Source organism: Nyctereutes procyonoides, unplaced genomic scaffold (genome assembly GCF_905146905.1).
Source record: "Nyctereutes procyonoides isolate TBG_1078 unplaced genomic scaffold, NYPRO_anot_genome, whole genome shotgun sequence".
Lineage (NCBI taxonomy): Eukaryota > Metazoa > Chordata > Mammalia > Carnivora > Canidae > Nyctereutes > Nyctereutes procyonoides.
The window spans coordinates 39,493,972-39,566,060 of NW_026575030.1; the positions used below are offsets into that span (position 1 = coordinate 39,493,972).

A 72,089-nucleotide genomic window follows, 5' to 3' on the forward strand; every position below is an offset into this window, starting at 1 on the left:
TTGACTTTCATTCTTTCTTTTCATAGAAATTTGAATTTTAAATCAAGTCACTCAAGAATGCAAAAAGATTAATCATTCTGATGGCAATGCCTTAGGTCTAGTGATATATTAATGAGTTCCTGCTGCTAAAATCACCATTGTTGCTTTGTTTCTTATCCTTTCTGTATCTGCCTGTTAGGCCCTTCCTTCTATTATTTCAGCCACCTTCATCCTTTCAAGAATTTATTCTTCTGTTAAATTAAATGGTGTCAGTTTATGTTGGTTATAACAATCCTATTTGATAAAGTAGGGCAGGATTAAGCATTCTTAATTTATTGGGCTCGATGCAATGTTGAATAACTCTATAATACACTTAATTCCATAAAAATTAATGTGGCTAGTCAAGTTACTTCTGATTCCTAACATATTGAAGATAGAGCTTTCATTTCTTTTACCTGGAAAAGGAGGAATGCTTCAGATCTGCCTTTCCCCATATCATAGTGATGGGATTTATTTCTCAAGTAGAAATTCCTTCTACACACTATACCCTGAAAGGTACATTAGGTCTGGGAATTATATGTTCCTTGAAAATTTAATATAAATTGTTTATGTACTAACTAGGGAAGGAGTTTTTGAGAAGCGTGTGTGTGTGTGTGTGTGTGTGTTTGTGTGTGTGTGTTGTATACAGGAGAGAGAGAGAATGAGAGATTTACATCCAGGAGAGTGATAAAATTAATAAGATGTTTTATCTTCTATAGTTTCAAGTTTTGTTTTAGATATATTTTCAGAAAATCATCCTAACACCTGGGAAAAATTGCCATCCAAAGTTAATTTTTTGGAAATTCTCTATACATAGGCTTTCTTGTACCACCTGGTACAAAAATGAACAGGCCAGTGGGGCATCTATGTGGTGCAATCAGTTAACCATCTGGTTTTGGCTCAGGTCATGATCTCATGCCGGCCCACATAGATAGAGCCCCATGTGGAGCTCTGCCTCCAACCTGCATCAGGTTCCACACTCAGTGCAGAGTCTTTCTCCCTTCTCCACTGTCCCTCCTCACTTGTGCTCTCTCTCTCAACCTCTCAAAGAAATGAATTTAAAAAAAAAATATTAAAAAACAAACAAACATGAACAGGCTAGAGAGATATTCTAGATATTATACATTTCAATTAAAATATGGTAATTTTCAGAAACTAAAATTCTTAAAAATATAGCATATAAACAACCTCAGTAGAAAAAACCCACTTGAAATTATTCCTAAGCCAATCTTTCTTGTATTTTAATGTCATTTCATGAATACCTATGTCTGCCTGTGAAAAAATATCAGCAGAAATTTTGGCTATTTTTTTAAAGAAAATGAAACTAATCCTATGAAATCGACATGGAATTTTCTGAGGTATCTAAATGAATGCTATATATTTAAATATTGTTAAGATAAATATTTAGGTTATATTTAACATTTTTTAAAAAGCACATTTAATGTTTACAGTATATTTATAATTTGTTCCTGCTCTCAAATTTACTGAGTGTTTACTACATTTAAGGCACATTACCAACCAATCCAGGAGTTTTGATAGTGTGAAGAAAAGGTGGTAAAAATAGTTCAACATCTATATTCATGCCCTTGTATTCTGATACAGAGTATAGTATCTCTTTTATAGATGAAAAAGCTAATGTTCAAAAGGTAAAGTAATTTTAAGTCTTAAAACTTGAAAGTAACAGGAAAGAGATTTGGATTTAGGTCTATGTGATTTCAAAGCCCGTGCTCTCTCCATTACAGTATATTGATTTAAAAAAACCAATAGTTAACATCGCATGCTCAAGGAACTTAGACTCTAGTTGAGAAGTAACCACAGAAAAAGTTAATGATAACTGTCCCCAAATAGCTGGGAGAAAGAGTGAGAGGGCAATGTTATTTCATAGGTGGAAACAATCAATTTTTGTGTTTATTACATAGAGAAGTGCTCTGAAAATTGAGGGGAGGATATAAGCCTAAAGTGAATGCAGCAACAATGTTAAAAAAAAGGGCAAGTCAAGTTTTTAAGGCTATAGAGAAAGAGTATTTGAAGATACTGGAAAAATAAATGTATGGTTTTTGTTTGTTTGTTTGGTAATACCAGGAGTAATTTGACCTTTTACAATTCTAAATCATCTAAAATTAGTCTATTAACCTAAAAGCTTTCTATGGAATGAAGAGGAACATAGATCATAGGGAAGATACTGTAGAAAACATAATATAAAACAAAATATTTTAAAAATGAAAATCTTTTATATTATTACTATGGGGTATTCAGGAAATTAATATGGCCTAAATAAACTAAAGCAGCAGAGATATATCTTTGGGTCTTGGAATCTCTAGAGAGGTTCTAGATTAATGGCCTAGATTATGGAATCATCTGCAAAGTTTTAGATTCTGGTGTCATCAGTGGATAAAATCCACTTATTTATCCTTATCCACTGATAAGAGTATTAGAGAATTATTTGGAGGCTTGTTACAGAGTCTGAAAGAAAAGCTTAACATCAAAGTTAAAGTGGTGGAAGAGAACCAAGGAAGAAATGTTTAACATATCTTAGGGAAATCAAGGTCCATGCTATGGAAGGAAAGACATTGAGATCTTCAAGGATAATATAAAAAAGCTATTAAAGTGTTGAAATGATGCCAGAGTCGGTAAAGACTCAAAGAACACTGAATGAAGCCTTTGGCTTTAGGGGGAAAGTTCAGCTAGAAAGAAAACTATTTACTGAGCATCAGTAAATATGTATCAAGTCACTCCCTCAGGTATGTTTTCTCATTTGATGCAAATGAAGTGCATCTTATAGATGTGGACACAGAAGCTAAAAGTAGTTAAGCAACTCTATAGGATGACAGTGTTGCTAAATTCCAGAGCTGAATTTTAAACTTCAGCCAGTCTTATTTCAAAGCACTTGTTCTTCCCATCACACTACTCCACCTTCTAAACTTTTGCAGTGAATGGTGGAACACAGTTTCAGTATGCTAGAGGTAGTGAAAGGCAGTTTTCACAGAAAGAGTATGACTGGGCATTAATAAAGTCAGTGATCTTAAAAATTTGAAGGTGAAGGGAAAGAAAAGGAGGATCTTGGGCCAATATTAGGACCCAATGTAATGAAATTTGTTGTTGTGCTTATTTTAGGATTATGGAAAGTTGAGCCATACAATCTTTTAATTTGGTTGGGCTCAAAAATGAAAACAACTTAAAACAAATTACACTAGGTCTTTGTTTTTGTTTTGCTTAAAATAATAATAGCATGTATTGAACATACACTCTGTACCAGGTATCGATCAAAACACTTTACATGTATTATTTGTTAGTCTTCCAAATAATTCTACAAAATGGGTTCTACTGTTTCCTCCAATTAACAGTTGAGAAATTCAGCACAGCAAGATGAATGATATCCTGAATATCAGAGGGCTAGAACAGCATTCAAACACAAGCAGCCTGACTCCAGTAGAATCAGCCACTGTACTATTGGACACTGTTACAGAGAACTGAAACTCAGACTATCTGATAGAGACATACTTCAGTAGAGATAATCTCTAAATTAAAATTGTCTCTAGAACAATCATCTTTGCCCTTAAAGAAAACGTCAGCCAATTTGCTTCAAGCTTCTAGGGCTCTGAACTGTAATAAGAAGGTAGTGGACAGTTCCGTGAGGTTTCTTGGTGGCCTCACATTTTTCCCACGCAGGTCCTTTTCAATTAAGTATTTTATTGTGTAACCCAACAAATTGGAAGTTTAGAATTTGGCATTCTACATACACTATAGTTCATCAAGACCTCCTATAAATCATATTCTGAGTGGTAATAAATGCCAAGGTTTCTACTGTGCTATCAGGAAGTAATAAATAATACAAAGCCGGATGAATTGTGATACTGTCAAGTACACCATATGAAATAAACATTTTCAAATTTGCTCTATACTCTTGTAATTATACCTCTGGGTAGATAAACTTGCTCTTCACTTTATTCAGCTTCCTTACATGTGTAGGACTTACAGCAGGTAGTTTACTCCCAGAAAACAAATGGCCTTTTAGAAGCATGGAAATACATTTACAACTACAGGTGGAAAAGCAAGGGAAGACAGTTAATTAACTGACAATCAGAAGTGTCACAGATTTCAAAGATGGAGAAGTTATCCTGAGAATTATCAGATAGAACAACAATCTGCACTACTCCTATTTTCCTTTCTTTTTTTGGCATAGTAACAGAATTTCGTTTTTTTTTTTTATAGAGTAGTGAAACATATAAATGCCTATCTAAGCACTAATCATAATTCCTTTTAAGACTTAAAATTTGCTCCCAAATAGGTTAAGAGTTTGAAATTGCTCTTTAAAAATTGTATCCTCAAGAAAGCAAGCTTTCATTGATCCTGTCCTTTAATGTGCCCTAAGGTCATGCCTACATTTACTCTTGTGCTCCATTTTTAGCACTTTGTTGATTTCCCTTGAATATCCTTGTTTTCAATGGCACATCTCTGAACATATCTATGTATTTATTTATTCTATGTGAGATGTTACCATGGACCTTATAACAAAAAATGCCATGTTTTAATATGAAAGATTTTGAACCTATATGTAGGTGCCTCTAGTGTGGAGATAAGAAATGTTTGGATTATGCAAAAGCAATCTAACCATATAGAACTGGAAAAAGAGCAAGACCAAAGTCATTAATGTAATCTAATCACTTAAAGGAAATCAATAATAAATCTATGTATGTAACTATGTGCAGCTGGAAGCAAATAGTGAGTAGAAAATATGCTGGATATGAGAATAAAAGCTGAAGGGAAAAATAATGGTTCTCATTTAAAAAATAGTATGTGTGCATATTCATAGGAGATAGAAGGCAAATAAAATCATGGTGAGAACTGTGTTAAGGGAAAGTAAGATGAAGTTACATGTGAATGAATATAAATAAATATAAATATAAATATAAATATAAATATAAATATAAATATATATATATATATATATATATATATATAGAGAGAGAGAGAGAGAGAGAGAGAGAGAGAGATCCTCAAAATCACAAATTGTCTTTACGTAGGATAAGTAGTCCCTGGCCTATGAAGGACATAACCCCCAATGAAAAATATCCTTTCTCTCAGCTTTTGTTCTAATAAAACAAAAAGATTATTGTCTGAAAGGTACAGGAGGCTTTATGTCATGCTCAGAGGTTGACTAGAGAAGGTCACTTCTGTAGAGCCTGTTATTTATCTTTCTAGCTGTATCCCCAGGCTTCACCAAGAAAGGTGGGCAGGGGAGCACAACAGAGTCCTCTTAGGCTGAGTCTCTGTATAAATTCAGGACCAGCAACCTGGCCATCCTGATTCTCTCCTAGCATTCCTTAAAAGTCACTAGATGGGAGAGTTCCCTTGATGAGCCTTTTCTCCAGCTACAGAAGCTGGTCCTACAACTGACCACACCTCCATTTTCTCTGATTTTGGTGGTTCTGGTCCCTGACTTCTGTCTGTACACTATCTTGGTTTTGTGCGATCCTTGTGACACAGCTATTTCCATTATTTAATTTTCCTCTTGACAGTCATTTCGCCACTTAGAGGGTGATACAGAAAATGGCGGTGACCACAAAGATCTCTGTTCTTTGTGTCTTACAGAGATTTTAGTAACTCTGCTTCTTCTTGTTCATTCAAATGATACCTGTTTCCTCCCAAACAGTAGTGGATGAGAGAAAGTGGGAAGGAGGCATATCTAATGAAACTGTGTGTGACGTGCTCCAGTGCAAGTCCTCCAATGCCAAATTTCTTTTAACAAACAGGGCTTGTTTTGGTCTTAAGTTTATAGCCACTACTGTCTTCTCTTAGGGTAAGCTTCTTTTACAATCTCTTCAATTTCTTATTTATTGATCCAGTAACTTTCTATTGAGTACTTACTATATCCCAAGCACTGTTCAGGTGAAACACCAGGAGCCATCTACCATGCTTATGTTTAGGGACTGAAAACATGGAGTCCACATCCACCAACGCAATTCAGAATTTTCATAGACATACCTTATATGGGGTGGACTAAAAAATGAAGTGAGTATATGCCAGAATAGAGATGTGATGGTCTGTTGCATATGGAGACAAAATATTAGAGCTTCTGTTTTATTGGGTTTTATTTTGTTTTGTTTTAAAGACTTACTAGAGAGAGAGAGAGAGAGAGAGAGAGAGAGAGAGAGAGAAAGCATGCAGGTGGAGGGTGAGGGGCAGATGGAGGGAGAGAGGATCTCAAACAGATTCCCCACTGAGCGTAGAGCCCAAGGTGGGGCTCAATCTCATGACCCTAAGATCATAACCTGAGTTGAAATCAAGAGTTGGATGCCTAACAACTGAGCCACCCAGGCGCCCCTGTATTGTTTTTATTTAAATAAGAAGAAAAGTTAAGTTTCACCTGTCCCTCACAAGGATTGATGCTACCTAGCTAGCATCTTTACTTGGTCACAGGTCACATATAGCTCCCAAGATTCATAGAGGAAGAGTACAATTCGTAACACAGAGAGGCACTGTGCTGCCTTTTTTGTTGTTGTTGCTGTTGTTGTTATCTTTCGATATCTTGGTAGGCAGAGGTCGAAAACTGACCCTTAGATTGTTGTCTTCTGGTATATATATGCCTCATATTGTTCCTTCCTAAGAATGTAGGGCAGACCTCTGTATAGGATGGATATCAGTCATGTGATTATTCTACTAATCATTTGATTTCAAGTTAACCAGAAAAGAGCTGGTTATCCAGCAGCCCTGGCCTACTCGGGTGAGTCCCTAAAAGGACTTGGGCCTTTCTTGAAAAAAGAGATTAAAAATGGGAGCCCTCATATGGAAATGCCAAAAGATAAATTACTATGGTTGGCTTCTAAGAGTTGAAAGTGGTTCTTGACTGGAAACAGAGGTCTTACAGTTTTCAATAAGATCTAAGAAGGTGCTGGTATTGAAAGTAAAAGGGGAGAAGAAGTTCAGTTTGAGCATGTGAGATTGAACATCTCTATTACGTACTGAACTAGAGATAATCAAGTAGGCGATTGTGTGTATATACAGATATAATTGTATTTGATACATATTATAATTTTCCATATACAACATATACTATATATTTATTTTTTTAATTTACATTATATACTTTAAGTGTATATTAATTATTTTGATCATTTATTTTATTTATTATGTAACATTCATATATAATATATATTATTTATGCATGTTTGTGTGTATATAAATATGTACACATATATTTTGATTTCAGGGGAGAGTTCTGAACTGAAGCTATACACAGAGCAGTCATGAACTTAGATGGTATTTAAAGCCATGATCCTGAAGAGGCTCACCAGAAGAGGAAGCGTAAACAGAAGAAAGAAGAGGTATGAGGTCATAGCACTAGTGCATTCCAGAATTTAGATGTTTGGGAAATAAAAAGTACCAGTGAAAGAAACTGAGATAGCACAGAACATGTGGCCTCCCCAACAAAATGAAAAGCGTATTTCAAGGAGGAAAGGTTAATCAACTATGTATAATGGTGTGGATAGGTCAAGTAAAATGGGTACTAAGAAATGACCATACGGTTTAATCATTTCAAGGTTATTGGTGATCTTGAGAAAAGCTGTGTCAGTGGTTTGGTGGGATCAAAAACCTGAATGGGCTTAAGAACATTCAAAGGAAGAAAGCTTAGAAACAGTGAATGCATACAGTTCTTTCAAGAAGCTTTTCTATTAAAGAAGGAAAAAGTAAATAGGGAGTACTCGGAAGAGTGGGATCAAGACTCAGACATGCATAAAGTGATATATGAGTTCATAGCATAATTAGTTTTGTAAAATAAGACTTTAAAAGAATATGTCATATCATGACATTTTGGAAGAAAATAAGGCTGTACTGATGAACACCGCGCCGTGGTTAAGTTGATAATCTCATGGCAAAATTTTTAAAAGAGTTATTGAAGAAGTGACGAATTACACATTTCCAAATATGCCGATCCTTTCTCTGGTGACAACAGCTGTCAATGATTTGCTCTATAGCAGCACTTTAAAAAAAATAAATAAACACAATCTGTCCCAGGATAAAGGTAGCACTTTAACAGTAGATAAAAAAGTAGCTACTCTTTGAATTTGCTCCCAATAAATAACTTCCTTCCAAGGGGAAGTACAGGCGTTCTCTAATTTCCATGACACACATGGACACCAGTTATTAACAGTTAATGGGACTTTACTAAGGATGTCTGGATTACAAAAGAGAAGTACAAAACAGTAAACAGTTATAACTGCTACATGTGCTACTTACATACACCTGCTACAGGTGACTTATCTTAGCCAAAGGCCTCATATTTTACATGCTGGCTCCTGGAAACCCTACAACTCAGCTCACCTCATGCTACACACACCCACTGAGAGTGTTGTAGGCCTTCCCACCTCCTAGAGTCCCCTGCGACAAACATCGCAGGCTTAAAGATAGAAAAACGTTTATCCCTCTTCTGAGTTTAAGGATCTTCTCTTTAAATCTACCTCTAAAGAAAAACCAGACCAAAGCCAAAACAAAAGAACAGTTGATTCAGTCCCAGATTCTTTCCCAGATTATTTCCTTCATCACACAGCTGAAGTCTGATTCCGTTACATAGACATGAACACCACAGAAGTTCAGCACTTACACATTTTTTTCAAAGTATCCAGTTCATTCAATTTCTAGGTCTATAAAATAATACTAACTTGTTGAATGACTATGGGTTGTCCTAAGAGAAAAAAGATATTTAAAACAAAATTTACTGGCAATAAATTTCAATTATCTGGCATATCTGCTGATATCAGGCACATCATCTTCTAAATCAATGTGGAACTAGAGTATTATTTATTATGTAACATTCATATATAATATATATTATTTATGCATGTTTGTGTGTATATAAATATGTATACATATATTTTGATTTCATATATTTGATTTCATATATACACATATATTTTGTTATAAAATTAAGTTCTCAAGTGTCTTTGTAATATAACATATCAATTAAGTGAAGAACTTTGAAGTCAGTCTTATTTCAGGGGTCAAATCTTGGTTCCTTCCTATGAAGCCTCTGTCCTTGTAATCATCAACTTCCTCACCTTTAACATCAGTCATAATAATACCTATTTAATGAGATTTTGGTAAAAAAAAAAATAGAAATATTATCCAAGCATTCAGAATAGGAGACACCACATACATAGTAAGTGATCAAAAATTAGTATCTATGTTATGGTTAATGTTGTCAATATTGTCGATTGCCTTCTGATTTGCTCATGCCTCTTACTGTTTTCTCCTAAAGAATTTCTGCTAATGGGAGATGAGAATGATTTTTTCCATATGGATCTGGAGGCTAACTCAACCTTGTCTCCTTAGTTCTATTAAATCACAGTCATAAAAAAAAAAAAAATCACAGTCATGCCGCTTGTGAAGTCTCATGTTACATCTTTTACAAATTATGTTAACTACATCTCCTACACCATTATATATCTTGTTATACTGATAAATGTTTTCCAACTCACTTATCAAATACATTATTTCATTTCCTCCAAATGGTTAAGTAAAAACAGTATACAGGCAGGACAAACCATGCTTATCATTCCCAGGGGTTTCCGCATGCCCTGTCTCAGAAGCAGGAACTTATAGAGTGCATTCATTTCCACACAGCATTAAGGCCCCACATCTGTCACATGACTACCTTGCTGGCCTCACATCCTGACACTTTTCATCTCCCATTTTACTTTTTAGTAGTGTCAAATTGCTAGCATATCCCCAACTCTTCTTTTTCTTGCTTCCATGCCTGTGCTTCTCCTGCTCCTGATGAAAGCATCTGTCTGAATTTGATCCTATTTTCTAAGATGAGGTGACTGTTCTTAATTCAGGAAGCCCTCTCCCCATTCCCATATGACTTTGTTAATATATTACTGTTGAACTGGCTATATAGAATTATCAAGATATACAAAGGTATATTAGTTTCCTAGGGCTGCCATAACAAATTGCCATTGACTTGATATTTAAAACAATAGAAATGTATTCTCTCACAGTACTAGAGGCCAGAAATCTGAAATCTAGGTGTCAGCAGGACCATGCTGCTGCGGGAGACTCTGGGGCAGAAATCTTTCTCACCTCTTCTAGACTCTAGGGGCTTCCAGTGTTCCTTGGCTATAGCTACATAACTCTAATCTCTGCCTCCGTCTTTATATTCTTTTTCCTTCCCATATACCTCTTCTCTGTATGCCTTATAAGAACACTTATTTTTGGACCTAGGGCTCACTTGTATAATCCAGAGTGATCTCATCTTGATATTCTTAACTACATCTGCAGAAAGCCTCTTTCCAAATAAGGTGACATTCACAGATTCTGAGGGTTAGGACATGGCCATCATTCAACCCACTGTAGGGGAGATAATGAATAGGCCTGTTCTAGTTAATCTGGTTCTTGAAGGATTATAGGATATTTTTAATACACTGCAGACAATGATCATGAAAAGACATAGATATAACTAAGAGTACTTTGGCTTGGCTGATGACCAATTATAATAAAAATAAATTTTAATGTAAAATATTAAAGCATTTAAATGTCAGAACAATGAAAATTCACACTGCAAAAGAAGGTTTAGAAATAAATATTTTATGTGAATTTTAAAGTGTCTGAAAAATGTTAACAAGGAATAATAAAATTTGACTTCAGAGGAAAGGATGGTTTTCAAACATGTATTATCCCTCCCAGAATTGACCCTTAGGATTCATACACTGTGCCATAATTTATCTTCTTTTCATTCCAAGATGGCATAAAGAAGTCATAAGTCTTAATTAGAGGTTGCTCCATTCAACCTACAGCCACTTTTAGGACCAATAAAAGAATTACCATTCTAAGAACCTGGTTAAGCAAGGGACTGACTCCTCTGTTCTAAGACTGTCTTAGAACAGTTCTCAGCATGCTCCTTTGATTAGATTTTCAAATGGAAAGTGCAGTGTACGGAGCAGAAGGGAATGCCTTAAATGAGTGGTTTTGTCGTTTTGTTTTGTTTTTCAGTTCAGAAAAAAAGAGAGCTCTTCAGAGATCCAGTAATTAGCCTTTGTCCCTGCAACTGCAAGAACTTGGGAGGCTTTTACTTTCAGCAGGAAAGCTACGTCTGTCTTGGCTTGACTTGCAGTGAGGCAATAGCTTCCTTTCATAAGTCTCAGAAAGTAAGAGATAAAAGTAGGATGGGAGGTGGGGAGATGATAAGGTAGGAGGAATGAACACAGCTTAAAAACCAAGGTGGACATTTGAATATAGAGAGCATATGTAAAGACCACGGGGCTGCAGCAGGAGGGAAACTACAAATGAAGAAACATAACTCAACATAGTTTATTTAAAAGTTGGAGCTTTAACTTACAGAGTCTATATGTATCAGATAAAATTAATCAGCTCTACATAAAATAGATATATAGAGAACCAATGAAGACAGATTGGTAGTAAGTGAGAGTAATAAAAAAAAATGATTCTGTTGGGAATAACTACTCTAATTCCCTCCCAGTCACTGTAGTAGTAAAGAAAAAAACTGACTTTCTTACCAGCATCTGAATCTACTAATTAGCAACATAATTTGAGCCTGATGTTCATTGTCCCAGTAATGGATTTCCTACATTAACTCAGTATAGGCAAGCAAGCATGAGGTATGGAAATAAGCAAATTCTCAGGTTTTAGGATATTTGACCTGAAAGTGTACGTTATTGATGAATTAGAAAGAAAATCAAGCATAGGAAAAGACCTGTAGTCAACAGACAGAATTATAGACAAAGGTAAAGGAGGTAATAAGAGAGTGAGTGATTCTGTGTATAGACTTGACTGGTTGACTAGCATGCAATTATGAGACCTATTTCCAGTTTGTCCTTTGTAAAAATAATTGGTATGTGCCACATAAGAATCTGTTTTAATAAATGGATCTCCTCAAGATGCAGAAGAATGATCGTGTGGAATGGCAGCATAATTTGGCATGGTGAGTGCTACATGTGGACACCATTAGCTGCAGGATTTCTTGTGACACATTATACACAGAATGACTGCTCAGTCTGGATAAGCAGTGCAAAAGGTAAATGGGGTGGCAGCTTGTAGGGTTGTGGGTACAAATGAGCTAATTAAAAAGTTTGCACTTCTGCATTACCAATGTCTCAGAGAGTGCTATGGAGATGGGAAGACGGAAAGAGGAATCCGTCTTAAAAGAGGAATCTGGATTCCTCTTAAAGGAATCGTACATCCAGACAATGGACAACTGACTGTGTGCAGCTCAATGGGCTAAAAGATAATTGGAGTTTTCTTAAGAAAAGAGCATGTATAAAGTTATCTCTCTATGTCAGACTTACAGCTGTTTTGCTAAAATGCATATTATGTAGGAAATGATATAATTTATTACGAAATCCTCAAATAGTGGTAAATCAATTAAAGCTAGGAGGACAATATCTACTGCATCGATTCTTAAACTTAGAGGTACATTGGATTCACCGGAAACATTAAAATAGCAGATGCCTATGTTAAGCCCCAGAGATTTTGATCTAATTGTTCTGGCATGGAATCTGTCCATGGGGGATTTTTAACATTTTTTTAAAGATTTTATTCATTTATTCATGAGACACACACACACACACATACACACAGAAAGAGAGAGAGAGAGAGAGAGAGAGAGAGAGAGAGAGAGAGAGGCAGAGACACAGGCAGAGGGAGAAGCAGGCTCCACACCGGGAGCCCGACATGGGACTCCATCCTGGATCTCCAGGATCATGCCCTGGGCTGAAGGCGGCGCTAAACCGTTAAGCCACCCAGGGATCCCCAACACTTTTTTTTTTTAAGTTCCTGAAGTAATTTGAATGTGTAACCAAGGTTGAGAACTACTACTCTATTGTATGCCGTCCTCTCTAACAAATGAATGTTATACAACCCTCACTACATGTTAAAATCACTTGGGAAGTTTTAAAAATAAATCACATTTTGATCAAATTACAGCCTGAGTTTTGGAAGTATTCAAAATTATTAAGTCATTAAAAAGACCTATTAATCGTAATATACTTCAAGCACCCACTTAGCACTAAGGAAACAAATACAAGACTGCTTCTTGTTATAATGAAACATAAGTATATTGAAAGGTGTTTATGATTTCCAAGTGATTTGTAATTGCCTAATGAAGTGATTATTATCTTAGATTGAACTTTGCCTCTTGCCCAAGGACTATTCCTATGGAAGTATTTGAAAAATGAGGAAAGCTTTTTCAGAAACTATATTAAGATCAATTGTCATTTTGCCAAATTAGAACTTAAAGAGAAACAGAATGATAAAGTACAGAGAGCTTGGAGTGAGAGATGAACAGATTTGATTTTGTATACTAGTTCTGCAACTTTTGGAAAGTTATTTGATTTTAGATTTATATGTTGAGAAAATAATGTTTGCTCAACTGTCACAATCTTGTTGTGGATATCAAATCAATTCAATCAAATAAGATAATGGATAGTCACATGCTTTGAAATAGATCAAGGTTTTAAATATCCCAATATACTTTGTAAGTCAACTATTTTGGTAACAGATATCTATTTTGACCTTGAGCTCAACTCTGCTCATCTGAGAAACACATTTTTAGGATTCAGGTGGAATGATGGGAGTCTGAATGGCAGAACCTGTATTGATGCCTTCTCAAATGATAATTTATAAACATAAACATAGAAGGAAGTATTTGAGCTTATGGATTTTGTAAAGATATAATTATGACTTTTCTACAGATGTGAGTATATGACTTACTGAGCTTTAAAATTTTTTTCATACAAATGATATGAACACTCCAATTCCGTGGCAACTGATGTCTTTCCCTTGAATGGAATTTCTAAGAAAGAGATAGAAGCATTTTCTCCAACAAGTTGCCCCTTGGAGGCCTATGAGACTAGTTCCATACCTTGCAGATTCTGTACATAAAACCAATCTTTAGAAAGAGATACGATAGTATGTAAGTGATGAATCACTAAATTCTGCATCTGAAACTAATTTTACATTGTATGTTAACTAACTTAAATTTAAATAAAAACTAAACAAAAAAAGAGATAAGACATTAAATTAGGGAGATAAAATTATGAGAAAGTTTTAGCTATAATAATTTAACAGTATGCGTACACACACACACACATAGATTTTGTTGACAAGAAAACTTTGAAATACTGTAGGGAAGTGCCTTCTTTCCTATTAATAGGGAATGAGGAGATCAATTCAATAAGGTAATCCTTTTCAGTTCTAAGAAAAAGTAGATGTGGCAACTAGAAAATGTTGGTGTGTTTAGTAGAAAAAAAAAAAAGGAAAGCTAACTATGGAGACATTTATAGGTGTCAAAAAGAAACATCAGGCTCCATATAGAGTCACTCTTGCTAAGCCCCACCAAGACTTAATAACTAACCTAATTATAGTTTGCAGCCCTCAGAGCAGTGGAATTTTAAACCAATCAGTGTAGGATTTCCTGATCAGCATCAGTGATGCAATCTGCTTGATAAGACCCCACCCCCATACTCTCAAAAGTAGGGTTGCCTGCAACAGTCTTTTCTTTCCTTTTGATAATAACTTTCTTGTCCGGCCTCATTTCTGATGGTGAAAGCCTTCCATTTTGTACAACTCTTCTGAGCACTCTTTTGTTTGTTAGATGGGATGCTGTCTAATTGATGAATAAATGAATACACCTAATGAGATCTTTAAATTACTTGGTTGAATTTTTCTTTAACATGGGTTACAGTTTGTTTTAATTTAGGAAATTCTTGTATATATCTAAAATGTCATGCAACAAAAATCAACATTTCCTTAATGTAGCCATCCCATGTCCCTTTTCAATCTCCAGTTATGGTCTTCTCAACATTTTTTTTTTACTTTTTCTATAGAGTTCCTTCAATTTTCTATGTACTTTGCTTATGCTGTTACTTTATTTTTTATCCATTATAGAAATAATATAGACCTTTTTATGTGATAATGAAATAATTTCATAGCTCTTTTATATTACCCTCACGTCCATTCATCTCCTTAACAGTACATTTTTGAAACTTTTTATTTCCTTTGTTTTTTGATCACCATTACATCGTTACATGATATATGAATGATATCCTATTGCCAAAAGCAATGGTAGATGAAGCTGTGGTCTATTGACCAATGGCTATGACAGAGGTCCCTTACTGCCCTGCTTCTGTGTTTAACTGGGCTGTTGCTCTGGCTACCTATCATCCCCTTGCCTCTCATTCCAAGTTAGGTTCCTTATTTCAACAGTTATATAAGCTACTTAATACTGTTTCAGTAGATTATTTGTTTCTTTGCTAAGTTATCCATTTATTAAATGGTTTGCATTTGGAATATCATTTGCTATCTTGTGTGAGTTTTTTTATTTGTGGGTTTTTTTAAATATAAATAAGAGTATTTCTCAGAAAAATTGTTGAAATTAGATTTCTTTCATCTTCAAGCTTTCATTTCTAGCTGACTACACAGGCCTTATTCTACAGAGAGACTCAAGTCTTGGCCTTTCAAAAACTGAAAAGAGAAAATTATCAATCATTCAGTCCTTATAATAGCTCAGTTGGGATATAATAATATGAGTCTAGGTAAAAGATTACAGAATAGAGAAGCCAATGACAGAACTTTGAGGATGGGGGATAAAAAAAAAAAAAGTAAGGCAAAGGAAAAGGCAAAGGTCAATCGTAGGGAGTAAAATAAACTAGGGGAATATGGTTCATGACTACCAAGAATACAGATAATTTTAAGAATGAGGAGGAGGTCATAAATAGTAATTCCCACAATTTTTAAAGACTATAAGATGCTTAAAGAAATCATAGCATTTAGTGACAAACATATACTTTGTTACCTTCAAGAAAGAAATTTAAAAGAAATGTGGGAGCAGAAGTCAATGTAAAAACTGAGGCATATATTATATAGAGTAGTATAGGGAATAATCTTGCTATTATGAAAATAATAAATGTGACAGTGTGGTGTGGAGTCAAACAGAATCATATGTAATCCCAATCTCTACCGTTTACTTTTGACATTGGGCAAATCAATTAACCCTTAGCCCTCTAGACCTTAATTAACTCATCAATAAATCTTGAACGATTCCATCTACTACAAACCATAGTTGTTATGCTTTCCATAAATATTAATCGCTCCCTCCTTAAATGGAATTGCTGATAGGACTTGTGACCGGGAATGAATTTTATAAGACAAACGAGTGCATCTTATGGCCAGATTTCAGGGGTGGGGGAGGGGAGAGAGGAGCTGTGAGAGGATAGATACAGTGAAGCAGAAATGAATAAAATAGGAGAGAAAAAGGAATGTGGTTACTGATGGAGCAAAATGGGTTCGTGAAAAATTTTCCATCAGTCAAAGCTAAGGTAAATGCTCTGTAAAGAACAGAGTTGTTTCCGTATGATGCAGGGGTGGAGGACAAACTGGTAAAGACACTGAGTATGTGTGAAGTAACAAAAATAAATTTAAGGAGGCTCATATGAAATGGCTCCCATCTCAAAAATTTAAGCAATTGTAAGTATGAAAGGGTGGGGTTAGAAATGGATGCATAAAAATACGAAAAATGTTTGTAATAAATGATTCAGGGGATGGAAATGAACCAGAGCAATAGTAAGGGCAGAACCATTCCCAAAAAAGTAACATAATGTAGTATACAATTATGTTTTTAAATAATTTTAAGATTTAAGTATCTTTTACTAGTGTATATTCATCTATCTCATGGTACAATTGTAGCAATAGAAAACCGGAAGCTGTAATAAAATCTTTTTTGCTTCCCAAACACACCCTGGGCATTGATTTGTTGGATAAGTTCTTAGCTGCAACTTTTTTCTGAAATGTAACTCTTTGCTAAAAGTTAAATATGCAACAGTTTGAAGGAGGATCTGACAACTGAAGGTTGTTCTTAAAGTTCCTTAGATGGTAAATATATTTTTTGAGTTACACTTATATTTATCAATAAAATATGGGTAAGGAAGAGTACTAGGAAGTATAAAATTCGAGAGTTATATTTCATTGCCTTCTGTTATAATATGCATTTTTCAACTGGTAGATCTTTGGAGAAGATGAATACGGAAGGAGAAATTCCAATTTCTCTGTAATTAACACATTAAATAACATAACATTATCACATAACACAATATAACATTCTGCTTACAGGTTGTCTCCTGGATATTGCTGATAATCAGTGCAGTCACAAATAGAAAGAACAAGGAAGGCTTCTGAGCTCAGTGTCATATGCTTTTAATGAAAAAATGGAGAATGGGTTAAATAGCTATAAGAATGAGCCCTTATCTCTTTCTCTGCTTGTCTCTTCTTTGTTTTCTCCCTTATCTTTTACCTTTTCAAATAAATGTATTCATACTATTCAGATTTTATTATTGAAGAGAGCTGCCCTTACCTGGAAAAGTATCACTGATTAATGGCTATAAAGACCAATAGAATTTTCAATATGATTATGCTTGTCTTCACTGTACTTTTTTTATTATTTTAGATTTTCTTAAGTCTTCTGGGTTTTTTGTTCTTTAGTCATGGATTTGCAATAAGAATTTTTTAAAAATGTCTTTTTGGTTATTGTCATTAAATCATTTAGATGCAAAAGCATATTTTCAGGTACTTAGCTTTGTGGTGTTCATTTTACAACATTTCCTGTACCAGGTGTATAAATAAAGGAAACAGGTGGTGGAATATTTAGTTTCATTTTACACCCTATCTTCTGATTCTTGAACCTCTTGAATCATGGAGTAATTCTGCTTGATTGGGGGTGGGGGGAAGATAAAAGGCAAGTGAATATACCCTTTTTTACGTTGGTATCTTTTAAATTGGCAGTCTTGAAGAAGGCATTCATTATCTAATGTTCTGGCGTGTTTCTGTTCTGTAGATGTTGCTCAGATTTGACTGCCAAAGTCAGATTCTGCATCAATCTAGGAGTCCTTGAATTCACACCTCTTTAGTTATTTAGAATATGTGATTTCATGAAATAATATGATTCTAGGATCTAATTGGTAAGGAAAATCTGAGGAAAAGAGGATGCTAAGTAACTTTGGTTTTGTTGCAGCCCATTTTAACAGAAAGATTAGAGTTGGTGATAATTGTAGATGTTTTGCATCATTTTATACCTCTTTTCATTGTGCTTGCATCACCAGCAATTATTCTCACCAAACAAATGGCAATTTGATGGACCAAATTGTATATAGGTTTTAACTGCCATTTATTTGCTTATAAATGACAATGATTGTTAAACTATATTTCTTACTAGACCAATATATTTCTTGTTTTGTTAATTAAATGCTCACTCACTTTGTTTGATTTTTGTTTGCTTTAGCTTTTTTCTTTCCAAGTGTATGAGCATTTTATGATCATTGAAGTTGTCAACCCCTTGTTTACTTTTTTCCTTGTGTACATTCCAATGACGTAAATTTAAAAGTTATATTAAAAAAACTATCAAAATTTTCATTTTGAATTTTTCTATTGTTTTGTTGGAGTATTTCTTTAGTATAAAATTGAACTTTGTTTTCATGAATGTCTTTAAATTGCCCTAGCTTAACTTGCTAAATAGTTCTTATGCTTCAATGCCATCTTTCTCATAAGTTACATGCTAATATATAGCAAAATCATGTATTTGTTGAGTCTTCTAGCTTTCCTTCTGAATATGGTAGGAGATAATTTATATACAGTAACAAATTTATTTATAGTAGCATATTTATATATAGTGAGGAAGCCTTTGCATTTCCAATCCAGATAAACTTTTGTAAATATGATTTTGTTCTGATTACTTATATTTTTCAATTTTCAAGACACCTTTCTGTATTCTTGTTATTGTACATTGTGAACAGGGCTGTTCTCTTTCTTATTCTCACCTAACCCTAGGAAGAAATAAATCCTGAGGGTCTCATAAGTCACTGAGAGTGCTAAATTTTCCTTTAGGCCTACAGTTACTACAGGAGCTAAAGATGTGGTACACAACAGAAGAATGGCATGATGGCAAGTAAGCTAGGCATGCCAAAAGGATACCTAGAATCTAGTATCCAATATTTAATTTCCCACTAAATATATTTACTTAATCTTTTGCCCAAATTCTATGTGAAACGTAATGGTTGGGTGATAATATAATGTATTATCCTTTTCTTTCCATTTTTCTTTTCCTTTAGGTGTAACTAATTTATTTAGCTTTTCCTAGCTTTATTTTCATTCTCATCGGAAAATGATTATACAGTATCAGATAGAATTTGTCGTTTAAGTCATTGTCCTGACTAATGCAGGAGTTTGAACAATAACATTTCTCACAGCTTGTCCTCCATCTGCTAGTGGTTGTTTCTCCCCATGAAGGGCTCACATCTCCAAGACTTTGAATAAGGTAACTATTAAGAAAGCCCTTCTCCATAAATGCCCTGTTAAATTAAATATCTCAATAATGGGACAGGTCAAATCTGGTGTAGCTGACTTTAATCATTTTAATATGCATTAGTGAATTTAAAAGAATCTAGGAAAATATGCTGGATCTACATGGCTCTTGGATAAGAAAGCTGTTCAAATTATATTTTAGTGCCAGAGTGCAAAAGAAAGGTGATTACTGCAAAAAAAAAAAAAGAGGCAATTAAAATATGTACATCTCCAGGTGAGATTGTATTGAATGATTTATGTAATACATTAAAAATATAAATGTATGAAGTTAATTTATTTTATAATTAAACATCTACTTTTGTTTTAAGTTCCAGGGCCTCAAGAGTCACTTCTACCTCCAGGCTGTCAGATCATGCAGAAATGAATACAAATCATTACTGTAACTTTAATCTTATATCTTAGGTCTCTGAGACATTTGTTACATTTAAATATGTCTAAAAAAATTTAAAGTGCATGTCACAGGATAGCAGATAAAAACGATATAAAGTTCTATATAGAGCTTTTCAATCTGTTAAATAAAATCTGTTTCATTTGCTGGTTGAGGCCATTAATTCTGCGTAAGAAGGGGATGGTTTTAAGAACCAGACTCTGGGTAAGGAAATGTGCATAAGTTGAGACATGTACATGTTTATTTATGGCAACTGAAAATATTTAAGTCATCTGGAATGTTTTCCAGCTGTACAAGAAGCTGTGACCCTCATGACAGTTTTTTGCTCTGAAATCGGGAGTAAATTCCTAACCAGTAACATGTAATCGTACACATTCCAAGAGGTAGTTGTTTGTTTCTCATCATGTCTGGTTGGATTTCTTGGTCAACATGAAAGAGTCTAAATGTGCCTTGAAGCAATAAAACAACTGAAACTTTTAACCTATGACTGAACTCCACAGGGCAAAGAGAAAAATATACAGCGGATAATGTGGTAGCAGGAGGAGAACACAGGACAAATGAACTACAGGGATTCAGTATTCAGCTGTAATATATAGCACACAGGAACATTTTAACCACACTTTAAGGCCATGAAGTGTGCTGGCCCTTACTGCTCAGCACACTTCAACTGTTTATGCTAAGAAGAAAATAAACATATTTCTTATTGGACCCAAGTCCTTTCATCTCCCAACACAATTATAACCATTTTTGCTTGGATTAAAGAAATTGGAAGGAAGTGTAGCCACACATTTCGTCCTCAGCAAATCTCTGCTCAAGTCTTCTTTACACCTTGTGTAATACAATGTTTCTCAAAGCCTAATCTGGGCTGAGAAAATGTAATCCTTACAAAATCTTATAATGAGGAGTGCATTAGTTTTCTATTGCTGCCGTAACAAATTACCACAAATCTTGTGGTTTATAAATTTATTGTCTTAGAGTTCTGGAGGCCAAAAGTATGAAATGGGTCTTATTGGCTAAAGTCAAGATGTTGGCAGGGCTGCATTCCTTCTGGGGACTCTAGGGAAGCATCAGTTTCTTCCCTTTTTCAGCTTTTAGAGGCCACTCACATTCTTTGGCACATAGTATTTTCCTGTTTTTAAACCCTACAAAGAAGAACCAGATCACTCCGACTTTTGCTTCTGTCATCACATCTTCTCTGCCTCTGCCTCTCCTGTCTCCTTCTTTTCTTTTATAAAGACTCTTGTGATTACACTGTGCCCAACAGACAATCCATGATAATCTCTCCATTTCAAAATTTTTAGTAATCATGTTGCCATGTAAGGTAACATAATCCTAGGTTCTCGGCATTAGGACGTATACATCTTTGGGGGTCCATTATTTTGCCTTTCACAAGGTGGTCTTTATTCTACATATAAGAAACTGAGCCTGAGAGAGTTGAAGCAACTTGTCACTCAGTCTTTCCTTCTTGAAGCCAGATATCTATGTGATTATGTCACTTATGGCCTTTCTATTGTGTGATGCTTGATACACAAGGTCCCCTGGTTCAATCCTCTGTCAATTCTCTGTTTAGATTTTCTACATCACTCTAGGGCAAACATTAGAAGTTCTAAGGTGCCTGAAAGTTTACAGTATAAGGGACAGCCAGGAAATGTGGAGTCCAAGCATAAGGCTACCTATGACTAGCCATATTTCCTGTTAATTGTGTTGACCATAGCTACATTAAAAGAGTGTTCCAAATATCTGATAGAATTATGTAAACTCTCAAATACACTGCTTTTTTCCTATGGAATACATTTATCATGGGAAAGAGAAAGAGGCTATAAATCCAAAGATAATATTTGTTGAGTTTTGGTTTTAATATGTTGGAACAAGTAATGATTGATTTTTACCCCTATAGAAAAATAATAAAAATTGAGTCTGAAAAACATTAGATTACATAAACATAAAATCAATTGTATCTCTCATTTCTTGGTTTCCCAGATGAGTATAACATTAATACTGAATAGAAGCTCTTCTGATTCAGCCAAATTATGGAATCATAAAATTCCTCTGTTTATGTCAAGAACATAAAATACAATTATGTTGCCACATAATACTTACCTTGAACTATAAGAATTACCAAGAGTAAAATATGATCAAGAAAAGAAAAGATGTATTTCTTCTAGCTAAATTGTGGGTTTCCATGATACTTAATACATTTTCAAAAATATAACAATGAATCCTAAACTTGACCTCCCATTTATTGAGACTATTAAAGTACAATTGCAAATGTAAGAGCACTTTATTTTTCATGGAAGTATTATATTCATTATATGTGTCCTATGCTCAAGCTATTACCAGGGATGAATGAATTTGAAGAAATAAAAAATATTTAGGAAAATATTTTGCTGTAACTGAAACATGTATTTTTTGAATTTATAAAGCCTGAAAATGGTGTTTTAAAGAATGAATTATAGCTTTTATGCATTATTTTGTACATCTTCTTTATTATAGTCAGACTAGAAACAACATTTTCAAATTCAGGAGGGATACAACACCAGTAATGGTTAAAATTAATGTGGCCACATTAAGTAATATGATGGCTGGAGTTTTAAAAGGTGATGATGTTTTAAAATATGTTCAGAGAATCTAATTAAATTAAGGTCTACCTGTACCTAATCAGTACGGACTGCTTTGGTTTCACTCATCCTTAGTTTTAACTTATGCCAATGAATCATGACAGAGAAAAAAAAAAAGGCATAGCACAAGAATCCTCTTCCTATATTAGGATGTACATTAGTTCCTTGGAGGATTAACAAGTACACATTTTCTTCCTGTCAACTGATTTGAAGCAATGAACTCCTACCTTGTCCAGGAGGTAGTCTTGACAATGGACTATTCAAAGAAGTATGTAGTAAAAAAGAAAATCAAACAGGATTTGATTATGTATTTCTGTTACTTTAAAATTTCTCCTTTCCCAATAGTCTGACTTTCAGTAATTATGTTGATTATGTTTACCTAGAAATAATATTTATAATCATAGTAAAATAGGACATTTCTGTTATGCTAGGACCATCAAACATAAAGCTCACATTATTACTGTTTCCCTTCTTCCTTGATCATTCTAATTAATGTCTATTACACACATAAAAAAACTAACTTCTTTTTATACCAAATTATCATAAATACACAAGACTCTATCATCTATCTCACTTCATGTCCTACCATTTGTCACCTGCCTCACTATCCAGTCACACCAGCTTGCTTTCTCATACTCAATAATAGCAAACTCACAGTACACTTGGTGCCTTTACATTTCTCATTGCTCTGTCTGAAATGCTCTGCTCACATGGGTACTTTCTTCTGTTGAGGCCTGAATTCAAATATCATCCTTTCAGAGAGTTTTGCCCCAACTTCACTATTTTAAATGGCCCCATTTCACACCAGGATATCTCTTTTTGCTATTCTGGTTTTCTTCATAGCACCAAGTCTAGTTACATCATTTGCATAGTCCAGCAAAAAGTAAAAACATGAAACCCCTTCTTCAAGAACTTTTAAGAATTTTAAGACTGTGATAGCAGAGCATTAAACTCAGTGCATTGCCCTTCTAAGTGCAAGTTCCTGTATGACTGCACAGGTTGCAAGGCCATGATGCTAACCCTCTATAACAGTAACTACCATGTAAAAGTAACCTCTTAATTATTGTACTTGTTTAATTTGGCATCCTTGTTAGATTGTAGACTCTGTAAAGCTCAGATCAGAATTGTCACATTGATTATTATGTTTCACATGTTTAAGCCCCTGAGACATAGAAAAAAATATTTCTTGATCAAACAAATGAGAACAGGCAGAGAAAGAGAATTCTATCTCACTCAGCTTTTTTTCTATTCAGATTTGGTGAGGCCCACCCACACTTAGGAAGGCAACCTACTTTACCCAGTCTGCTGATTCAAATGTTAATCTTATCCAGAAATATCCTCACAGACATTTCCAGAATAGTGTTTAACCAACTATCTAGCCCCACTGTGATTCAGACAAGTTGATACATAAAATTAACCCTCATAAATCCACCCCTTGTCAGTTTGGCAACCATACACACCTCCTTAAACCACACTTAATCTTCAACTAAAGAGGGACACCTGGGTGACTCCCTGGCGGTTGAGTGTCTGCCTTTGGCTCAGGGCTTGATCCCAGATTCTCAAGACCGAGTCCAGCATCAGGTTCCTTGCATGGAGCCTGCTTCTCCTCCCTCTGCCTGTGTCTCTCTTTCTCTCTGTGTCTCTCATGAATAAATAAAATCTTTTAAAAATCTTCATATAAATATAATAACAAGGCCAGAGCAGTGGCCATAGGAGTCCAGTCATGGTGAATAGAAGTCAATGTTGCCAAATCCATGCATAACTTCTGTCCCTGCCACCATAGCTACTTTGTCCATGAGCCCGTTGAACTATAATGGAGGTGAGTGGGGGGGGGGGAAGTTGACCTACATCCACATAACTATTCATGTTATCTCCTTGATAATTAAAATCCTCCTTTGCTGAAGCCATCCCCTGGTGAGCATTCACATGGGACACAGATATCTTCATATTACTTGACCATTCAGAAAGGTCTACCCACATTCCTCTTCCCAAAATTACCTTGTCATCAATTTTCCAATCCTGGAAGAGGGTTTTTATCAGAAGTCAACAATGCAGGCATGGTCTTATATTTGCAGCTAAAAGAACTGTGAGAACTAAATTTTGGTTGTTTATAAGCCACCCAGTCTATGGTATTTTGTTAAAGTTACCCAAATGGACTAAGACATCTAATTTCTGTGTCAGTACTGGGGTAGAATTTTGCCTCAAGATGAATCATACCTCAATCTTTACATTTTTCTTTAGATGATACTTAGATGAGATTTTGGACTTTGGACTTTACAGTTGATACTGATACGACTTATGAAGTCTTGAGATGTTGGGATAGAATAAATGTCTCTTACATGTGAGAAAGGGATACATTCTGGAAGAACATGGACAGAATGCTTGAACGGAATTGTGTCCCCTCTAAAATTTATATGCTGAAGCTCAAATCCCCAATGTGATGGTATTTGGAGATGAGGTCTTTGGGAAATAATTAGGTTTAGATGAGGCAATGAGGATGGGGCCCTTATGAGGATTAATGCCTTTACAAAAAAGAAGAGAGACCAGAGCTTTCTCTCTCAGTCAGGTGAGGGCACTGTTATAAATTAGCTGTCTCCATTAGACTGCTCATTTGTAGAATGGTTAGGAACACTATACTTTTAATTTAATCTTAAGATAGTGAGTTGGGAAAACAAAACATCATTTTTGTAAATTAAATAAATCAGAGACCTAATTACAGCAGACATCCATGAAAGGCAGAGAAACAAGTTTCAAGAAGCCTTGGAAATTCACCTTTGACTAATTTACCCTCCCTGCTCATCTCAAGACATGGTTATCGTACGGTTTTTATCTCAATAGGCATCTAGTTTAATCCAAATTTTAATTACCCATCCTTCACAAGAGGATTTCAAACAAGTTTTTACAACTGAATATTGTTAGAATTGGAAAAATCAAAATTTCCTAGGGAAGTTCTTATTTTCAGATACTGCAAATTACTAAAAAGTTTTTATCTCTTTCCTTTTTCTCAAACTATAGCCCTCAGGTGTAATAGCTGTGTTATATTCCTCTTGTTATGACACGGGAAATATTCTATGTGAAACATATATAAAGTAGTTGGATAATAAAAATACATATTCTTAAAATACCTATCTAAAAGCTAACCTTAATTATATAAATGACCGGTTCAAATATATGAACAAGAATGTTGATAATAACCAATGCAATTTAATGAGTTGAAACATGATGACTTGAAGGAAACCAGAGCTAACGGTTAAACATTATAAGAGAAAAGTTAATCTGAATGACCTTAATTGGCATTACCTTTTTATTTACTTTAGGGGGTGCCAAGTTAAGAATGATTTTTAAATGCCATCAAATTTGATTTATTAAGACATACATGGTAAATCCATACTTTGAAAATTTAGTGCTTTGAAATCAAAGCCTCTAAAAAAGAATTAAAAATCTAACACCCTCTTCCAATGTACAAATATGTTTATTCATTCATTTGAGATTTTTGGAAATACCTTGATCTCAGTCTAGACTCTCTTCATTTCTAATATCTACAGCAGCTCTTTACTCAGTCTCTTGGACCAAAGCTGCTTCTTTTTCTAGTTGTTCTCTCCTTTAAACATCTGCCACACTAGTCTGCTGAAATGCAACCAGCATCATGGCACCAACCTCAATAACTTACAGTCACATCCTATTACTTCTTGAAGCAGGTGTAAATGTTTCTTGACTTTCAAAATATCATGAAAAGTGTCCTTTTTTTTTTTAACTTATCCAAACTCTACTTCCTCTTTTTAGGTCAATTATACCTCCACACATTACACATATTCTACTCATCACTTGCTCTGTGTTATTGTCATATAGAATAACTTCTATTTTTTATTCTTTTTTTAAAAGATTTTATTTTATTCATTCATGAGATATAGAATAACTTCCATTTTTTATTTTTTTTAAGATTTTATTTTATTCATTCATGAGAGAGACACGGAGAGAGAGAGAGGCAGAGACACAGGCAGAGGGAGAAGCAGGCTCCAATGCAGGGAAGCCATTGTCGGACTTGATCCCAGGTCTCCAGGATCACACCCTGGACTGAAGGCGGCGCTAAACCACTGAACCACCCGGGCTGTCCCATTATTGAATCTTAAACTTATTTTCATTTTCTTTCAAAATCTGACCTTCTTCTTAAATCCACTCTAGGGCTTTCCTTTTATAAGCTTCTATTTTACTTATTACTTTTATTATTTAGAACTTGCTACTTTCTAATTTAAATATTTTTCTCTTTTAAGCAATTTACAAGCTATTTGAGAGCAGTTGTAGATCATTAATAAATAATCCTTTCATCCTACAGAGGTTTTCATGCACAAAACTCAGCAAACTTGCTTTGAAGAAAATATTTCTTCTTGGTTTAGGAGCTAAGTAGGTTAGAAAGACAAATGACAAAGAAAGTTTCTTTACTGGCCTGATAACCTTTTTTTTTTTTTAAGATTTATATATTTATTCATGAGAGACACAGAGAGAGAGAAAGAGAGAGAGAGAGAGGCAGAGACATAGGCAGAGGGAGAAGCAGGCTCCTCGCAGGAGGAGCCTGATGTGGGACTTGATCCCATTCCAAGATCCCGACCTGAGCCAAAGGCAGATGCCCAACCGCTGAACCACCCAGGTATCCCACTGGGCTGATAATTTAAGTGGAAGAAAGAATATGTATATAATAAGTTGTGTGAAAATACTTGTGTCAATTCTTAGACCAAATTCTTAAACAAGATTACAGATAGTAACAAAGAAGAAAGAAAAGAAATGAAAAGAGCAGTCCATGTTTTCTCTTTTTAGTATAATCACTGGGTTAATAATAATAATAATAATAGTAATAAATAACATTAATAAAAATAATCATCCTAGTTTCCAGTGGAAAATATAGTTCTACTCCCTTTGAAATAAAAGTTACATAAAACAAACAATACTTGGGCAATTATTAGTAGAAATATTTAACAAAGGAAATTCTAGTTTTTTTTATATTAAATTATACCTAATGCATTTGTTGTAATATTAAAGATTAAGCTTATCTTAGTATATTTAACGAGAGAAAACCTGGCATTTTTTGAAAGTACATAAACTTTGCTAACTGTACTGATCATTATTTGCTCTGTGACTCTAACCACATTGGTTCAAAGGATGAGAGTGCTAACACAAAACGGAAAAGGAGAAGATGGTAATCACTTGTAGGAATGTTTTATAAAAAATGAATTAGAATTATTAAATTTATTTCCAAAATATACAAAGTTCAAATTAAAATAAAAACTCAATTTTTTAACTACAAAAAAGAATGTTTAACCATTACAAATGTCTAAAAATAGAATAGTCTATTATTTGATATGATGAGTTTGTTGACTGAATATATTTAAGTAATGATACTTCTAATTATTACAAATTAAAGTCTCAGACAATCTATAGTTGTGTACTCAATGATTAGTGCAGATGATAAGTGGTCATGTTTACTGAGGAGGTCAGAATTAAGCAAACAATTTACAAGACTTGGTGATTATAGAAAACTTATCATATGCCACATTTGTTGAAACTCACAATAATCTTTAGAAATAAAAGAAAGTAAAGGTGAAAGAGAGATAAAAACAAAAAGAGAGAGGAGGGAGAAAGACAAGAGAGACAGAAAAAAAGAGAGAGATTTAGTAGTTTTTCCAAAGGTACATAATTAGATAGATGTAACTGAGATTTGGACACTGTTGGTCCAACACCTGAGGCCAAATCCTTAATCTCTATTCCATACTAGGCTATATGTGTGAGATATGATAGGTAGAAGGGAGACAAAACCAAAAGTGATAAAGAGAAAAAGTTCAGTACAACAAAAGCAGACTCCTCTTATTGGAAAGAATTGAGAAAAAAATATTGTAAATTATACTGGAGCCAGATTATCAGTGTAGAGCAAATGTCCTAGCACTGCAAATGTCAGAGTTGTTTATTATGTTTAGGAGTTAAGCTGCTGTATTTTGCACAGTGTGAAACATATGGAGATTTTTCAAGAAAAGTGTCATGTACTAGTTGTTCAACTGAGACTTAAGAAAAACCAACATACCACTGGGAAAACTGTATCTTAAATAAAGCAAAACTGCATACCAGTGAGCTTTAAATGAAAGAAGGTACAAGTCCTGCCAACTCCTCAGGTGTAAGAACAATAAGAAACCAGTATGAACCAAAAGTAAAAGCAAAATGGGATTGCTGACTTCCTGAATACTAAACTTCACTTGTCCACTGACGCTTAGCCACTTTTAATTTTGTCAGAATTGATTTTCAACTAGTTTCTCTTTCAAGACATAGCAATGCCCTTGGATAATCTTTGGGTTCTACATTTTAAAAGATTGAAAAATTAGACTATAAATTTAAGCTCTAGTTCTAAGACTTTCTATAACTATGTGACTTTGGACAGGTTGAGGAGCCTCTCTAGGCCAAGTTCTTATGGTAAGTTCTTATCTCCTAGATGAGGAGATTCATATGTATTATTTATATGAAGTGCTCAGCACACATTGATCATAATAATAACTCATTATTTTCTTTTGATTTTCATTTTTCTTAAGACCTTCAAAATTAATAAGTGAAAACTGATCCATGGATAAGTTTGTAATTAAAGGAAAGATATTGACAAAAAACAATTTCTAAAAGTAAGATTTCAACCTCAGGAGTTAAACATACTGGTCAAAATACTAGTTTTATCAAGGGAATAGTGTCTCTACTTTCATCATATTGTTGAAAGACAAATGAATTTGCCTGACAGTGTCTTCTCTAAAACCTTAGCATAAATAATTTTACTTTGCTACCTCTCTGTGAAGTAGATATGAAATAGAAGGTATCACTTTTATTTTACAATTTAGCATGTTAATATATCTATATCTATCTATATCTATATCTATATCTATCTATCTATCTATCTATATATATATATATATACATATATGGTTCTAGAAAAGAATCAGAATTCAAATCTTCAGATTTTTAGTACAGTATCTGTCTGGAACCTTGTGAATTTTGTCATGTTAAGTATGGACAAGACCAATGGAAGGTCCATATAAACTCTGGAACTTTTATACAATTGGAATAATTCCAGAAAAAATAGATCCGTAACTTTCTCCCCAAAAGATAATTTGGGACTGTATAAATAATTATTGTATTAGTATTATTTTTAAATGACTAACTCAGAAATACAAGCCCAAAGTAGGGAGATAACAATATTTCCAATTTAACAGCACAGACTCAGGAATCAGATTGTCTATATTTAAATACTGAACTCTGTTGCTTTAGGCAAGTTACTTAATTTGTCTAATTCTTAATGGCCACATTCAAAACACAGCACTATCTACCTTATAGGGGTGTTTTTGAGGATTTAATTAAATGGTGAATATAAAGACCCTGACACTGAATAAGGTTTTAATACATATTAACTATTACTATTAAAAATTAACATATTATTGAACATGCTTCTTCCAAAAATAATAAATTATTGTTTAAAGACTTTTACTAGTCTTTGCAGTCAAGTTTTAAAAATGAAATTTGAAGAGTGCCTAGGTGGCACAGTCGATTGAGCACCAACTCTTGGTTTCAGTTCAGGTCATGATCTCAGGGTTATAAGATTGAGCCCCATGATGGGCTCTGGACTCAGTGCAGAGTTTGTTTGAGATTCCCTCTCCCTCTGCTCCTCCCCTTGTAGTCTCTCTCTCTCTCTCAAATAAATAAATAAATCATAAAAAAAGAAAATTAAAATGAAATTTTCAAAAAATGAAATCTCACACCAGGATTCATATTTCTTTTACTATATATTTCTTTCACTATATATTTCTTTCAGTGAAGAAGATAAACTTTTAAGACAATGAGTTAACACAGGCACACAAATTAGAAAACATATTCAAAAGCTGCCTGTGGTCTTTATAGAGACATTGATGTATATCAGTGGAAGGCCAGTGTTCTCCTGATCATATCTTTTGTTTAGATACTTGGTATATGTCTCCAATAAGTACTTAAAATCAGAACTCAACACAGCAATAGAAAAAGGATCTGAAGCTTCATAGGTAGGACACTCAAAAGGAAAAACTCCCAGAAAGAATGATTTGTTAAATCTGGAAAGAGGAGGAAAGAGTAGGCTTCTCATGGAATTAGAGAAAGCTATCAAAGTATATGTAGCAATAAGACTCTTCATTATTGCTTCAGTAGCGATTTTATTTCATTTATTTATTAAGTCAAAAAATACAATTCAAACAATGGAGAGAATTATATCTCTACTCTGTCAGACAAAACTGTCTTTAACACATACAGTCAAAAGCAAATGCTATGCAAATGACTTTATGGCTGCATCCCAGAGAAGAAATACTTGGACTCCGTTTGTCTCATATAGAGGTCCAATAAGAAGCTAATAATCTTTTAGGAGATGTGTCATTCCAGGGCCTCTCAAGAGGCCCAATTCCCAATTCCTAAAGGACTTGGAGACAATGTAGTAACATTATAACAATTCTCTAGGTGATTCCTAAGTGAGGGTTTCTGTAGTCTCATTAAATAGGAACTTGAATGTGAACAGCCATGGGAGAATGAAGAACCCTTAGTTCTCGATGTCAAGAAATATCTAAAAAAAAAAAAAGAAATATCTAGTAAAAGAGACTGGGGAGATGTAAACCAGAAAGTAAAGTCCTCAGACAGACTTGAAAATCAATTGATCACAGAAACACTCTCTCCAATCCACACAAAAATCTTTTGTCAGAAAAGGAAGCCTTTACAATCTCAAGATATTTGAGAGGGAAAAATACTCAGCTATTGGCTGAGAGTTAATCTATTCAGACACTGGGGCAACTTCTAGCTAACCATTGTAAAAATAATAAGAAGAAGAATTATTAGTGACATTTAATACCTGCATACTATAAGGGGAGAGATTCAATAAATTTAAATTACAAAAGTAATAAAATAAAAACTGAAACTTCAAGTAAGAAAAAAGGAAGAATCTGAAGCTGTTACATTATATTATCTAACATATCCAGCTTTCAACAACAATAAAAATTACAAGGCATACTAAGACACAGAAAAGTTGACCCACACCCAAGAAAAAAACAGTCAGTAGAAAATGTCTCTAAGTGGATCCATAAATTGGATTTAACAGACTTCAAAGGTGCTTTTATAAATATCTTAAAGGAATTAAAGGAAACTATATTTAAGGAGTTAAGGAAAAATATAATTGTAGTGATTTGTCAAAAGGACTTCCAGTAGAGAAACATAAACTATATATATAAAAAAAAGAAAATTCTAGTACTTAAATAAACAAAAACCAAAATAATGGAAAAACATTGACTACCCAGATTTACAAGCAGAACAGAAATGCAAAAGCACAAATCAGTTAACTTAAAAGTAGATCAGTAGAGAAGATGGCTGGAGTCTTGTTGAGACATATTGGCTGTCATTGTCTGTGCCCACCTTATTAGAAATGCTGTTCCTTTGGGAACTATGGTCAAAGAAGAGATGGAGAAGTTCTGGAAAAATAACGCTAGTTTAAACTGTCCTCTGTCTCCACATATCACTATCTACAATTGATCTCTTCCTATGGCAGTATCCATTTGCCACTGTGGTACTGGTATGGCCTTGAGTAGAGGGGTCTCTCTTTTTGGCTTGTTGGCCTTTTTGGTCCCTGGGAGCTTTGCATCTCATTTGGGATTGTAAAGTTTGTGTGTCTTGGGGCATCATTAGTCTACACAGCCAAGTTTGCACTTTTCTTCCCTCTCATGTATCACACCTGGAATGGGGTTCTCATGTATCACACCTGGAATGGGATCTAACACTTAATGTAGGACCTAAGAAAAGCCCTGAAGATTCCCCAGCTGTATCAGTTGGGAGTGGCTGTCTTGGTTCTTACTGTATTGCTCCTTTAGGGCTGACAGCCACATTAAGAGCTGAAGTTCCCATCACTGTCTTCCTATAAATAATTCACTGACCTATCTTCCTATGTGTTACTCTCTGCTCCAGCCAGGGCAAATTTCTCCTGATTTATTCAGACCTTTTTGTGCTTGCACATCCCCTTGGAGCTCAGTAGCACAGAGTAGCTAATAGAACCATAGCAGTGGAAAAGGATCCAGTTTCCCCCTTGTTTCTAAAGATGGAATGACTAAAAAATTCTCTTTTCTTGCTCCCAGCTTGCAGCCTAATCTGGGCCTAGAAACCCACCTACTCTCTCCATATTTGGCCTTGGTTTGTGCTGATGGTCAGTTTTTGGCTCCTCTTTCCTGAAACAGTGGAAACAATGCCAGCTCTATGGTCTCTGCCATTGAGACTCATGGTGGGGCTTTGGGTGTCACTGCCTATGGACTGCTAGCTTAAAGGACAGTTCTCTTCATTGGTCAGAGCTCAGGGTCTTCAGCATCTACACAATTAAAAAGAAGGATGGGGGTAGAGAGAATTATCCTGTGCCAGGTAGAGGGAGATAAACAGGGTCAGGTGACTCTCAAAACAGGTGCTTCAATAGCTTCTAATGCAAAAGGATGAAACAGAAATTATCATTGAACTTATTAAGGACTATTTCTTTTTCCTGCATTTCTGGAAAAATAAGCCCCTTTTCTAACTCAAATTCATGTGACTGAATGCTTTTCTGAAATTGATTTAAAATACTCATTTTGACTTTAAAAACAAAACCAAAAAAAAAAAAAACAACAAAAACAGATCAATAGAAATTATCCAATATAAAGAACAGATTTTGTAAAAAAAACAAACAAACAAAAAACTTAAATAAAAATGAACAGAGATATGTGGGACAGCATCAAGCTGACCAATGAATGTGCAACTGATTTCCCAAGGAGAGAGAGAAGAAAAATACAAAAACATTGAAGAATTCATGGTCAACCTATTTCAAAATTTGATTCTATTTAACTTCATGTAGGAGAAACAAAATATATCAACAGCCAGACCAACAATAACAAACTGCTGGAAGACAAAGAGGAGATTATTAAAGCTGTAAGAGCAAAACGATTCACTCACTAATGGAATAATAGCAATAATATGATTTATCACTGACTTCTTACCAGAAAAAAGAAAAGACAAGTAACAATGGAATAAAAAGTAGCAATAAAAATGTTGGAAGGAAAAAAAGTCAATCAAAAATTTTATATCCAGTAAAACTGCTTTTCAAATGAAGGCAACATATATGCTCTGATAAACAAAAAAGGAGAGCATTTGTTAGTAATTCTGATCCATGAGTTAAAACTATAGATATTTTAAATATACAAACAAAGCTATGCTACTTTTTATATCTGCCTTACTAAAAATTATACAAAAAAGTACCTAGTTTAGGTGTTCATTTATATATAGTTATTATTCATCATCAAAAAATTAAGTATGAAAGATCACCTACAATTTGATAGAGATCTGTGACAAAAAGAAAATCATAAAAAAGAAAATCATAACTATTATTAAGCTCACAATGGTGTTCTATTTTTTTTAAAGCAAGACTGTCTCAATTGGGATCCCTGGGTGGCACAGCAGTTTGGCGCCTGCCTTTGGCCCAGGGCGCGATCCTGGAGACCCGGGATCAAATCCCACATCGGGCTCCTGGTGCATGGAGCCTGCTTCTCCCTCTACCTATGTCTCTGCCTCTCTCTCTTTCTCTCTCTGTGACTATCATAAATAAATAAAAAAAAAATTAAAAAAAATTTAAAAAAAAGACTGTCTCAATTAAGAAGGCAGAACACTTTTTCTTTTATCTTGGTATAGTAACAATTAGTCTGGCAGCTAATCTACTGACTTCACATTGAGTAGCATTGCATACAATTCCATTTATGAAACAAATTTTTTTATTTTTTTAATTTTTTAATTTTTTTAAATTTTGTATTTTTTTAAATGTTGGAATTTGCAATTAGAAAAGCAGTAATGTAATGATATTTATTGCATTGGTATTTATTTACTGATGATTTGAATTATAATCTAATAAAATTTTATCTAATAAAATGGATAAAGTCCGAGTTTCACTTCTTCAATATTTTTCAATTTTTTATTATACTAGTTTCTGAACTTCATCCCAAGATAATAGTGAAATATTTGTGAGTCTATTTTTAACTCAGAAAAATCTCTTTACTTCCTAATCACTTACATTCTATTTCCCAAATTATATAAGTTATAATAAAAATATTCTCCTTTCATGTCTTTTCTTTATTTTCTTTGCAACTCAACCAGATTTTGTGAGGTCTAATGATTAAGTGAGATCTCTGATTACTGCATTTCCTTTCGAAAAACAAGTGGTGAAGAACTTAGTGTCAGATTAATTTATGTTTTGAATATCTGAAATCAAGATGATTCTACCCAGGTAAGTAAAATTTAAGGTTGAATATTCAGTTAGAAGTTTGCTTTTTATTCATCATTAATTTATTTTTATGTGTGAGCCCTCAATAAATTGTAGGTGTTTTGGTTCTAATCTTACACACATTTTACCAACATTTTGGAGGTAAATACTCTTTTTTTTTTAAGATTTTATTTAGTTTTTCATGAAAGACACAGAGAGAGAGAGAGGCAGAGACACAGGCAGAGGGAGAAGCAGGCTCCATGCAGGGAGCCCAATGTGAGACTCAGTCCCGGGTCTCCAGGATCAGGCTCTGGGCTGAAGGCAGGTGCTAAACCACTGAGCCACCTGGGCTGCCCTGGAAGTAAATACTCTTAAACCACTCTGGGACTAGCATATGCAATATCTTCCTGTAATTTGACCACAAATTTTTACTGAACCACAGCTATAGTTTTACCCTAAACTCCCTCTGGCATTTTGAAGAATAGTGTTTGACTGCTGGCCTCAAGAGACTAGCATCAGGCTCTAAGTACAGAATTTCATAATATGGCTGTGGTTTTTAAGAAGTAAATATAAGAAACACTATAACTTCAAGAATTCTACAATTGCATGGGTGTGACCAGGTACACACATATGAATATATGGTAAGTAGTAAATATGTGTGACACAAATAGAAAATTGACTGGCATATTAACACACTAACAATGTATCACATACTAAAACATTTGGTAAATTCATTAGAGAAACTTCCAGAAAGAAGTATGAAATGAAGAAAGAAATTGCATGAAAACAGAATTAAGTGTGGAATGTTGGGTCAACTGTGAGAAAATAAATCTGACAATATTGAATAAGAGTTCATTTATATGAGTAAAGAAAAAAGTTGTTTTCACCTAATAAACAAAGTTAAGCTGTCATAAATCAACCTATTAATCTGCTCAAATCTTACTGAACTTCAATACTTTATTATTACATTGTTATTATTTCATCAGTGTTGATTTCCACTTAAAAATATATGCCATGGTCTAAAAGAGGCATGCGAAAATTGCTATCCTAATCCCTAAACCAGACCAGTGAAATTCTATTTTCTAGGAGTTCTTAATTTAGGTAAAGAGAAACTATGTTAGGTAACTGAGAAAGCTTGCATCAATGTAGAATCAAGGGCAAAGACTACCATGTAACTGGGGTGGGGGCAGTAGGCACAAATTAAACCATGAGCAAGAAGGAACAAGAGAGGTTAGAAGAAAAATAAAAATGAGACAGGGAACTGAAGAACAGAAATCAACAGACTTGAAATCACAAAGAGAGAGAGTGAGTTTTTAATTCTTCATGATCTCCTTCTACATTTCTACTCTATGTCAATTGATCTGTCTCTTCTCCAAACTGAAATAGAATTTATTCAAATTACTTTTGACACTAAATTATCCACTGCCTTATGACCTCTTATTTGTGAATTTTATTTGAAGTTTAAAATTTTTGTGTTTATTTATATAACTTGCACTTTTAGACATGTGTCTCAAAATGAAAAAAGTGCGTTGTATTTTTTCAAATTTTCTATTGTTTCCCTATTTTAGAAATGCAAAGTCATTACTCAGTTGATTTTAATACTGTGAAAACTTCACAAAAACTATGGACCCAGTTTGCTATAAAGTTTCAATTTCTATTCCTGCAGATAATGAGTTGAGGATTTCCTGTTGTGCTGACCTAAAATATAGTAAAAGTAGACAAAGAGTCTCATTATTTACATTTACAAGATACAATGAGTAAAATAAAGTATGCATAGATCTAATGGTTAATTTTCAAAGTTCAGATTCTCCTTAAAACATAAAAGTCATGGGTGGGATCTTCCAAAAAAGATCAATTTTATTATTTTTTTAAGATTTTATTTATTTATTCATGAGAGACACACACGACAGAGAGAGAGAGAGAGAGAGAGAGGCACAGACACAGGCAGAAGGAGAAGCAGGCTCCATGCAGGGTGCCTGACATGGGTCTCGATCCCAGGTCTACAGGATCACACCTGGGCTGAAGGCGGTGCTAAATTGCTGAGCCACCCGGGCTGCCCCAAAAGTTCAATTTCATTTTTTTATTTTTTATTTTTTTAAGATTTTAATTTTAAATTACTATGTTGAGACTATATGTTTTCAGAACCCTGGGCTCATGACCTGAGCCGAAGGCAGACACTTAACTGACTGAGCCACCCATGAGCCACAGACTATATGTTTATAAAATAATACAAATTCTACCCCTTGAACAACTTGCTGTTTTGAGATTCAGCTATCAAAAGACCAACTCCTGTTCTAGACAAAATACAGGGCTTATGAGAAGAAACACTTAGAACAAAATTTCTTTAGTCTATCATCACAAAGTTATTTTGAACAGGTGTGTTTATAATCATAGGAAACTAAGAAAATCAATCTTGAATACCAAACTCCCATTTTCACCCCTGAGGAACATAGGGCTTGAATATAAAACATAGAAATTTTGGCAGGAAGAGGTCTTGTTAAAGCATCTTATGCACCTCCTGTGGACATTATCTCCCTATGACACTCCAGTCCCCTTATTTTGTTATTGTCTTAAGGCACATTATAAAGACAACAAAATAGGCATTTACAGGGCTAGAGTCTCTTGTGTGGCAGCAAAGTACATAATCAAGCAGCCACAGGTGTACACCACATGAAGTGGTAAAATGTGATTTGTAGAGATTAAATGACAAATATGTCTCCATAAGGCTCCATTCCAGGTTGTGCCCTCCATCTGTTCCACAGGTCTTCATCTGGTTGCATCTAAAAGAAGTAAAATATCTTCATTTTGAGATCTAAAGAGTAATCTAAAAATTAATTAGTTTGATAAAAGGAAACAAGGGATTTATTGTGATTAAAATATTAATAAAGTTTGTTACTTGTCAAATTGATTTAAAAATGCTTCCTACTTATTGTATCATAATGTAAAACCTGACTACCATTCCAAATCAAAAGATAGATTCATTGGTTAAAATCAGTATTAACAATGTCTTCTCCACTTAAGAGATCAATGCAGTTTTGCTTAAGTCTTTATCTTATCCCTTTGATGGAAACAACAATGGAAGTAGAATGCCTTTTCAGATATTTAGGAAGTTCTTTCCTAAAATAAAGCATATATTTCTGCTTTGATCATTTCATTGTGAAATACGGACATTTTTAGATAGACTAAACATTTTGGCTGATTGTGGCAATAAATAGAGAATAGAAGCATGAACCGAAACTAAATTTTATATCCAGACCATGAATGTGAAATATCTGGTTATTACTCAATGACAGTTTTGTCCTTCTGGCTTTAGATTCCAACTACATTTATGGGTTAGGGTTGTTATTTGGAACTCTTCCACAGCTGAACATGGAGTCAATAATAAGACTCATATTGCCAGGTAATGTCCTCCTCCTTTACCTCATATTCTAAATTGTATTTATAGCTTAGTATTTATTTTTTCCTTAGCTTACTCATAAACAATTTATCTCACTGAGTTAAATTTTATTTTATAAAAGCATATGAATAGTTTCATACTCCGATGGTCATTAATTTATATGTCTTATCTGTATGCAAGATACCTGATGAAAATCATCTGGAGTTGAAGAGATGATGGTTAGATATGAAGAGCATGCTAGTACTTCAAATCCGGACTTTGACACTGACTCAAAGATCTTAGTAGGTAAAGTTTTGCTTAGTATAAGAAAAAGAATATAGCTAACATTTTAAAAAATACTATTTTTTTCTTAGAGAAATAAAAAAAATGCCATAATTTCTCTTGCCTTAAAAATTTAAGAACCCAATTTCAATAAATATTATTAGTCCTCAAGTTTTAAATTTCATCTTAAGGACAATGGAATGGGATAATAGAAATAGAATGAAGAAAAGCATATATATATATATATATATATATATATATATATATATATGGTTTATATATAGAAGTATAACAAAAATTATGTATAGTGTGGGTCAAATCAGAAACTATATCAGTAATATGAACATGGGGAATTTAATATTGAGAACTCTTAACTAGTAAATAATAAAAATATTAAGAACTGTTAACTAGTAAGAGGTGATTACTAAATAGGATGTACAGAAGTAGAAGATGTAGGAATACAGTAATAACAAATGCATAAAGTCCTTCCCACCTCTAGGGATGAGGAAAAGGAAATAAGACCTTTCTTAGAAACTTAAAAACTTATGATAGGGTGCAGACTCATAGTCTGGGATTAAGCCCTATTTGGAGAAAGTAGGGGAAAGGGACACTCAAATTGTGACAAGCAAACTTCCTGAAGCACATGGGTCAACCCCTCAGGTGATGGAGAAACTTGCCAAATGTATGAGCTGTAGTTGGTCTACAACAGAAGCCCACTGGATGGCAGAGAAACCCACTGCAGTGTTTGGACTTCGTCTGGTTCACAGCAGCCTCTGAGGTTAACACTACAACATTCTACATTCTACATTCCAATCTATCACTTTTCAAGACAAAATAGCTCAACCCCTTCATGCGGGCCTAGTTTTGCAATCTGTTTCTAGACAAAGGTTAATATCAATATGATGTGGCCAAAGAGCAATATCTAGGTCTAGTATAAGAACACAAGGGAAGAAAAGTTTGATCTGCAGCTAATAGTCACAATTTTGTCACATTCTACAGAGACAGCAATTCACATTCCATACACATCTTTATACAAATGTTTGAATTTCTATCAAACAATAAAAACAATTCATATTTTCATTTAACAAAATATAATTATTCTTTGTATAAGGGATGAAATTCTCCTCTGCCCCCAAAATGAAGGTGCAAAGTCCAACTGTCATTGTATCCCACCACTATATTAGTTAATAGTCAAATTCATTCACCATATTACCATTCACAATTTTACTAAATGTTTGTTACATAAAGAAAAAAAAATTAAGGTTAACCTCCAATAACTTGTATATAAAATCAGAGGGAAGGGAGAGATGAAAATAGATAATGTGTACAGAAATAAATATATACACACAATAAGCAAATATATCTATATCTATATACAAATCTACCACAGTCCTCATTTCTGCAATTGATCATGATGCTACATTTGATATCTGCAAATTTATTATTCTGCTACTGATTTCATATTTTATGTGTTTCAGCCAGAACATAGTTGGTGCCCTTTAATCAGGTATGATGATTCAAACTCTTAATTTCTGAAAGACTTGGGTCATTTAATAGTTTTCACTTCTTTGACCGCTCTAGTTTTATTTAATTATCTTTACATTGTGCAGACAAGTATTGAGTCTGTTCTCTTAAATGTGTTCCTACTGTATGGAAACATAAGTTATCTATTGAGAATCAATATTAATCAGTCAGCTATTAGAGTAAACTTTTTGTCTGTTAGTTCAGTGAATATAGATCCCAGAATTGGTAGCAAGCTTGTTTTCCAATTCAGTAGTACCAGGGTTGCCTACCTATGAGGAAGCATACCTTTCTTGAGGACTAAGTCCATTCTACAAGTGGAGCTCAAAGTTGCCAGATAAAAAGCAAAAGTTCCTTCAATAATTTATAAAGATAATAGTGAGAGAGGCCATTCCCATGGCCACCCCTTGGTTTCCTGGTTCTTGCATTCTAACTATGGGATTGAAAATATCATATAATGGTCTCTGATTCAAAGCATAAAATTCATCCTAAGCAAGATTCCCATCTTTTCAACATAATTGTCTCCCAACTAACGTCACAGTTAAATCTTCAATAGGCCATTGCATTAGGCCAGCCAATTCTTTGTATGAGGTAGTTGGCAAATCCATTTATTACATGAGCATGTGCTGAAATTCTCCTGATAAAATTGGATTTAGGAGCCAATAACCTAAGCCCATGTCTTTCCTGAACACATACTCTAAACCTCTATACCTCCTTGAAATTCCAGTTTTCTGTAGAACTCTTGTGGACCAATCAATGGGTTTAACAAGAACAAGTTAAGTCAGTTTGGATGTGTTTTTACTTTAAAAATTTTTTTAAATTTATCATAATCTTCAAAAACCTTTATATTCTTCTTTGTATTCTACATTATAAAATGTCCACAGCTTTCCCCCTTAGAATAGTTAATGTATAGTTTAAGCTGCCTCTGCACTTATAAGCTCCACTTCTTGGTGTCAAGTCTTTTTTTTTTTTTTTTACTATTACAAAAATTTATTTAACAAAACAGCTCAATATAAAAATGCACATGAACTGATTTCTATATTGTATCAAAATATATTGTATGAAGAGGGGTTAGGTGGAGGCAGTTCTTCTAGTGAACACCTCCATTGTTTACACTTGTTCCAAGGCTTCTAAGATGATAATACTATTCCTTGTGTTACCACCATTCCGATACTGTTCTGTTGCCCACTCATTGCCACCTCCACACATACATCACAAGATTCATAAAGGGATCGAACCCCTGCAATATTCCTTGGACGTGGCTGCCACCATTTAATTTCAGTGATAATTTCTTGTCCATAAACTTTTACAACTTGAGAAGGTAAGCTTTCCTCATGGCATCTACTGGATGAGCTCAAAGATGCCTCCAAATGGAATTCATGTCACCTCTTATGCTCCCACAGTATTCCCCTTGGTATCAAGTCTTAAAAAGTAATAAAGATTGAAAATTGTAAAAAAAAAAAAAAAAAAAAAAAAGAAAAGAAAATTGTATGTGATGGGTGTCATGCTAAGTCATCTCTAATTGCCACAAGAAGTATGACTCAGCTGGTATAATCAGTATACCACCAGTCCCTTGGAAGATACTAGGTAGATATATCTGAACAACATATTCCAACCCAACAAATGGAATTTTGTCCCCAGAATTTATAATGTAAATCCTACCATGCATAATAACTTTAGTTTTTTTTACATCCTTTATGTAGATGGCAAGAATTTGGATGGAATGATATATTGTTGTGCATGCACACACACACAAACACAGTTTTGTTATATTGCACACATCCTTTATTATACTCTCTTCTATTTAATTTCTGCCAAAAAATGGATTTTGTACCATTGATTGGTGAATGGATAAAGATGTGACATATATACACAATGGACTGTTACTCAGCCATAAAAAAAGAATGCAATCCTGCCATTTGCAACAACATGGATGGAGCTAGGGAGTATAATGCTAAATGAAATAAGTCAGAGAAAGACAGGATTTCACTCATATGTGGAATTTATAAAATATAACAAATGAACAAAGGGGGAAAATGGAGAGAGGGAGAGACAAACCAAGATACAGACTCTTAAGACAACAAATGGATGATTATTGGAGGGGGGATGGGTGGAGGGATGGGTTAAAAAAGGATGGGAATTAAGGAGTATACTTGTGATGAGCACTGGGTGATGTATGGGATTGTTGAACTATATTGTACATGTGAAACTAATAAAACATGTTATGTTAACTAACTGGAATTAAAATAAAAACTTGTAGAAAATGAAATTTTTGAAGGGATTCCTGAAGGCTTGTTACTCAAAAGTGATGTTCTTGATTATATCTTTTATGAATTCCTTCTAAAATAGAAATGCTATTAAAACTTGATTATTTTAAGTCTATGCCTTCAACAACTTGTCTAAATCTAGTCTTTCTAATCTACAGCAGCAATGGTTGTACACAGTAGAACAGCAAGTAATCTTTCTTTTTCTATAGCATGATGACATTGTCTGGGTTGGTGAAACCAGTTTTACACTGATTTTATATCCATGCTTGCTTTTGATCTTGCCTTACCAGGGGTTCAAAAAGCATATGCAACATTATCTCAGTTTCTGCCATTTGCTGACTTGTTTGTTTTTTGTTTGTTTGTTTGTTTTGCCATTATGATACAGAGTCTGTCTCAGTCAGGCTACTACTGGGTTCCCAGGCACAACTGCTATACTGGTAAGAGAATACAGATCTTATTCTTTGTGAGGTATTTAAAGTTTGAATACACATTGAACTAGTAACTCCAGTCAATAGTCTCATAAATGTTTGCCATGGCACAGTAAAGATCAGGAGAAACTTTATGGGAATGTCAGTGTGAATTCACTTTTGTATCACTCTGAAGGTGACTCAGTAAAATCTTTACTTTCAAGAGGATGAAACATGAGTAGGCAAAAATAAGTGCAATTGTTGACAAGTTATAAATGTTTTGAGAGCATTGAGCAGCATGTAGGAGAATTTTTCCAGATAGAGTTTTGTCCAGGAAAAAGGAAGTTACTAAAGTGTTTTAAGTGGATTTTAAGGGAGAATAAAACTTAATGGTTTAGATTTAGGTAACTTCATAGAGCATGCTTTTGAGCTATCGCTAATTATTTATACCTGCAACAAAGAAAAATGAAAAAAAAAAAGTATTCTCAATGACTGGACTAAAAAAAAGGTAGGTAACTCTAAAAAAACACACATTAAGATTCCCAAAGCAGGGTGCCTGGGTGGCTCAGTGGTTGAGTGTCTCCCTTTGGCTCAGGTCATGATCCCAGAGTTCCAGGATCATTACCCGCGGGCATCAGGCTCTTTGTGGGAAGCCTGCTTCTTCCTATGCCTATGTCTCTGCTTCTGTATCTGTGTGTGTCTTTCATGAATAAATAAATAAAATATTTAAAACAAAACAAAACAGAAACTCCAAAGCATTACTCTTGTGAATACCTTGCATAAACTGAACCTAAATATTTATGTGATCTATTGGTCTACCGTTTGTGGGATACACACTGTGATTTCTTTATGCTATAGAAATTCATGTGGAATACTACATAATTTAATCAGTTATTTAACTTTAGTTACCAAATCCAGAAAAGGGGCAGAAGAAACACATAGGAATATCCATGAAAAAAAAAGTAGCTGTATTGCCCAAAGAAAAACACACATTTTCAAATCAGCTAACTCAAGAACAAGAGGCTTGTTGATGCTGACACTTGGGTGACCAACCACGGTCAGACTCAGCTTGGCACCTTACCTAAATTTGACTATGTTCCTTTGTGAACATAAGACTCAGCTGGGGTTTATCTACTCCAGAATGGATTCAGATAGGTGGAACTGCAGATCTGTAGGTTCTGGTCTATTCTGTATGTGTCTCATCATCTTGGATCAACAAATCAGCCAGGGCATGCTCTCTTCATAGTAGTGACAAAAGCACAAGAGACCACACAGAACCACATGAGGTTCTTATATTCTTAGATAACACTGTCAGTGATCACTACATGCCATTAGTTCAAGCAAGCCACATATGGCCAAAAGTCATAAATCAAGGAACTGAGAAGGATACTAGACCCATGCTAAGACCATTCCAAGGGTAAAGCCATAATTTAATCTACCCAGAATCAGGCAATGTCAGAAAGGGAGAATTAGTGATAGGCATAGTAATATCTGTCCCCAGAAAATGAATCAAGATTTTTCCCAATGATTTAAAAATATACTTAAAAATATAGCTTAACAGCCTTTTATTAATTACTTAATTAATTTAAATTTAACCCAAACATGCACCATATTTAGCTTTCAGAGATAAGCAGACTGAATCAAAAGTCCGAGTATGAATTCAAATATTTCAATAATTCACAAATTTTGCCCTTCCTCTGCTTCAAAAATTACTCTTTTAAAGGATACTTAATGATAAAACACAGAGTGCATTAAGTTTAGTCTCTGCTGTATTTAGGTCATGACTCTTATGGGGTCCCAAACAATAAATTCACCCAACTGGGGCAGAGTGTTTGTAACACATACAACACTGAATTTGGCACTTAATCATATCACTGTCAGTTTTGATATACAGAATTTCCAGTGTTACAGGCCACTGCTTCTCCCTCTATCTTCTTTTTCCCTCCTGCATCGCCACTAAGGGATGAATATTATTTTATAAAAAAAAACCTTCATAGCACTTGTCACTCTTTTTCTCTTTATAAATTATTTTTCAGACCTAGGTTTAACACTTTCATCGAAAATAAGCTATATATTTTAAGAATGTGTTATTAGATAGGAAAAGGATAAAAACTAAGATATTTACAATAAGTATATTCTACTGCTCTAGTTGAAAATAAGGTTTCATACTCTTGTGGAAGCCACCTCAGTATTGATGTAAACAACTATCAATTATTCAAAGTGGCAGGTTTATCCTTGAGTTAATCTGACATTAATTTGTCACTTATTTTCCTTAAGTTTATAAAACAAAAACAGAAAACACTATTACCTGAGCGGTCATCACTTATTGCTAAGTACATAAGTTGTTATCAATCACTTTATTAAATAAAGTTAATGTCTCTATGCAAATTATAGATCAATTAGGCAGAAACAGGCAAGAAAGACATCCACAGAAAATATTCATTCCTTTACCGAAATGCATAGACACAGAATCAGGCAATGTGGGCACTGCGAGTTTATGTTTGTTTTATTTTACAGAAGTGTTTGTCCATAAGACCATATTTTGTCACTAAATCTGGTATAGAAATCCAAGTTCAGCATGAATTGAGAAAACAAGACATTTGAACGTATTTTCTTCACTCTCATTATAATTATGTTGCACTTTGCTAGAGCCAAGGTGATAATAGAAGATGAATGGAAGAAGCAAGAGGAGAGCAGTTGAAAGGGAGGAAAAAAGTGACAAGGATGTGATAGAAAAGCACCTGAGAAAAGAGAGGAGAATTAATTTTGAGGAGATGATAGAAGGGCTGTTTTCCTCTTAATTACTTACATCAAATTTGTCCTGTTCTAACTTATGAGAATAAAGGTAAAATGTTAGTATCAGCTCTTTATCTTTGTCCTATCCATAGCAAAGACACACAGGGCTTTGTCTAGTACCTCCTGCTTTCTAGGCATGTCTAAATTCTACACCATATATTTAGATTGTGTATATAGGAACCATATAAGATTAAATCTAAGGAGACAAGTAAAGAAGATTGATATATTAGGCTATTATTCTAACAAAACTTTATGCTGCCCAGTTAATGTTATCTCAATTGGCTCATTACAATCGTATCTTCTTCTAACAAAATTTCAGGAATAGAATACCCAATATCATAAATTACTATTCATGTCATTATAGAAAATACATGTGCAATCAATTGGGGTATACATCTACTAGAGCAATCAGTGGTAATATTGTGGAAAATTGGGAAAAATGTGAATATCTAATCTGTTCTAGCTGATAATAATAATAAACAGTTGCACCTGGTTTTGATTATTAAGTTAAAGATCCCTTCAAGAAACACACACAGAGAATGAAAAAAACAAATGGAAAAGAAGACAATAAATCTAAAAGAAAATAAAGCTTGAGTCTATAACCTGTTTTTCACTTCCCCCGTTAACATTCAAGATTTTTTTTTGTCATTTCATCACCACCTGGAATTAAAAATTACATGGCTAGTTGATGCTTCATGGCTATTGCTTATGGTGCTGTAGGTAGAACTATTTATTTTCAACAACATTTTGATCCTGGAATCCATGGCGTGGGCCTTTGTGTGTGATGATGAAGTAATTAGAGTAAACATTATCCAGAGGGAACAAAATGAATGGATGGACCAAAGACCGAACTTGTTCAGTTATGTTCATGATGGTACTTGCAACCTTCAGCTTCAATTCAAGTGCACATCTGGTTGACTCTCTAATGCATTTAAACTCTTTATTCATTTTCTGTGATAATTATCACCAACCTCTACTTTTATAGGCCCTTTAAGGACACAGGCAGTTGATTTTGTTAAGACTTTTTTTGTTTAAAGGATTTCGGTGTCACCCACAAATCAACAAGCATCATAGTCTCTTCTCAGGTTTATGTTTCAAATTTTGTGATTTTAATCATCTGTGTTACTTTCCTCCTAATTTGTGCTGTGTCCATATTAAACTTACAAATCACTTAGGTTGCCTGCGTCGCCTCAAAGTTCTTAGAGGATGGTAAAGTTGAATTTAGTCATTTAATCCGTTCATATCGGGATCCCTGGGTGGCGCAGCGGTTTGGCGCCTGCCTTTGGCCCAGGGCACGATCCTGGAGACCGGGGATCGAATCCCACGTCGGGCTACCGGTGCATGGAGCCTGCTTCTCCCTCTGCCTGTGTCTCTGCCTCCCTCTCTCTCTCTCTCTCTCTCTGTGACTATCATAATAAAAAATAAAAAAATTAATCCATTCATATCTGTGTTTGTTTTACCAAAGTTCTGAGCTTACATAATAAAATATTTCAATAAAATCATCAAATACACATGTATTTGGTGATTATTTGATGAACAATTGCAATACTGACCTAAATTGTATTAACTGCAATAACATTTAAAAATTAAGTTTTAATTTTAGCTCATTACCAATATGTAAATAGTGCAAGTATATGTATTTTTAAATTAAAAAATAATCATCAATAATTATGATCATTTCACAGTTAAACGATAGCATAAGAAACAGCAACATGAAGAAGAAAGGATATTATTTGTAAAAAAAAATAAGTGATATACTGCAACTCAGTAGCAGGAGGTCTTCATGAGCTGATCTATCAGTCTATAGACAAACTAACTGAAAAAAATGTGTTTCATGTTCACTTGACTCATCATCTTTTTGGACTTTCTGCTAGGGCTAAAATATTATACATTATTTGCTTCTAAATAGAACAGTTTTCAGTTACATACCATTGATTGCTTATATATGGGGAGGTTTTGCCTTAATTCCACATCTTTATCTTCATATCTATCAATAGTGAACTGATTAATGTTTCTAAGATACTCATTTATTACATTATAGTCGGTCCATTTCACCGATTGAGTGAGCAATACCACTCAATCTATCACTGTTATTTCAGACAATGTTCTACAGATGTGTTGACCTGAAAAAGGATGTGTAGAAAAATGTAAAATAGTGTGGTTGCCAGAAATGCAAGGTCATAAACAGTATGCTAACATAAACTTTGTTCTGGACTTACTTCTCAATTTACCTTCTACTGTTCAAGTCCATATCTGGCAAAATATTTAGAAAGAATCATGTGGCAACAAAACTGTTATGACTACTATTTATAAAGAATCATGTGGCAAACTATCGCTATGACTTGGAGACATTTCTCCAAGTCATAACAGTAGTTTGAATAATCTTCACAAACTCCCAATAGATGCTTACCATCACTGTGGCATTGTATTTATACTATCATAATAATTTTATTCTGTCATAGAATGCATTTCTTTAGGGTTATCCCTAAATTATCCCATCCTGAGAGCCCAGATCTTTGAATTTGATCTAAGCAAAAGAAGGGCTAACTACCTAGGCAGGGAACATTACTTTAAATCTGTTAGAGATAGTATAAATCTTTACAACTAAAATCAATCATAATAAAATACAAGGGTCTGATTATTCTTAACCTAAGAATCTCTGCCAATAACATTTTCAGACTTGATAATTCAAGAGTCATAAGACTTGTAATGATTTAGTAGTCATAATATTATTAAGAAATTTCTTCTTGAAGAAAATTAAGCAAAAAACAGTCAAGCAAATAATTGAACCAAAAATAATAAAGAATATGAAGATCACTAAACATCTGAATAAGAAACTATTATAATTTATAACTTTAAGCTTATAGTAATTGATAATATAACTATAAAGTTCAAAATAAATGGTATGAAGTATTTTCTAAAAATGCAGAGGACTAAGTAAAAACAATTTTATTTATGGGGATGAAAATTGCAAGCCATTTCAATAATTTTTTGGAGATGGTGGGGGCAGGTAACTACCACAACAACATCTTATGGATATTGATTAATTTGGGCTAAAGTGGGAGAACTTTTACATATATATGTACATATATATACATAATATAAATATAATTACATATATTACAAATGTAATATAATGTAATATATGTACATACATTATATTACAAATGTAATATATGTAATTATTCATGTAACTATAAATTATTTATATAATATATAATTATATATGTAACTAATTATAAGTTGTATATATAATTATAAATGCAATATATATAATTATATAGATAAATCATATATAAAATACATCTCTTTACACACATATTATAAATTTAAGTATATTATTACAATATTTTTAGGTAATCATTTGAATAATAAAAGAATAGTGTTCACACTAATGAAGGAAAAATATATATGTCATCAATTAAGAAAGAGCTATGCCTTTCCCTAACATGAAATACCATGCTTGAAATTAAGTTAAAAAAATCACATCTTATAATAAGTAGAATGATAAATATCTGTGTCTAATAAGAAACAAATTTTCTCAGTATGTTAAAATAAATTTACAAAGGAAGCATGAATAATAGTATAATGTGGCTGAAAATACTGACATTACAAAGATGTTGTAGAATCAAATTCCAGCAGCATCAATGAAATTTGGATAAATATAAAATTAAAATTTTAAAATAGACAGGGAGAGATGTTTTGCATTCATAAAAATTATACTCCACCAAAAAATATAACATTCATAACTTTATGTAGTGAGAAAATTCAGTAAAACAGAGTATTTGACAAACCTGTAATTTTTTTAGGACTTTTACATACCTCTTATAGTGCTCATCATATCGTTATATAAGAATTAAATGAGGCTACTAGATATTTGCAGTGTATAATTAATAAGAGTGATCACTGCACTAAAAAACAGAAGCAGCTGATCTTCAAATACTTCTGAAATATTTACTTAAAAAGACTATTAATTTGTACCCAAGATAGAAAATACTAAAAATTTCCAAAATCAGAAATTGTGTATAGGTGATATTTTCTGAGCATTTTGCAATTAAACTAGAAGTTAAAAATTAAGAAATAAGCAATGTTTTCTTTCTGCTCTTTATTTTTTTACTTGAGTTTTTAAAATCATATATGTGAAAAAAGCTTCACTAAGAAAACGTTATATGATACTCATAAGTACTTTTTTATAACCATAATTATAAGAAGATAAAATTAAAATAATAATTGTATCAAGATTTTAGAGAAAATAGAAAATAAATGTAAGAAAAAGTATTAATAATCATAAGCTGAAGATTAATACAACTGAACAAAAAGCCCCTTAACAGAAAAATGCTTATAGGAAGATTAATATAGACATGATTTTACAAGACTGATGTACAGAAAAAGAAAATAAAAATGAGTATTAGCAAGGAAACTCCAGATTGAAGGAGATAGATAAATATAAGAACATTCCACTAGAAAATTGTAAGAATTTTGAAAACGGACAACTGGGAAAACATAAATTATGAAATTTATTTAAAAAATTAAAAAGGTAAAAATTGGGCACAATTTTAGTTTTTGTCATTAATATTCCATAGTTTTTTTACACCTACTTACGTTACAAATTGAGGAATATTTCTTAGTGATATTTTATAGAGTGGCTTAGAACACCTCAAGTAACAAAGAATAACTTTAAAATTGAATTACAAAAAAAAAAATAAAAAAATAAAAAAAATAAAAAAAAATTGAATTACATTTTGTATTGCATTTTTTTCTGCCTTCTGCTCTTGGAGAGTTACTGTTTCATTCTTTTAATAAATAGGCATGCACACTATAAAATGCCAAAATGTAATACAATAAGTAGAGCTGTCTGTGCTTTCTTTTAATTTTCATTCAATCCAAGTATCATGGTTTACTTTTAAATCTTTAAATTGTTAAAGATTTAAATTCCATTGAACTTCACAAATTAGAGAGAATATCAGACTTCTTAAGGGTCTAAATTTCAAATTCATTTTTAAAATGTGTTTGAAATAAAGTAAAATGAAAGAATAAAGCTAAGTGGGTTATGTGACTATCTGTATTGTGTTATAGTCCACATGCTGCATTATGTGATTGTGTATACAAGTGCGTTTATCCACGATCTCCCTTATTTTCATGGATATTTTGAGCCTTTGTTTACTTTGAGTATTGGGGAAATATTCATGTATGTCTGAAAACATAAAATATTGCCATGTAGTATGAGAGAACAGATAATTCTGTTATACCACATTAAAGTTTATTTTAGAATGAATAAAAAGGCTTTGTGGGAGAACATGGAAAATTAATGGAGATCAGTATAATACTAAAAAAAAAAAATCTTTCATCACACCACTTCTCTGGATTTTGTAATTTCACCTGGCACTATGAGAAAGGCAAGTAAATGAGAAGAAAATTACAGATGACTCTGTTGATTGCTCGGCATTTCACATGGTGCTTTCCATTTGCATAAGAAGAGACAATTGATAGGACTTAAACCTAACTTATGAAAAGAAACAATAGATTTTTAAAATTTTATTTATTTATTCATAAGAGACACAGAGAGAGGCAGAGACATAGGCAGAGGGAGAAGCAGGCTCCCACTGGGGAGCCAGAAGCAGAACTCATCCCAGGACCACAGGATCATGACCTGAGCCAAAGGTAGACACTCAACCACTGAGCCACCCAGGTGCCCCAAGAAACAATAGATTTCATTGGGAATAGATATATAGGGCAGTGTGTAAAATGATTTAGATCATAAACCTGGCTCTACAGCTAATACATTTTATACTTTAAATTATTTATTTAATCCCCCTAGGCCTCAATTCCCCATGTAGAAATTAGAGGATTAAGACAAAACTACTTCTAGGATCCCTGTTAAACTCAAGGTCTCCGAAGGTGATGCTTTGGCAAGTGATAATACCAATTCTCCCCATTTTTCTTTTGGTCATTGTTTCACATACTCATTTTCAATGGTTTTACAATTGTCATATTTTTGTAACTTTTCATTCTTATATATTAGAAAACTTGAGGAAAAAAAAATACAAGAACAGTACAAGAAGCTCCTGCGTATCATTTACCCAGATCTACCTATTATTTATATCTAATCATTCTCTCTCTCCCCTACTCCTTTCTATTTCTCTCTCTCTCTCTCTCTCTCTCTCTCGTATATGTTTGCATGTATATGTGTATGCATATTTTTTCTGAAACATTTTAGAATAATTTAGAGAGTATTCTCTCAACAAAAGTATTCTGTTACGTAACTACAATATAATTAAAATGAGGAAAATAGCCTTGGTACAACACTGTTATCTAATCCACAATCCATATTCATGTTTCATCAATTGTCAAAATGGTGTACTTCATAGCTATTTGTTTTCCCCAGTCAGGTCCAGGATTTAATCAAGGTTCAGAAGTTACATTTAGTTGCCATATGCTTTTAGCTTCCTTTCATCTAAAAGAGTTCTTGAGCCTTTGTTTCTTAACATGGAAATTTTTAAGACTACAGGTCAGTTATTTTGAAGAATGTCCTACTGGTGTTTGTCAAAATACTGTTTGCGGAAATGATGTCTGATATTCATATAGCCTCTCTGCTTTCTTTGGCCTAGAGTTAGCATAATATATTTTTCTCCATCCATTTATTTTTAATGCATATGTATCTTTATATTTAAACTGGGTTTCTCACAGACAATGTGCAGTTGAGTCTTGTATTTATAACCTCTATAAACTCTTTCTTTTAAATGGTGCATTTAGAGAACTGACATTCAAAGTGATTACAGATATTATTGAATTAACATCCACCATATTTGTTACTGTTTTCTTTTTGTTGCCCTTGTTCATTATTTCTATATATGTGTTCCATTCTTGTTCTACCTTTTGTGGTTTCAATTGAGCATTTTATGATTCCATTTTTTTCTTCTTTCTTGGCAAAGGATTTATATTTCATTTTTTACATTTTTCATGATTATCCCAGAATTTATAATGTACATTTACAACTAATTCAAGTCCTTGCAAATGACACTATACCACTTCATGGGTATGGTTATGGTGAGTACTTTATAGTAACAAAATGATCCTAATCCCTGTCTCTCATTCCTTTTACCAGTGCGGTCATTTTTCAATTCTATTAAGCATACAGAAGCAAATATTTTTGGATATATACACACATACATATGATATATAAAAGCTCACATATTTGAGTACTTGTTGCTATTATCTTGAACAAACTGTTAGCTGTTAAATCAAGGTTTTGATTTACTTTCAATTACTCTTTTTGATGTCCTTGTATTTTTTAAATATAGACCTGAATTTAAATATAGACCTGTATTATTTTATTTCTAGAGAACTTCTTTTCACATTTGTTAAAAGGCAAATGTACTGGCAACAAGTGCCCTTAATTCTTAATTATCTGAGAAAGCATTTCTGTTTCATTTTTGAAGGATAATTTCACAGGGTACAGAAATCCGGGTTGGTGGCTTTTTTCTCTTGATGCTTTAGATATTTCACTCTACTCTCCTCTGGTTGCATAGTTTCTAAGAAGTCAAATGTAACAGTATTCTTTGTTCCTCTGTAAATAAGTTTTGCTTGTTGTTGTTATTTTTCCCCCTGACTGCTTTAGGATTTTTTTTTTAATCTTTGATTTCCTGCAATTTGCAAAGGATGCACAGAATTGGTTGGGGAGGGTTTTTTTTTTTTTTTTTTTTTCGTATGTAGTTTCCCTAAACTCCTTGGATCTGTAGTTTGGCATCCTCCCCAACTTGAACAAATTATTTTATTATCATTTCAAATATTACTTCTGTTCCTTACTCTCTTTTCCTTCTGGTACTCTCATCATATGTATACCTCTTATACTTGTCCCATGGTTCTTGGATATATTTTTTCAATCAATCAATCAATCAATCAATCATTTGTTCTTCACTTTCGGAGGTTTCTGTTGAGACAACCTCAAGTCAGAAATTATTTTTTTAGCTATATTCAGTGTACTAATAAGTCCATCTTTGTTTCTGTTAAAATATTATTGATGTCTAGCATTTATTTTTGGTATTTTTAAAGTATTTCCTTCTCTGCTTGCATTGCCCACCTGTTCTTGCATGTTGTCTAGTTTATCCATTAGAGCCCTTAGTATATTATTTGCACTTTTTTTTAAGATTTTTTTTTATTTGAGAGAGGGAGAGGAAAAAAAAGAGCAAGAGAGAGCACATGAGCAGGGGGAGGGGCAGGGGAAGAAGAGAAAAATCTCAAGAAGACCCCTTGCTGCTCATGAGGGGTGACTCAGAGCTCAATCCTATGACCCTGAGATCATGACTGGTGCCAAAATCAAGAGCTGGACACTCAACTGACTGAGCCATCCAGGTACCCTTAATTGCATTTTTTCTAAATTCCTTGTCTGCTAATTTCAACATCCCTGCCACATCTGGTTCTGATGTTTGTTCTGTCTATTAAAATTGTGGTTTTGTTCTTGAGTGCTATTTGGTATGCTTTGTAACTCTTTTCTTGTTATCTAGACATGATGTATTGGGCATGACAAATTGTTATGAATAGGCCATTAGTAATGTGTTGGTAGAGTATACAGGAGGTGAAGTGTTTTATAGTCCTATAATTAAGTGTCAGTGTTTCAGTCAGTCTATGTCTCTGGACTGTGAATTTTACAATTATTTCTCAGTTTTTCCTTCTCTCTTGCATGGGGGATAACTAGAGTGGGCTAGAATTGGGTATCTCCCCTCCCTGAGGAGAGATAGTATCTGATGATACCTCACCAGAACTATAAACTGATTTCTCCTCACTGAGCCTCCAGGAATTTGTCCATTACATTTTTTCCTCATCTGGCCTTGGTTCTTACAGAAGTTTCGACTCATTTGACTCTGCTACAGTAAGCTGTGACTCCCAGTATTCACTTGTAGGTCTCCCTAATCTTGGTGCCAGCATTTTGCCCTGCATCCTCCCATCTTTGGATATAAAAAGAACTGGCGACTTTTTTGGGTTAAGCTTTTCACCTGTTGTTAGGAGAGGATGGTGACATCCAAGCTCCTTACATGTGGAATTGAAACTTTTTTTTTTCTTAATTTTTAATTGTGTGCTGACTAGTGTGGATATTTGAGTCTTCTCAAGAAGTGCTATGTTTTTGCTCACAGACAGTTCCTTTACTCATGTATCAGGTTCATCTTTATAAAAATATTTGTTTTTAGGCTATTTAAAAAAAACAGATATAAAGTATATAAAGGCCTGAACTAGCCCTTTCATAAAAGATGGCTTTCTAGCATGTAAACTGATTGTCCTAGATATGAAATAAGCTTTTTTTTTTTTTTTTTTTTTTTTTTTTTACTTTTTACTCTAGCTACTTAGAACTCCTGTGTCTCATGTCTCTCAGACCTCTGTGGCTTTTGGAGTCTCCATTCAACACCTATTATTGTGTTTTGCCAAGACTAGAGAGTTCTGGACAGTGTAGGCACAGCTTAGTATTTCTCAAAAGACAAAGTGACACTATTACATTTCTGAAATTCCTTTTTTATGTAGCTTCCCTCTCTTTAATTCTGTCCTTTTTAAAAAAAAAAAAAAAAAAGATTTTATTTACTTATTTGAGAGAGAGAGAGCCACCAAGCAGGGGGAGTGGCAGGCAGATGGAGAGGGTGAAGTAGGGTTTACCATAAGTAACTCCTTATTAGGCCTATTGTCTTGTTGTTAACAAATTATATCTAATCTATGACTCTACTTGGTAAAAGGTCCATTTTTATTTTAGTAATTTTTTTTTTAACCTGACATGATGTATAAAAATCCTGGATCAAATTCTAGGGCAATGCTGCTCTAGAAGCAAGTAAGCAGTTGATAATTTGTATGTAATCTCAGTATAATAAATTTGTAATAACAAGTAGTGTCCTCTGGTCCTGGATTAAGGATAATGTAATAGGGACATCACTCTAGTCCAGCTTTGAGTTTTGATTTTATGAATGGCTAAATCATCCCTTTGCAAGTACAGTAGTCACCCCTTATTCACTGAGGATATATTTCAAATCCACACTGGATGCCTGAACCCTATACTGTTTTTTCCTATGCATGCATACTTACATACATTTAATTTAAAACTTAGGTACAATAAGAGATTAACAACTCATTATAAAATAGAACAATTATTTACAATACATGTAACAAAAATTATGTAAAAGTGATCTCTTGCTCTTTCTCAAAATATATTATATTCACTCTGTATTCTTCTTGAGGTGACAAAATGCCCATGTGACTAGATGAAGTAAGGTGAATAACAGAGACACTGTGATTCAGACATAGGTTCCTATTCACCTTCTGATAACAGATGATCTGCTTCCAGAACCACCCTTGACTGCAGGTAACTGAAACCACAGGTTAGAGCAGACTACTGTACATGCCTGGCTATCCTTTCAGGAGATTCACCTGGTTCCTAACATGTGTAATATTCAATTCAGGGCTTTGAGTTAAAGGGTGATGATTAACACTTCTCATTTTCTCATCAATTTTACATAATTTTCCCTTTTAAATTTCTTCTTTAATTTTTTCTAAACTCAGAAGTGTTCTTGATCATTAGCATTTACACAGTACATTAGAAAGAGGCAAAAGGCATGTGGGGTGGAATTGCCTACTAGTTTTTCCTACTCATAATCCTGATTAAAGACTGGTGACAATAGAGAGAGGTAATGAAGTCTTCCCAAGCATTCTTACCTGTGCTAGAAAAAGGGTATTTTCAAAATTGGGCTCCAAAAGGAGAAATATAAATGGATAAAGAATTCCAAAAGAAGACAAATTGAATAAATGAAAATGAAAGGCAGTTTGCTGCCCCTTCCTATGTGAAGCATTCCCCAAGTTACAATAAGCAGTTCTTTCTGAATTACCAGAGCACATTGCTTTTTTTTTTCATGTGCTTCACCAATTCCAATCTGGTTTATGGTATGAGTATTTTCATGATCCTCTCCCCATTAGAATATGATTTAAGTGCTACTATTAATTCTTGTGTCTCCCTTCCCATTACATGTGATAGAATTCAATGCATTTTGTTGATATGAAATATGTGCAGGTTCACAGATAGGTTAGTATACAATAAAGCAACATTAGTAACCCTGGTATTTATTTGTATAATTTCAAAATGTATTCTAATAGAAATCCATCATTATCAATAAAACAGTTATGTTTTTTTTAAAAAAAGGGTAAAGATTGTGTCTTCACCAGAACTTTTAACACCATTCATATTTTGATATACTTTCTTCTACATTGGGTGCTAAGAAAGAAAGAGAGAGGGAGGAAAGAAGGGAGGGAAAGACGGAGTGAGGAAGGAAGGAAGGAAGGAAGGAAGGAAGGAAGGAAGGAAGGAAGGAAAAGACATTTTACATATACAAGTATACCTTTTAGGACTTGGACAGTCCAGAAACAACAAAACAACCTTTGATATTCAGCAACCTTTGATATTAGAGCCATATGATAAATCTTACTAGACACTTATGTCGCTCCTTTAAAAATTATCTTGCTTAGACTTTTCCTTTCATGACAAGAGCCACCAGCCTTTTTCCACTAGTCTTCTTTTTTTCACATGCACCTATTTTACATCCAATTTCCCAACTACTCATTGTCATTCTTCATTTTTTTACCCTTTCCGTTCTGACTTTATTTACTCTAGAGTTACCAGTGAATTATTTCAAACACGTATTACACACATCGTATCACAGAAACAAACCATTGTGTTGTTTTATTTATTCTGCAATCATATCAGTATTGATACCTTAAAAATATTTTATAAAATATCCTAACACAGTAAAACTTATTATTTACCTTTTGTAGATAAAAGACTCAGGAAATTTTCCAGGATCTTGCTATTTTCATCTAGATTTCTCAATATAGCCTAGAAATCCTAAAATTCGACTGTAACTAACTTACATTTCAATTCTTATATACTTCTCAATATATCCATTTTCAATACCTATATCCCATGATGATACTCTTCAGTTTCAAATGTTTCAAAGGCCATAAATATTTCTATTATGAATTTCCTGAATAATTTACTCCAAATTCAGCATACGATATTACTACCTATTACTTCCTTGCATGTAATCTCTATCAAAACTTACTCCTTTTTTTCTTATGCCCTTTCTACTTTTCATTATAAATTCCTAAGAAGTGTTCTTAATTCCTTCACTTCTTTTCTACATTGTAGCCATGCTACAGTAATTAATTTTCAGTAAGCAAACTAGCCCTTATTATACCAATATACAATAGTTTCTCCACCATTCAACTTCATTATCCTTTCAGAGTAATTTCTCCTTGAATTTACCACCATACTCTAAGCAAAAAGTATAATTACTTACTCCTCTTCCTTATCTCCCACTTTTCCTCCAGTTTATACTGTCTTCATCATTAATCCTAAATCAATTCATTAAAGTTTTAGCAATGATTTCTATTACATGCAAAATACTGTTATCTTTTAAGTTCTTACATTACTCAAATTCTGCGTCTGATACCAGAGAGTTGACCAATCTGTCCTTGGTACATTTTGTTGCCTTGTGTGAGTGACACTGATTTGCTTCTCTTTCCCTTTTCTATCAATTTGGTCTTAATCGGACTTCCTGTTTTACTCCCTTTCTCTACCTATGCCTTAAGTGTATGATTCTTTAAAAGCTATTTCCCTGTCTCTCTTTGCTCTCCTTAAAGAACACATTCTTTCTGAAATCTAATTTACTTCCATTTCTTTAATTATAGCTGCTTTGATAGTGGGATTAAAATTTATCCTTTGCCCAACCACTCACTTCAGGCATGAATTCCATTTGTTTGCATGATTTTATGCAGTATTCTCTTGCTTGTTCCTCAAGCACAGTATTCCAAAATGAGTTCCTTATTTCCAAATAAGTTCCTATGCCACCCCAGATACTGCCTCTTCTTGGCTTCTGCTTAGTGACAGTCCACTATAGCTTAAAGTCACACTCAGGTATTTATTCCCTCAGTAAATGTTTTCTTCCAGGTATTAATCAATGGATCATGAATGTACATGAGGGAAAAGATACTTAATGTTTATCAAGATAAAAACTGCAATAATTAATTGTAATAAACTCTATGCTCTAGAGTAGATGTATGAACAGAGAACTAATGCAATAAAGCAAAGCATTCTGAATACGTTCATGTGAAGTAGAAACAGACTCTCTTCTATTCAATTGTGCTAGACATGCTATCTTACCAGCCATATAGTCCTTATCTTGCACTTAAGAAGTATCAGCTTATTAACATAAATATTGATGATTGATGCACTCTATTTAGTATTCACTAAATGACAGGACACTGATAACTGCTTTACAAATAATCTAATTTAATACTCAAAACAACCTGTGGAATAGGTGCATCATTTCTAGTCTATAGATGAGGATTTGGGAAATAGAAATATTAGGTAACATGTTTTAAGATCTCCCAGGTTTTTATTAGTAAAGTTAAATAAAAAAATCCAAATTTGTCTGACCTCAAACCTATGATCTAGTAGACTAATTTGCCTTCTTAAGTAAATTGTTTCACAGGTTGTTTTTAAAGACTAAATTATAGATACATGTCAAAGCAAAATTCTTTATGCCTTAACTTATAATAAATAAAACAGATTAATATACATAGAAGTTAATAAAAATAAAGAATATTATTCAAATCACTCGTATAAAAATATATTAAAATGCCATCTGAATTCAGTTCAAAATATTTAAATGAATAAATGTCTGGAAATGCACTGTTAAATATTTATGATTTTAAAATGTTCCATATTGAGACAAGAGCAACTATCAGCAATTGCTGAGTATTGAAAAATTATTTGTACCACACAAGCTGTAAGATGCATTGAAGTCAAAACAAAGGTTTTTCCACTTCATGCTTTTAATATTTAACAAGGGATGTCAGGAAATATACAAGTAAATATGCAAGAAATGATTTGGAAAATAGAGGCTATGTTGATAGTTTTCAAATCTGTAGGAGGATAAAACAGAATGAAAATTTCTATTTTTACTTAGGGTAAAGAAAATTTCATTGACCATGATCATAGAAATAGTGAAAGAAACACTACTTGGTGAGAGATACCAGCGATCTATATGATTTGGACATAACTGCTAAATATAAAGCATACTGTTTGTTTAATATGGAATTTTATGATAGTTTAGGAAGGATTCTCAAAGTTTAACACAATCAAATGGATTAAGATTATTGTATGTACAAATTTAGGACATAAAAAATCAGCTGCCCCAATTAGATTGGTAGAGGTAATACAATCCTAAGTTAGAAAATTCTAGACAACCAACTAACTATAGTATTGATTTTATATATAACTTCTAGTAGAAAATACAAAAATGGATAAATTTGGGCAGCCCAGAAGGCCCAGCGGTTTGGCGCCGCCTTCAGCCTAGGGTATGATCCTGGAAACCAGGAATCGAGTCCCACGTTGGGCTCCCTGCATGGAGCCTGCTTCTCCCTCTACCTGTGTCTCTGCCTTTCTCTATGTCTCTCATGAATAAATAAATAAAATCTTTAAAAATAATGGATAAATTGAGTGTAGAATTAAGAGCAAACAAATAAAATCTCAAAAATTATTATACCTCAAAAAAAAAAAAAGAATATCTTTGAATCACGGCAGGTTTTGTGCAAAGTAGTTAAATAATTTTAATACTTCAGAGAAATTGTTTTTATTGCCTTCTTCTACAAAGGCACAACATTTTCAACACATGTATTCACTAAAAAATGGTATATATTATTTTCCCTTTGATCAATTACCTAAGATCATGTGATTAAAAATCATATTACACTGATAAAGTTCCAGTTTTGTTTTATTTTATTTTATTATTTTATTTTTTTTATTATTTTATTTTATGGGAAAGTTCTAGTTTTAAATAATGAGATTTATTATGCTCTTAGAAGACATTAAAATATGAAAAATAACTCAATTCTCAGTACAATGTCAATTTCTAAAAGGACAAGCTTGGGCACCTGGGTGGCTCAGTGGTTGAGCATCTGCCTTTGGCTCAGGGTGTGATCCTGGGGTACTGGATCGAGTCCCACATTGGGTTCCCCACAGGGACCCTGCTTCTCCCTCTGCCTATGTCTCTGCCTCTCTCTGTGTCTCATGAATAAATAAATAAAATCTTTAAACAAAACAAAACAAAACAAAAAAAGGATGAGCTTTGCAGATGAACAGACTAGTTAAACCAAAGCGCTCAAATTATAAATAAAAAAACAAAGACTCCAAAATTTTAAATAAACTTTCAAGGTCATGTGGTTAATTTGTTATTGTATTTGTATTGGAGCTTAAACTTTTGAACTCTTAGTAGATTGATCATTACATTATACAACAGTACTCTCTCTTAATGCCTGAGAATCTGAGGGCCTAGGAAGGCATAGTTACACATATCTATGACAAACTTGGGAGGCTTTTCTCTCATAAAAGGCATTTATCATTTGTATGGTAAGAACATTAAACAGAGTAACATATGAGCTTTAATACTAACTCTATTCAAATGCAATGAAAAATTTCTGTACTTGATCTCTCTTGGTACCCATTTTGTTAAGCATACATTGCTTCATCCATTCCATACACTTGAATTTTAATAGGTCTTTCTTTTTTACTTACAGTAAGTACCCTAGAGATGCCTGGGTGGCTCAGTAGTTTAGTGCCTGCCTTCAGCCCAGGGTGTGATCCTGGAGTTTCGGGATCAAGTCCCACGTCAGGCTCCCTGCATGGAGCCTGCTTCTCCCTCTGCCTAAGTCTCTGTCTCTCTCTCTGGGTCTCTTAATAAATAAATAATATGAATAAATAAAATCTTAAAGAAAAAAAAATAAAGTAAGTACCCTAATGTGTGGCTTTGCTGATAATTATTTCAAAGTGTATCAAGAGTAAAAGATTAGTAAAAGATAATAAAATACACTGAATATTTACTAAAGATAATATCCAGTTTTTAATTATTATTGTAAGACATATTATGTTCAATTTAATGAAAAATGTGTCTTTTATGATGGAGAGGATTTTTTTTTGTATAGTAGTTTGTAATGAGATTATGAATAGCTACCAAGTCCTCTGCCTAATTTTTCCTTTTATTGTGTCCTCTTCATTGAGAATGAACACTACTGATTTTGTAGATACTGGCATAACTTGCAAAAACAAATGCTATCATGAGGAATTTCCCCTTTGCCCTTCAAGAAGGTCTCTCACCCCTGCTGTGATATGCAGGTCTTGCTTTAAAAAGTTCAAAATTAGGGATGCCTCTGTGGCTCAGCGGTTGAGCATCTGCCTTTGGCTCTGGGCCTGATCCTGGTTCAGGGATCAGGTCCCACGTCGGGCTTCCTGCGTGGAGCCTGTTTCTCCCTCTGCCTGTGTCTCTGCCTCTCTCTGTGTCTCTCATGAATAAATAAGATCTAAAAAACAAAAAAACGTTCAAAATTACATTTTTGTATCAATTTGAAAAATATATTCATCAAAAGTATAATAGTTGATGAAGCAGTCACCTTACAAAAAGACAAATTTATTTCCTAATGCAGGTGGTTAAAGAGAAGTTATTTTTCTCATGTCCAAAATGTCATACTACTTACAAATCTTTGGATAAATTTCTTTTTAATATATTAACATCATAGTTTATTTTCTTTTATATTATTATTTTTTTTAATTCTATGTTCTCTTTCCTTCCTCTTCCTTGTTTCTCTTTTGTTGGCTGGATTTTTGTTTCTTCATAAAGCCTAACTGTTAATCACCACGGTAACAAAATTTTGAAAATTTCTTGCTCTTCTTATTTTTAACAATTAGAAGCAAAGGAAAACTATCCACAGTGTCAACTATAATTACATGAAAACTTCATGACATTCAGAAAAGATCAGGGAATAACTTTAGGTGATGGCACCCCTAAATGAGTTTGCTAGAATTGTTCTGGAGAGGTAATTGGTTTATTTTCAAAATTTGAAAAAAATAACTTCCATCAAAAGTAATACCAAATTGAAATCACTGGTCAAAACATGGTGATTCCTGTAGATAAGAAACATTAATGGGGACTGCACAGATAATGAATGTACAAAGGATATTTTTTATTAAAATGAATCTTGAATAAATACACACATTATATATTAGATATTAGGAGAGTTAAACTCATCCGTAGACTCTACCTTTTTAAAATTTAGTTTTAGTTTTTATTTATTTCATTTTCACTTTTGCACTTTAATATTTAATGGATTTATGTCTGTACATGGTGGGGCTGGAAGAGAAATTGCTAATTCAGCTTGTTAACTCTTACTGGTATCTAAAAGAAATAATTAAAAAAATTGTTTTCCTGTACTGTCTAAAACTCTTTCAGTTATTCTTTTAGAAGAAAAAACTTGAAAATCCATAGGGACTTTGCCCTACAATGTCAATTTTCCATTAGATAGAATTAAACATAATAAATGTGTACAATGAATAATGAAATGTCTAAAATTTTGATTGATGATGGAAGCCAGAGCAAATCAGAATGCAAATGAAAATATATATGTATATATACATGTTTAAACATGTTTATATACATGTGTTTATATATATGTCTATATAGGTATATGTCTATAAATAAATTTTATTTACTTACAAAACATCTACACTAAAGTTGGATATTAGAAGCACAACTCATTGTCGTCAAACAGAAATGTTTAGTACTATCGACAACTTATCCTCTCTGTCAGCAACATCCTAGGACTCTTTTAAGACCACTCAAATGTCATTATTTGGTGATAACATTTTGATGATTTCCTCCTAACTTTTCTCTCACAAATTATGTCTTTCCTTGACATATTCTGCACCTTGTCTATTAAAATATCAAGCCACATTGTAATCATTTATTTGTGAGTCCATCTCCTCCAAAGCAGTATGGATTATTTCAGTTCTCAGACAGTAATGGTATTCTAGAACATATAAGTAAGAATGCTCTTTATGTAGAGTGGAAAAATAAATATTAGCTAATTAATGATTAAGAAAATAAAAAAATGACTATATAACAAATCAGTTTTCTGGTGAGAATGTTGTACTCAGCCTCCACAAACCCTAATTCCCTGTCCAGTGAACTTTTCCTCTGCATTCAGATGATTAAAATGATTGGAGGAATAAAAGTTCGCTGGTATGAAGGAAAGTGTATCATGCTTTGGACTATGAAAAATTATATGGCTCTTAGATCATTATTTCATACTGGTGAAATTTTGTAAAGAAAAAAATTTCATCTATATTTCTGTTTTTTTGTTGATTTCTTTTTTCCTAAATATTTTAATATGTCCTAGGAGCTCATTTTTTAATCTTATCAATTTTCATCATCTTCACACTCTCATTTCTGAAATTAACACTTTCAAATTCATTTTACATATCTTTAACTTTTAAAAACTAGAAAATATTAATTTGGGCAAAATAATATGTAACATATATAGGTTATAACAATGATAAAACAAGTGTAGCATTACAATTTTACCTATGAATCAGCTTTAGGAATACAACATTACAATTCTGATAAATCCCTAGAAAGATCTCCCAGATTGCATTTCTCTCATACATCCACAAAATAATCATCAATCTAGGATCTGAAGGAAAATTCTGCATAGGATTTATACTCATATGTAAACAAATCTGCTTTAGCAGAGTCTTAAATTTTGTAGATTTAAAGCGTGCATGTCTAAGTAACATTAACCTTTTCATAATTTAGTGTTTCAATCACTTCTCTGCCTTCTGATTTCTCTTTAATTCTCCATTTATAATCTTTCAATCCCAACTAACTGACCCTTTGAAATTAAAATTGTCTGAATATTACTCTTTATTAGTTCACTGAGATATTTTACTTAAAAATTGTAACTTGATGTCATTTAACAGTATTTCTCTCTCCCATCTACAAATCATTATCCCACATTACTCAATTTCACTTAATTTTCTAAGCAATCCTATATATATTATATATTTTTATCATATCATCATTATAAAAACCATTATTCAACTCTGAAAATTTTACTACTAGAATTTTTTCTATTGTTATTTCTCTTGTCTACATTTCTCCATATTTCCTAAACATGTATTTTAGGGGCACCTAGATGGCTCATGGTTGAACGTCTGCCTTTGACTCAGGTCGTGACCCTGCGGTCCTCGGATGGAGTCCCTCATCAGGCTCCCTGCAAGAAGCCTGCTTCTCCTTCGGCCTATGTCTCTGCCTCTCTGTGTCTCACATAAATAAATAAATAAATAAAATCTTAAAAATAGAATAAATAAAAATAAAGATACATTATAAGAAATTGATTTATTAGAATGAAAAATCCAGATGATAACAAAGAATTTCATGTGTGTAAAATTTTCATGTGTGTGGATTATGTATCACATATGTCTGTGTTTATATATGATGCTAAGAAAGCCACTGCCTGGGTAATTCACAAGTATAGATACATAAAAATTCTATGAAGATGCAGAAACTATTGAAACCTCCAAAATTTTATGAGGGAACTCTGACAACTCTTACCAGCACCTAGGGACACCCCAGCAGTGAGCAAATAGAAAATTTAGGATTTGAGTTTCAATAACAGTCCCCTTAATATCACAAGTACAAAATACACATTATATCCAAAGAAAACCACCCCATATGGCCTTCATTTAATTTGTGCATCAGAACTTCCAAGGTCAATAAATTAATACCAGCAGTCATTGAATTTCATTAAAAGGTGTACTTTCAGAAGCAACAGAAAATTTTAAAAAGAAACGCTTTGGCTCTACCCAATAAGAGAGAAAGCAAGACTTGATTTACTGTTTCCATTTCCATCCCTCCATTTGATTTCCCAGGATCAAATGAGAAGAATAATTTGGTTTAATGTTAAAATATCTGAAATTAATTGGAATATAAATACTTTCACCCTATATTTAGGGGATAAAATCAAAGTCCAAGCCCAATGCTTCATTCCGGCTTTCAATGTTTTTAATAATATAGCTTAATATAATGGCTTTAGCTTTTCTATCCAACCTTCTCTGCCATTATTGTTCAGTATTAAACTCTCAGTCTTATCAAACAGAATTCCATATAGTAATTCTAAATTTGGGATTGGCACACTATGGTCTATTGGCCAAATCTGTCCCACTGACTACTTATGTACAATCCTCCAGGAAACAATGTTTTTTTTTTTCTTTTCCTCTTCTTCTTCTTTTTTTATTTTTTTTCTTCTTCTTTTTGTTTTAACTTTTGATGGTTGGAGGGAAATATATGACAGAGGCTATATAAGGCAGCCTACAAACCTAACATACATATTCTCTGGCACTTTACCTAACATGCATATCTCTTTACCTTCTTTATTATTCTTCCTAGGAAATCATGGTTCTCTCCCACATCTGCCATGCTCTAATCACAGTCATCCTTTAAGACTAGTCTCCACTCTTTAATGTTGCATAAAGGGTAAACTATATACATTTGACTCCTCTTGTACCAGTTGCTAGCACTAAAAATGGCCCTTAACTGTCTCTCCGCCATTCAAATATATTAGTCTTGATTCTCCAAATAAATTATAAGGTCCTCATGAGTTAAGACTGTTCCTGCCCCCAGGAAAACGGCAAGAATTTCTTGAAATTTTACTGATGAGCACTCACTGCCTTTTAAAACCATGCCTTTGGGATCCCTGGGTGGCGCAGCGGTTTAGCGCCTGCCTTTGGCCCAGGGTGTGATCCTGGAGACCCGGGATCGGGTCCCACGTCGGGCTCCTGTTGCATGGAGCCTGCTTCTCCCTCTGCCTCTCTCTCTCTCTCTCTCTCTCTCTCTCTGTGACTATCATAAATAAATAAAAATTAAAAAAAAAAAAAAAACATGCCTTTGGGCAGCCCGGGGCGGGGGGGGGGGGGGGGGCGGGGTTCAGTGCTTCAGCCCAGGGCCTGATCCTGGAGACCTGGGATCCAGTCTATGAGGAAAAAAAAAATATTCTAATGCTATGTAGTTTTTTTTAAAATCATGAAACTATGCTTAAATATCTTACATTTAAATGATTGAAGCTATTATATAATTAGAAAAAAAAAACTACCTTCCTTGATCATTTCTTGGTCTCAATTTCGTATTCAGGGAGTGGACAAAGGCTCCCCAGACGGGCCCAGCAGGCCCTAAGGGTACAGTGGCCACGGGCCTCAGCCTGTCCTTAGTCACTGCCAAGAACATTGACCCACTTTGCCCCTGCATCAGCGGGGCCTCCTTCCCTGTCCCTGACCTAGGTCAGTCCTTGGGGGAGAGGAGCCCCAGGAGCCCAGCTCTGCGTGCCTGCCTCGGTCCCCTGGGGGAGCCAGGGTGGTCTACTCTTTGCCAGTAATGCCGGCTTTTAAAGAGTATGAAGTTATGGAAGCCCCGGTGGGCTCTCCCTGTTTTTCCTCGCCTCTTATTTTTACTAAAATTCTCTGTATTGGAATTCTTAAAAATATATATAATATAATATAATATAATATAATATAATATAATATAATATAATAATATAATTTATTTGTCTATTAGAGAGAGAGAGAGAGGGAGAGGGAGAGTGAGAGGGGCTCAGCAGAGAGGCAGACCTGAGGCTGGATCCAGGACCCTGGGGTCATGACCTGAGCCTAAGGCAGTTGTTTCACCGACTGAGCCCCCAGGCACCTCCTTGAAATTGTAGTCTTGATATGACTTCCCCCTGGCTCTGCAGGAGAATGTGTCCTATTCCCTTATGCATCAGTCTCTCCCACACGCTTGCAATTTTAAGCACTTGCCAAGAGATTAAGTGATTGATACAGCTTTAGATGACCTCACAGAAGAGTTCGGCTATTGATGATACCTTCTTTTCAGCCAAAGAGAAGTTTGATGGGCACAGGTCATGTGCATATTAATATTTCGGAGGCTTTCTCCTAGACTAGCTCCACAGGACAGGTATCCTAACACCCTCTCCCCATTCTCTATACCAGTGGATTATGGTGAAAAGGGGAGGAGGATAAAATGAAAAAAACAAAACAAAACAAAACTGTGGTATTCTAGAACTCTTCTTAAAACTCCTTTCCCTCTGGTCTACAGATATTACTTATGGACGACAAATATGTATATTCATCCTGAGCCTCACTCTTATCTATAATCCTGACATAGGACGGTTTGCTAATCTGCCCCGATCTCTCAGCACCTCTCACTGCTATCAATATATAAATCTTGTATTAGTGTCCCCCTCAATAACAACAATCCTCCACCCTCAACCCTGCCACTTGCTCTCCTGGCCTCTGCTTATGTCCTTCTCCAATTTGTTCTCTACATCAAGGACAAAATATATTCACCTAAACTATAAAACCATATATGCCATTTATTTGTTAATTGGCCCACTTAGTAACCTAGTAAACTAATAAAAATAGCACAGGAATTTAAAACTACTATCAATCCAGTCTCATCTCTTCTTCCTAAGTAACTGATGTGTACCTATTTACACATAAGGTTCACTCATCTGTTATGTATGTACACTATTTACACTAGAGTAATAATGCCAAGAGAGGGATGGGTTTGAGGTATTGAGTTCTGTAATCTCCATTAATACAACCATTACAACACCTGAGAATATACAATCTATGTAAATACAGAGTAATTGCTTTGCTTAATCAGCCTCAAGACAAATTTTATAATCTGGTCCTTCAAACCAGATTGCCAACCTCAGAAATGGCAACCTGGGATTATTAAATCTCACAAAAATTGGAACTCTTAGCCAATTCCAAGGTTTACCAGTGATTTCAATATTTCAAAAGTAACAGTAAATTTGAAACATAGGTGAAGAAATGTGGAGAAGTGCAAAACTCTCCACAGGCTCCCCAGATTGTTTTTTGCTATATTAAGAAGTTTTGTGGTTTGATTTTAACATCTGTGATCTCAAAATGTTGCACATAGGTCATCATTTACACGAAAGGGAACTGTTTCGCTAATGAAACATATACAAGTTATACTCTGCTATTACAGAGTTTATATTACATTTCTTAAGTTTCACAATAGATCCTAAGGTAACATGTTTATTCTCCACAAACAGTTCTGAACAGACTAAGCACATCTTGGAAAAGCTTTTCAAATCTAAAGATTCTCCCATTACCATGCACCACACATGTGTGATTACCAGAGGGCTGTAATGAGCATGTTTGCAAAGGGTTTGCACCAGGTCATCTATCTTTTCTTTTCTTTTCTTTCTTTTCTTTTCTTTTCTTTTCTTTTCTTTTCTTTTCTTTCTTTTCTTTTCTTTTTCTTTTCTTTTTTCTTTCTTTTCTTTTTTCTTTTCTTTTCTTTCTTTTCTTTTCTTTTTTTTTCTTTCTTCTCTTTTCCTTTCTTTTTTCTTTTCTTTTCTTTTCTTTTTTTTTTCCTTTTCTTTCTTCAGAATCCCTGCAGGTAGAAAGACGATGTACTCTTTTTTCCAACATTTTGTTTTCCATAAACTATCTCCTAATATGTAGAGGTTGATTGTAGTGATTGTTTACCTGTCCAACTCACTGCCATTAATTATGATACACGTAAATTCTACAGCATATAGTTTTGTATAGGTGCTTTATAAATGTATAATTGAATGATAATTAGGATCACAAAATTTAACTAGAGGAAGTAGCAGAGGGTTGTAGACCCTGGCATTTCTGATTTTTATAGCACTATCTCCTTTTATTTCAAGACTACTTTGGGATTTATGTAACATACAGTGATAATAGAAATTATTAAGTGCACGATCATTTATTTGTCAGTTATATTCAAATATTTTAAAAGAGGAACTCCTGCATTTAGAGAGGGCAGTTGTCTTAAAAATGGTACATTTATTATAGACGCACCTGTGTGCTCAGTCAGTTAAGCATCTGACTCTTGATTTTGGCTCAGGTCCTGATCTCAGGTTCTGCAATTGAACCCCCTCTAAGGCTCTGTGCTGGCCCTGGTGCATGGAGCCTGCTTAAGATTCTCTCTTTCCACTCCCTCTGACCCCTACCCCCTACTCCCTATATGTATATTCTTTCCCTCACTCTCTCTCTAAAACAAACAAAAAACAACCAAACAAAAAAACAACCAAATTAAAAAAAAAACATAAAATGCTTTATTCATAGGAAAAATCCTCTACATTTTAATATGAAGTTTTTTTTTTTTTAAATACTACCTCTTTGCCCTGTGTTCTAAGGCTGTGTTTCTAATTAATCATGTAAAATGGACAGGAATAATTTTGTACTAAGAGCAATACCTATGTAGATCTTTTCCATTTCCATCTTTTTTGTCTTTGATCAAAACAAAACTCATCATATTTGAATTCAAGTATTTTGACTGAGAGAATTGACTGTTTCAAAAAACCTCATGCTCCAGTAAAACATTACTATGTGAAAGGAAACTTCAATTGATTTGACAAGTTCCTTGTTAATATAAAATCATTTAAAATTTCTTTTTCTTAAAAGCAGCTTCAAATTACTGCTTTGATTTACTACCACTTTTTGAATAATACATTTGCAAAACACTTGTGATACTTGTCAAAATTATAATATTCTGTGATGTTTATTAAGATTATATCCCACTTTACATAAGTACTCTGTAAACTTCTATTTTTTTCTGCTGACATCTTGGTTCACAACTTTTCATTAAATTAATTCGGAAAGACATCTATATATATGTACATATGTATGTATATATGTGTATTCATTACATATTAGCATATATGTTGATACTGAAATACAGATTTTACACTTATGAAACTTATTGTAAAATGAACTTATAAACAAAATCATTTTATTGAGCAGGAAATCATCCCTGGATTTTAATATGAAATCCATAATTCTGTCAAATTGAGTAGGACAGTCTTTGGCAAGTGTTCATTAAGAAATGTTTTCAGTTAGAGATGTTATTTTGTTTCAATAGTAGTTTGGAATATATAGTTTTACTTTTGGTTTTCTTTGATTCTTTGTTAAGTTTTCTTCTCTTTTTAAAATGAGGGACTTCGGTTAGCTCACAGTGAAACTTGTGCTTACTTTGATTCTCAAATATTGATTTATTTTTCTAGTCACAATTTGATAGAGTTTAATGTATGTGCCTCTTTATCATTAATCTATGTGCCTCTTTAGGCCCAAAGAACAATTCCTGGAAGATAACTAAGATTTGTTTTGAAGGGATACCTGGGTAGCTCAGTTGTTTAAGCATCTAACTCGATTTAGCCTCAGGTCATGATCTCAGGGTTGTGAGATGGAGTTAGTGTCAGGCTGAATGCTCAGCACAGAGTCTGCTTAAGACTCTTTCTCTTTCTCTTTTTCTCCGCATCCCCCAACTCTCTCTCTCTCTCTCTCTTTCTTAAATAAATAAATAAATAAACAAACAAACAAACAAATAAATAAAATCTTTTTTTTAAATAAAATCTTTTAAAAAGATTTGTTTTGAAGCTTACACTTAAGTACTATGGCTTGTCAAACCTATAGAGATCTGAGTCTCCTTAATATTACAAATTAATAAGCCAACTAATTAAATAAACAATCAAGAGCTCTTTTGTTAGGTGTCATTAACAGGGTGGAGAGAAGACAAGGGACAGAGAGAGGAAAGGTGATAGAGGGAAAGAGGAGATAAGATGGGAAGGGAGGAGAGGAGAGAGGAGATTAGACCGGAAATAAGACAAATGAGTATGAGTAAGAACAGGAGAAAGATGAAAGTTTCCTACATAATTAGTAAATAAAATCAAACTAAACTATGACTGAAATCTCAGAAGAAAACAAAATTCAAGGCACAATGACAAGCAAGTTTCCTCTTGTCATGACTAATTGTCCTTGCTAAGCCGATGCAGAGAACTATATTTCCATGCAGAAGGCATAGAGTAAAAAAAGTAAGTGTTGTATTTAATTGTTACATCTAAGATTTTCAATATGGAGTATATAAAAGCAGTAATGGATCCCCAATGCCTTCACATGGGTGATGGATGATATCCCTTGAATCAACAAAACAGATGCACCCATCCATGTCAAAACTTAATGCAGCTTAAAAAAATGTAAGAAAATCTAACTCCTGGTAATTTAGCAGCTTAGCACACCTTGGAGACAAGACAAAATGAATGAGAAGGGAAAGTAAATTTTACAAATATTTTTTTCACTTAAAAAATTATTTTTTTTAAGATTTTATTTATTTATTCATGGAGACAGACAGAGAGAGAGGCAGAGACACAGGCAGAGGGAGAAGTAGACTCTCTGCAAGGAAGCCTGATGTGGGACTTGATCCCATGACCCCGGGACCATATCCTGAGCCAAAGGCAGGTGCTTAACTGCTGAGCCACCCAGGCATCACCGCACCCAAATATAATTTGTTATTTAAGTATAGTTAACATACAATGTTACCTTAGTTTCAAGTGCACTACAGTGATTTATAAGTCTACACATTATAAAATGCTCATCGCAATAAGTGTAGTTACCATCCATCACCATACAATGTTATTACAATATTATTGACTATATCCCTTATGCTATACTCTTCATCTCCATGACTTATTTATTTTATAACCGAAGTTTGTACCTGTTAGTTGCCTTCACCTATTGCCCAACTCCCTACCAACCCCCACCCTCCCTCCTCTCTGGCGATCATCAGTTCTCTGTATTTATGTGCCTATTTCTGTTTTTTGTTTGTTCATTTGTTTTGTTTTTTTAGATTCACCATATAAGTGAAATCATATGGTATTTCTCTTTTTCTATTGTATTAGCATAATATATATGATAACATGTTTTACAAGGCTCTTTGTTGTTTTTGTTTTCAATCTCCTAATCATGCATTATAACAAATTTATATTTATGATAAGCTTTAAGATATTCCAGAATCTTTCAT

The 72,089-nt window shown here is 33.7% G+C and overlaps 2 pseudogenes; one reads left to right on the plus strand and one right to left on the minus strand.

Annotated features, from left to right (window-relative positions):
* The first annotated feature begins 31,781 nt into the window (after positions 1-31,781).
* LOC129503723 (succinate dehydrogenase cytochrome b560 subunit, mitochondrial-like) lies at positions 31,782-32,282 on the plus strand (annotated as a pseudogene).
* An 8,685-nt stretch (positions 32,283-40,967) lies between these two features.
* On the minus strand, positions 40,968-41,193 carry LOC129504024 (small nuclear ribonucleoprotein G-like; annotated as a pseudogene).
* Positions 41,194-72,089: the final 30,896 nt, after the last annotated feature.